Below are 72,089 nucleotides of genomic sequence, written 5' to 3'. Positions count from 1 at the left end.
TAACACAGAATACAAAATGTCGGCTTATATATGAGAAATGGAGATGGTTATGTGAGCTGAAGGGGCGGGGGGGGGTTGCTAAAGGGCCTCCCTGACTTCCCTTGGGACTATGTGCATTGTGAGAGGACTGTGGGGAATCCACCTTCATCCATACCCAGGGGTTGCATTGCCTAGCACATAGCTTTCCCTGGCCACCAGAGTCTTATGGACCTCCCTATCAGGTGTGTACAACTTTACTCTGTCACATCCAGCTCATCACAAATCTGCCAAGTACTTACTTTGTTTGCATCAACTCCAAGACAGGGGCTTCTCTGGCCCTGGGACACTTCCCCTCTGCCTTCAAGTACGGCCAAATGATACCCTATCTAATAAAGGCCTAACATGACAGTTCCAACCTTAACAACCTCAGTCCCTTTACACCCCTTTCTTACATGTTTGTTTTTAATATTGGAGGCCGCCATTGCTGCTCAGCTCAATGCTCCTCTGAGTTTTAACAACATTCTCAGAAGCTACACATCCGGCTTTTGATCCAAGTGAAGCAAAGAGACAGCCAAGATGCATGTTGTGGAGGATGACTTGATCATTCTCGAAGAGAAGCATGCTTGCCTTCTGGTCTTATTGGATCCGTCTGCAACATTTTATTGAGTCAATGTGGGCACCCCTTTGTCAGCCCTGCCCTTGAGTATGGTGTGGGTGGTAAAGTTCTTGACTGGCTCAAGTCATTCCTGACGGCAAGATCTCAGTTTGTGAACATCAAGTTAACCTCCCCATCCCTACGCATTGCGGGGAGACTCAAGGCTTTGATTCTGTCACTCACTATTTTCTATATCTATATGAAGGAATTGGAGATGTATCTCAGCGGGACGCATCTGCACACATCAGTATGATGTTGAAAGTTTTGTTGAATACCTGCCGGTTGTCTCAGAAACTTTGCAGACATAGATTGATCCATTCTTAGGGTAAATCCAACCAACCCTGAGTTGATGCTATTTGCTATTTCAGCCTCCACTCCCATAGTTCATGGATGGCTAACATTCCTGCTCTTAATGATGTTACTTCCTGGCTTCAACTCCCTATGCGTTATCACAAAAAGCTTGACACTCAATGGTGGTCACAGCATTTATGCTGCCTCATATCGATGGAGGCAATATTTAATTGATAGGGCTCATGGCTAAAAGAAAAAGTAAATTTTCACGTTGCTCCCGTACTGCATTCGTCGCTGCAATAGGTCTGCTCTATGGCCTATGTTGGTACAAGGACCACAAGTGTGTTGGCATATGCAGGGTCTCCTGGGTATTCAGTTTGGGTGATCTGTTGGCAGGCTCATGAGTGGACTGATAGGCTGATGCGCTTGCGGCTGGGATTACTGCTGCTGTGGTTGTCAGGAATGTTATGTTGCCCACTAGGAAGGGAGTTGAGCTGGCAGCTGTGCTGTCTGTTGCATATCTGACATGGCAGCTGGAATAAGTAAAGATATGGGTGAAATGGAGTGGCTGCATTTTCCTCCATGCAATGGATGCAGTTGTTCTTATTGATTTTACAGTGTAACCTTCTGATATTTTGCAGATTTCATGTTGGCCAATTTCTTGAGGTGTTTTCACTTGTTGTCATTGCTGTTGTACTGCTATAATGCACCCTCCCCCGTCTTGATTTGTAACAGCTGTTAGGTGAGGGCAATCTCAGGTGATGTCATCAGTTGCTCCATTCCCACTGGCATAAGTGGCAGATTTTACATGGGGACACATTCAGCAGTTGCCCTGCCTTCATGCTTCCTGCCATGGATTAATAGCCGGAGTTGGATGGGGTGAATTTCAGTAGGGTACTTCCATTCCAACTAGCCTGCTTTCATACTCATTACCCCAGATGTGCATATGGTGTCAGGTGAGGCTGGTTCAGGAGGTGATTTCTGTTTTTGTTGTCCTGTTAGCATGCCCCCAACATCTGATTTGCACCTGGTTTGATGATGTATTAAATTAAGGTGGACTTACTTTTTCGTCAGTTTGGTGCTTTTGGCCAACCACATGGTGCCAACGTGACTGTTTTGTTTGAGTAAAATGCAATCACTCATCGTTGGGGCCAACGATTAACCGTGTGATTTTTCCAGCTGCAATTATGCATGGAATATGTGCCTGCACATTTTGTTCATAATGCGTAGGTTTGTGCAAGAATGAACAGGGGCCTGTAAAACATAAGACATAGGAGGGCTCTGCGTGTTTAAACACTCTCAGACTGAGGGTGATAACCGGGAGGGAGATAAGGATAGATACTAGGGGCTTTGGTGATCTACTAATGGACTCAACTATTGCAGTGCTTTTTAAGGTGAATGAAGTCGTTATTAAAGGGGTCGATTGAAGCTGACTATGGAGAGGAGTATTGCATTGGCACTTCAACGATCCTGTCTTTATGATAGTCAAAGACACCTGGGAATGATGTCTTGGGGTGTGTACGATCCAGTAATGTGGTATATGCTTCGATTTGCCTCAACGTGACAATCGTTTTGGTGTTTACACTTGTTCTTTGCGTATTGAAACGTAACTCATTATTACTAAAAAGAAGAGAAAATGGAGAAATAGATTAATTCCCCAGTACCAAAATCATGACATAGCCTACAAAATGGCCTGTGCAAGGGACGGCAAGCAACAGGGTTATAATGGATGAGCAATTCTTTGCAGATCCATTTAATGTATACATCATACCCTTGAATGAGTAAAGGTAATTGCTTCATATCTGATCAAAGTAAGTTGAGCCTGCTCTTTACATGCAATAAATCATGGTGAAATGCCAACACGTGTTCACTCTGCTGAACTCATTATTATCCCCTAAAAAGAATGGTAACTGACTGTAAACATGTCATAACATCTCAAAATCATGCAACTTTTCCCCAATTCCTGACGGATGCTAAACTTGCCCAAAATGTAAAGAATACATATAAATACTGTACTTGGGAATGCCGTTTGTATGTATATATATATTTTATAGGCCCAAATGGCCATCACACTAACACAATGTGCCACTATTCTTTCCCCAATGCATCCCTAATACATACTGGACACAGATTTCTGAGACCCCCTCCATCATTTTGCTGCTGATTGCATTCGGGTGTTGAAGCGTCGGCACCTGCACGCCCATGCCATAAACTGACACAGGCACGCTGTGTGCAGGATGTGTGACATGGACGTCCTTTCAAGCACATGTACTTGTACGGCACCCGTTGCTCCGAACAGAGGCTGAGTTCTTGGCTGGTGTAACCTCAATCAATTGGCCAACAGATGATCTGCTTCGCCAATAGTACAGTAGTTTTATTTATTTATAGCCGATATGATACGATAGGTTATTCATAACGCGCTTAATAGCCAGAGGTTTCTAAGCGCGGACCCGGGATCGAACCTGCGTTGTTCCCAAGGCCAGAATGTTGCCCCTGAGCTATCCTCCGAGACACCATGTGCCAGGGCTTCATTCTTATGAATGTATATGACCCAACTAGTCATTTCTAACACCTGAACCGCTGAAGCAATTGAAGCAGTTTTTTTTAATTTATTTTTTACTAAAGCATTCAGAACGTTTTTTTTTCAATTCCATTTGTTGCCAGGTCTCGTTCTTGAAGAGCCAACCAATCACAGCTAACACCTTCTCATGTAAGATTCCCCCTAATCGTCTGTATTCTGGTATGCAGTCACTGAAGTCATGTCTTGGGCACAGCTGGTTATAGGGAAAGCATCTCCCATTCTCATATAGATCTCTGATATATCGCACTCCACGTCAGTACCAATTGGGCCGGATGTGCTCTTTCCTCAGACTTTATTCTCGGATGTTGCCATTTCGATGCATCAAGGAAGATATATGGGTCAACATTGCATGCACATGAAATAGAGGACCAGCTTTCCCTGGAAATGGGTATCAGAGAGAATCAAGTTGGTACTGGAGGGTGATGTGCCAATGGAAGCCTCCTTATTTATTCCAGCTGACCATGAACTGATTTGTGATTGATGAAAAGGCAAGAATGCATGGCTCTTAGCAAAGAAAACTGTTCTGCGTGCCTGGAAATCTAGCACAGCTCTGAACATTGACCAGGGGGGTTTCACACGCATGCCATGCAATCTGGGACGTATGGGGTGTATGGGTAAACCATACTCGGATTACTCTTGCAATGCTCACACTGCTTGACTGCCCTGTTGAAACTCATTTCATTAAGGTGTTAACAGTATATAATTAGCATATTCTATTGCCTCTCATAATCACCCGTTGTTATTATATAAATAGACTGGCACATTTTGGGGCTCTCCCCTTTTTTTTGTTTTCTTCTTCTGTCTTCTATTTTGCGAAAGCTAGGACGTTATGAGTTTTGTATTGATATGATGTTTCATTAAATGTTTATTCTATATTGTATGATATAAAAATAAAAACTTGAAATCTAGAGAATGCTTTTTCTGTCAGATATAAACACGGTGTAACGCTACTGTAAATGTGTATTACACAACGAACTGCTGACCTGGGCAGGGCATTGACAGTCAAGGTGAACTGATGGATGCCTACTGTACGTTAGAGTGTACTGCACACAGTTACTTTATAAGGGTTGGGTGGGATGATGGGAGATGAAGTGAACTGGCTGGGGGCTCCGCCACATACTGAGTAAGCATGGTTTTTCACTCAAGTGAAAGCCTTCCGTGTACAATATACTGTATAGTGCATTTAACACACAACCAGTCCTGCATAAAGTCATGAAAAAGTATTCTAACTTCCAAATGCAAAGAAATGCGTGTAAGCTTGTGTGAATGTTGGCCCCAGTACGCCATTTTAGACTGGGACTCTTGCCACTTAGAACTTGGAAATCCATCCCCTACGCAGAAGGAATGTGGCCTTGTTGGTGCACCTGCCCTGCCACACCGGCCAGGCCACTGCTCAACTGATCCTGTTCTCGTGCTTCCCTCATTTATTCACACCACACTCATCTACCAGGGCTAAGGGTTTCAGCCAATCGACGCAGGGCAATGCCTCATTGGCTACACCAGTTACCTCCTCCCAGAACATGGCAGAGCTTCAGACAGAAAAATGATAGGAATGTGCATGATATAACATCTGCGGATGGGACAACAGACCTTTCAGACTCCCAAAACAAGGAAGAGCTTACCAAGACTGCCCTTACTGATGGTTCAAGTCTGAGCACAGTGTTTTCCAAGACCCAGCCCGATAAAATGGCACCATTCCCTAAATGGATACCAACAGGTTTTATTTTTTAACAATAAATGGTCCATGCCATGCAAAAACATCTGCTACATCGATAGATCAGTGAAGAGTCAAGAGGTGCCTGGCATGAAAATGAGGGTACTGCAGAAGGGGTAACCGGGTGTGACCCTAAAAGGACAAGAGCATCTGTCTGTCTCCAAAGAAGAACTGTTCCATATGCACGGTAGGTTGCTACCCTCCACTGCAAAGTACGGTGTGTCTGCTTCCACTCCCAACCCTATTGTAAACTATTCCGGATTCCACTTCTGTACACACAGCGGAAAGTGTGAACCTGTATGGGAGGATTGTACTGTCGATTTTGTTCTTCTAATTACAGCCAATCCCAATATGTGTATTTAATTCATTTTCTATTGGCATTGATAGGTTTGATATTGTATGGGGATTCAGTAACTTGTGTGGTGTTTTTCCCACTAGAGCCCATCACATCCCTAGCCACTATGAGAGCGCTCTTTCTTATCTATTGACAGTGGAAGGGTTCCATACTATAGGGGGCAGTACTCTATGTGATCTTCCCAGTTTGCGAGGGCCCATAGTATTAACATGCTGTATGTTTCTTCTCTTTAGGGTCAACTCAGAAACGAACCCTCACACCTCGCCCTTCGCAGGCCATCAAAACAAGACTATTTACTTAAACCTCTCCATTAAAGCCTGCACCGTCACCATGCTACGCCACGAGGTGCAATCATGTCAAACTAGCTACATGTAATGATGCAGTGTTCACAAGATGCATTAGACTATGTGACCTCTATGCAGCCATATTGTTATCCATGCAACACATTATGTATCAAGTATCTAAACCCACCTGTAACGAAGAAGATTTAATGTAGCGGCTCCACGGTTTGTGCGCTCTATAAATGCACACAAAACAAATAATAATAATAATAGGATGCTGGATTCCGGAATGCAGGCAGCAGAGGCAGCAGCATAATCCTGTAGCTCCTGGCCCCCTCCTGCTATTGATAATATTGGATTATGAACACTAAGAAAAAGATTGAGGTTGCCGAAAACCCTATACCGAAGAAATCAAAGCCGACATCAGAGATGAGTGAAGTACCTAGCACTCAGGATATTTACTCTCTGCTGCTCAAAATGGCTCAGGGCTTGAGTAAAGTGGCCCAAGATGTGGGGGATGTTAAGACTTCATTGGATGATTTGTCTAAAAAGGTCTCTCAACTGGATAGTAGGATTACTGTCCTGGAAAATGGATCTACATCTATGTCCTCAGAAATCACAGGAAGCTTCAGAGCTTACAACACTTGGGGCCTCTTTACGACCCTGGCGGAAGACCATGGTGCTATTAGCACCATGGTCCATGCCAGTAAGTTACCGACTCTGCCATGGAGAAAGGGGGAATTACCACCCCATTACAAGGTTGGCGGGGCGGTAATTCCCCCTTCCTCCATGGCCCTTCCCCAGTCCCATTTTTGCCCCATAGGGCTCAATGGGAATGGGGAAGGCGCTAAGTACGGTGCCGCAAATTGCGGCACCGTAATTAGCACCAAGGTCCCTTTACGGGTCCCTACTTTAACGGCTGGTCTACACCAGCCGTTAAGGTCGGGTCCCGCAAAGGGACCTCATAATTAGGCGCTAATAGGTTAACGGCGACGCAGCCTTTTACGGCGCTGTTAACCCATTAGCGCCTGGGTCGTAATGAGGCCCATTGAGAGAGGAAGTTCAAAAAGGTAAAGAAAAGGGATTAGAATTGGACTTAAGGATCAGAAAAAAAAATCTGAGGCTTGATGGAGTGGAGGAAAATCCTAATGAAGATATATTACAGCTGGTGTTGGATATACTGAAGTTTTGCTATGGTTGTGACCAAATTATCCCAGGAGATGTGGACAATATATACAGAGTGGGGAGAAGCGCTGGTCCAAAGACAAGCCAGATTTTGATTACTCTGATGAACACCAGGACAAAAGAAGCTATTCTAAGAGCAGCAAGGAAGAAAGGAAATACATTTTTCAAGGGTCATCAAATATTCGTGTATCCTGACTACCCAAAAGAGACCCTATTGATCAGGAAATCCTTTAAAGAGGCCAAAGAATTGGCGAGACTGGTGGGTGTTAAGGCTGTCCTTAATAGGGCTAATTTGCTGACCTTGGCTTTGCCTGATGGTGAAAAGTCCACTTCGGACCATAATGAGGCTTTGAAATGGCTGGAGCCATTGAAGAGAAAATGCACTTAATATTTCCGACTACGTGAGTTATATGTTTTCAAATGCTACCTACTAAACCTTGACTTTGATTTTTGATTTTGATTTTCTTCATTGACTTTACATGTGTTAAAATGGTGCTGCTGCCTCATTACAGTTGAAGATTTGGAACTTCATACATTTTTTAAAAGAACACTCACTTCTGAGATCATCACATCTCTGCTCCGTAGAATGGCTTGAACGCTTTGAGGAAAGCACCTAGTAACATGCCTCTTGCGTGCCTTGCGAGATCCAGGAAACATGAGTTGATTACCGCTGCAGTGCTTAGACTTGACTTGGCAATATTTTAGGGGGTCTGTATGGAAATGTATGTTGGACAATGTATGTTAATGGAGGTGTGATCAGTGATATGAGTTGAGCGCTTATTTGGTGTGGGAAAAGATAATTTAAACGATATGGAGAATGTAAAGTTTTATCTGATTTACACAATTATCGAGTTGAACGTCAAGGTTGAATTTAATACACATGTGGTGGCATTTGGCTCATGTGATACATTTTCGGTGGGATTTTTTTCATTGGTAGTGTTCATAGGCTTATAGGAGGGGTGTCCAGGACACTGGACTATTTAGAATGTTATATCTTGTGTATAGTATTTATCTGTTGTTACTGACTTGTTTCTATTTCAGATTGGGGGGGCTCTTTTAGTTGCCTGTTAGGATTTTCTGGTTTGGGAGGGGATCATACATTTGGAAAATGTAGCATTGATAGTGGGTCAGAGAAAATGGCTAACGACTTGCATGTGCTTACATGGAATGTTAACGGACTAAATAATACAAAGAAAAGGCTAAAGATCATGAATCATTTAAAAGAGCTGAAATGCGACATCTGCTTTAATCAGGAGACACATCTGCTTAAGGATGAAGTTGGTACACTTACAAAGGGTTGGGTTGGAAGGGCCTATGGCTCTTGCTTTTCCACACAATCAAGGGCAGTGGCAATTTTGATTAGGAGGAATACTCCGTTGAAGATTTGATGCGTATTAACTTGGGAGTTCCTGTTAAAAGACAATATACTTGGAGAATGAACAATTCTTTATTACAAATGGAAGAGGAGGTGGAGAAGTTGAGGGAAGAAATTGATTTTTTTGTTTCAGTAAATCACACGGGCAAATTAAGTCCGGAGGTTGTATGTGAAGTTTTAAAATGCACTATGAGGGGTTATTTGATTAATTTGACGTGTGGTTTGAAAAAGAAACATGCTAATAGACAAAAGGAATTTGAGATGAGGATTGGTGATTTATCTAAGATGGTTATGGCTGACCCGTCTGACAGAGATGGCTATACTGAACTGAAAAATCTAAAAAGGGAGCTTAATGATATAATTGAGGAAAGGACGGACAAGAAATACTATAACCTGAAATGTGAATATTTTGAGAAAGGTGAGAAGTGTGATAGATGTTTGGCATATAGGTTGAAGGTGAGGGAATCTGAAAGGTCAATTGCATCTATTCAAGATAAAGATGGAAGGATCACCTTTATACCCAATGAGATTAACGATGTATTTCGGGATTATTATGTGCATTTGTATTAGAGTGAGCTTGATGAGCCAATCGGGAATGTTGACTTTCTTGAGATAGCAAACCTTGCTAAAGTCGCAAATTATGACTCGCAGATGCTGGAGGTGGATTTGACATTGGATGAGATTAAGAAGGCTATCAACAAACTGAATGTTGGGAAATCGCCTGGACCTGACGGCTTCCCGGTAGAATTCTACAAGCTATTGCCGGATTCAGCCCTGACTCTACTTAATGATATGTATATGTCCTCTTAACTAATGGCCTACTACCGACTTCGACTAGACACGCCATGATGTTTGTCTTCCCTAAGAAGGGAAAAGATGGAACACTCCTTGGGAACTATAAACCGATTAGTCTCATTAACACGGACAACAACATTTTGGCAAAGGTCTTGGCTATTAGAATGGAGAGTCTTCTGCCGAAGTTGATAAATGAAAATCAGTCGGGTTTTGTGAAAGGGAGAAAAACATCCTGTAACATCAGGCGCTTATTCCATACAATTGATAAGGCGACGGATGATTCCGAAGATGCAGCCGTTTTTTCGTTAGATGCAGAGAAAGCTTTTGATTGGGTGGAATGGGACTTCCTGTTCTTAGTCCTGGAAAAATTGGGATTTGGAGTGAATTTTAGATCGTGGATTAGACTCTTATATTCAGAACCTACAGCAGATGTTAACACCAATGGGATTCGCTCTGTTCCTTTTCGACTGGAAAAAGGGGACGAGACAAGGATGTCCTCTATCGCCTTTGTTGTTTGTTCTGGCGATTGAACCTCTAGCGGCTGTCATTAGAAATGATCTACATATAGATGGTGTCTCCTGTTGGGGTTTACAGCAGAAATTATGGTTGTTTGCAGATGACATACTTTTGATTTTGCAGGACTTGCATCAATCTTTGCCAACGCTAATGGAAGTTTTAACTTCATTCCAAAGTATTTCTGGTTATAGAGTTAATTGGAATAAATCAGAAGTATTGCTGCTAGTTCCTGGATGTAGTAAAAAATGTGTCACTGACCTAGGATTTGGTTGGTATCCGGATAAGATGTTGTATTTGGGGATTTGGATCACTCCGAAGATTTGTGACTTGGTAAGAGTGAACATGAGTGTGATACTGCGGCCTTTAAAAATGATTTGGAACGATGGGGATTACTAAATCTTTCGCTTTGGGGGAAGGTTAATGCTTTAAAGATGGTGTCCGTTCCTAAAATCAACTACATCTTGGGTATGATCCCTTTGAATATTGAGGCTTCTCATTGGAAAGAATTGGACAAGCTTGTACAAGGATTCTTATGGGACAATAAACCGCCAAGATTGAGTTTATGGAAACTGCAGTTACCATTGGAGAAGGGCGGGCTAGGAGTACCACATTTCAGAGCCTATCATCTAGCCTTTAATTGTGGTTTCATAATCAATTTCATGGAGATAAATCCTAGTGTGTTGGCTACGGCCGAGGCGAGTGCTAATGGTCCTTTGTCGCCTAGGGCATTGTTAACCACAAACTCGAGAGGTGTGAAGGATACATTGACTACTTTATTGAGAAATTCTTGGAAGAATTTGAATGTCTTGCTGGGAGTGGATGTATGCAGAGATCCGAATGCGTCAATATGGACAAATCCCTCTGTTAAACTGGATGGCAAAGTGTTATTCTGGCCTGAATGGTTTTTAGGTGGTGTCAGCTGGATTGGTGACCTCTTCATTGAGGGTGAATGGAAAAGCGCTAAAGACTTACAAAGAGAATATCGTATTGAGGGTTTCAAGTATTCAGACTACAGGAAAATGAAGTTAGCTGTTGGTATGATTGATTTTGAAAATAGTCTGAATCAAGACTTTCTTAGGAGGAAATCTATGGTGAATGAAGGTTGCTTAGCGAGCCGGGTATATAGGCAGATTCTACATGAGTATAATAGCAATGATTTGCTAAGAATCGAATGGAGTCGGAGAAATGGCACAGACATCACTGTGGAAATTTGGACGAGGATGTGTGAGAGCGTCAAACTGTGTTCCTTGGGTTTGACTGAACGGACAAGACAAATTAAGATCTTGAACAGGGTCTATTGGACCCCGGAAAAATTATCGAGGAGAGGTTTAAAGGATGGTCCGGATTGTTGGGCATGTGTTCACGAGAGTGGTACGTTGGAACATATGATGTGGGACGGTGTGAAGGTTCGAGGATTTTGGAGCGATATTGGTGTGATTTGTGGGGAAATCCTGGATGTAACAATTGGTTTTGATTTTGAGACAATGATTTTAGGGAATGATTCCATCTTGGATGATCTCACTCTATGCCAAAAAAAGTGGTTATTCAGGGGGGCTGCAATGGGTAAGAAGATTATCCTTACGAATTTGAAATCTACTACTACATTAGAGAAAGACATGTGGCTGAGTGAAATGCGAGATTTGGCTGCTATGGAAGAACGTCTATATAGGAAACAGAGCAAGAATGGATTGTTTGCAAACATATGGGGGACATTTTTGGAATTGTATTGAATTCGATTTTTGTAGGTAACGAGATGTGTACTGCGGGCTGGGTTGGGTTTTGGTTATGAACTACTGTTATTTTTTTTATGATGTTGCTGTCAGATACCAGAGTTGCCCTCGTAGTGTAGCCGATGAGTTCTTCTTTCCAATGTGCCCCTCTGGTTTTGATTTAGAAAGAACCAGAGCGATCTATTGGAGAAAAGAAAGGATGCCGATGGAAGTCCCGGAGTATCAATGGAACAACTCAGGTCGAGACGCGGGATGTCAAAGGAGGACTGGAGATGAATAATACAACAGCAATTCGAAGCCGGACCTGCAAAGGTGAGATATAACAACACACCACAGCAGCAAGATTTGAGTTTGCGTTATACCAAAGATTTACCATGCAAGGCGAAAAGGGAGTTAAGTAAATGTACCCCACCAGTAATAGTAAGAAAAGATACACAAACCACCCCCCTTCTTCCCTCGCAGGCTTATCAGAAAAGATTAACCGCTTACCGGTGGTTTCGTACCAGGAGAGGAAATTCACACGTAGGCAAGATCCAAGCAATCCACAAAGTAGCAGTCCAACCTAGCCCGATGGCACGAGGACGCCTAATAACACCCTAACCCGACGGCACGAGGACGATAGTACACACAGGGAGTCTCTAGTCCGTGTACCAATTCTAAACTCCAAAATTCCAGGTAAGCGGGAGAAAAACCAGAAGTTCCAAGAACAAAAGTCCGAAGGTGGAAAAGCGTATGCAGACGAGGTCTGGCCTGAAGTAACGTGGCATCCAAGGAGCAGGCAAGAGAAGTCCAGTAGCGGTCAGTGATCCGGATACCAGACGAGGCAATTCAAGGCAAGGCGATAAGAAGAGCAATCCAATAAACAATCCGCGTCGAGGAACCAAGGTAATCATAGACTGTGGGGAAAAAACAGGGAAACAAGGACAGGAACAGAGAGAACAATATAACTTTAGACAGATTTCGAAACACCACTAATACGTGATCAGAAGCACCGACCTAGAGGGAGGAGGGACTAATAAGGAGGCAAGTCACGTGACAACACAGCGCGCTACTCGGCGTGATCCCTGGGAGGAGTAGAGCGGACGCCAGCATTGCCATGCCAATTTCCAGGCACCAGGTTTCGCGTTTCTTAAAGGGGCACAAGCCCGTAGTTTAGAACGGAACGAGTGCCCATACATAACAGTATCCTCCCGCAAAGGGGCCCTCACCCCCCGAGCGGACCAAAAACGGGCCATAAGGACAGGGGCGTGAATGTTTTCAGTTGGTTCCCATGTGCGGTCCTCCGGACCATAGCCCTTCCAATCGACCAAGTACAAACGCCGTCCCCTGCATACCTTGGTATCCAGGATAGCAGCCACCTCGTATTCGTCGGAACCATGCACCCTAACAGGAGACGGGTGTAAAGGTAGTCTGGTCAATGGGTGACAAGGTTTCACCAAGGACACATGAAACACCGGATGTATCCTTGAAGTAGAAGGTAGGGCTAGACAAACCACTGCCAGATTTATGACTTGCAGAACTTTATAGGGACCCACAAAACGTGGTAATAAGGCCCGTCGACCTGGCAATCGTAGGTTTTTTGTAGACAACCAGACCTTCATGCCCGGAGCATACATAGGAGCCGGGGAGCGGTGGGCATCCGCATATTTTTTTGAACGGCTCTGGGCCAGAACCAGTTGGCTCTTCACTAGGGCATGAGTGTCTGAGAGACTCTTAAAACAACTCAAAGCAGCGGGATTGTGGAATGGTGGTTCGGCACCAAGAGGCAAGGAACGTGGATGTCGACCATTCATCGCGTAAAACGGGGACATGGGGGTCGCGGAGTGGAGGGAATTATTGTAGGCAAATTCCGCCAATGGCAATACGGAGACCCAGGTACCTTGACGTTGGAAGGTGAGGCAACGGAGGTACTGTTCCATGGTTGCATTAAGCCTCTCCGTTTGACCATCTGTTTGAGGATGATAGGCGCTGGAGTATCTGCCATCGATGCCTAGGGTTGTGGTCAAAGACCTCCAAAAGCGAGAAGTAAACTGCGGTCCCCGATCCGTGACGATCATAGTAGGTAGGCCGAACCTTCTAAACACGTTCTTCAAGAATAGATCCGCCAACACCGGAGCAGTAGGGACACCCTGGCATGGTACAAACATAGCCATCTTGGTAAAGTAATCAACTACTACCCAGATAGTGTTGTAACCGTCCACCAAAGGTAGTTCCACAACAAAATCCATAGAAAGCATCTTCCATGGGGCATCAGGTATAGGCATGGGTTGCAGCAGGCCCACAGGTTTCCCATGATGATGTTTGCACTGGGCACAAACGGCACAAATAGCTATGTATTCCCTTACATCTTGGTTCATAGAAGGCCACCAGCACCATCTTCTCAAGAGGTCCAAGGTCTTTCCAACCCCTGGATGGGCTGCTGTAGCGGCATCATGACACCACTGCATGGCGGTACGCCGGGTATCAACATCTGGCAAAAATATCTTACCCTGTTTATAGGGTAATGAGTGAACGAGCTCCAAACCAAGGCTGGCAACTTCGGAAGGATGGTTACTCGCCCAATCCTTGATGGCTACGTTTAATGAGGGACGTAACGTGCAACCACACACCACTTGAGTAGGCAGTAACAGGGAGCCGTGAAGGTTGGAAGGAGTCGGAGGTCCATGAAGTCGAGAAAGGGCATCTGCTTTTGAGTTCAAGGAACCGGGACGGTAGGTGATGATGAAATTGAACATCGAGAAGAATTCATGCCACCTAGCATGGCGAGCCGTGGTGCATTTTACCGACTGCAGTGCTAAGAGATTCCTGTGATCAGTAAAGACCTGTACCGGCTCGGGAGAGCCCAACAGATGATGCCTCCAAACCAAGAATGCGTCTCTGACAGCCAATAGCTCGCGCTCCGTGATAGTGTAATTTCTTTCATAGGGCGTATGTTTTCTGGAGTGGTAAGCCACTGGATGGAGGCTTTTGGTGTCTGGACAATGCTGGGACAAAACAGCGCCCGAGGCTACATCAGAGGCATCGGCTTCAATAACAAATGGTGTATTCGTATCCGGATGCTGGAGAACAGGAGCAGAAGTAAAGGCGGACTTCAGGGCTTCAAAGGCAATTTGTGCCTGCGCATTCCATTTGAACGGATATTTAGTGCTGGTGAGGGCCGTCAGTGGAGAAGCTAGGGCAGAGTAATCTTGGATAAACCGCCGGTAGAAATTGGCAAAACCAAGAAACGATTGCAAGGCTTTCAATGTGTTGGGACGCGGCCAGTCCAAAATAGCAGAGACCTTGGAACGGCTCATCTGCACGCCCTGGTTGGTAATGTTATAGCCCAGAAATTCCACCTCAGTAACATGAAACATGCACTTCTCCAGTTTGGCGTACAGACGATTATCCCTTAGTCGTTGCAATACGTTAGAAACATGAGTGACATGAGAGGCAATCGAAGGGGAATAGATCAAGATGTCATCCAAGTATACGACAACATATTGGTCCAACATGTCATGGAATACCTCATTGATGAAATACTGAAAGGTAGCTGGAGCGTTGCACAGCCCAAAAGGCATAACGCAGTACTCAAAGAGGCCATACTTGGTTTTGAAAGCGGTTTTCCATTCGTCGCCTTCGCGTATCCGTACGAGATTGTATGCGCCCCTTAAGTCCAGTTTAGTAAACACCTTGGCCGAACCCAATTGATCCAGTAAAACCGAAATCAGAGGGATCGGATATTGGTTTTTGATTGTGGCTGCGTTCAATGCCCGATAATCGATGCAAGGACGAAGGTCTCCCTCCTTCTTTGGGACGAAGAACAAGGGGGAGGCAGCAGGTGAACGAGAAGGGCGTATAAACCCAGAGTCCAAGGACCGCTTAATATAGTCCTTCAAAATCAGGTCTTCCCTTGGGGTCAAGGAGTATATGCGTCCTGAAGGTACCTTGGCCCCTGGGACCAATTCAATAGGACAGTCGTAGGGTCTGTGAGGTGGAAGCACCTCCGCCCCCTGAGCATCAAAGACATCCTTGTATTTTTGGTATGCCACAGGAAGCGTAGTATTGATAGCTGCCCCTACGGTACCAGCTAGCTCAGAGAGAACGCGACCTGGATTGACCATCGCAGGGGTTGTCAGACAATGACTCTCGCAGAAATCAGAGAGAAAGCACACGTCCCATGAACACCAGTCCACGGAAGGATTATGCAGCCTGAACCAAGGCAGACCTAATATAAACCTGAACTGTGGTGCGGCAATAAGATCAAAGGATATACTTTCCTGATGACCACAATCCGTGGTCATGACCAGATCGATAGTGCGTTCTGTCACTAGCCCCGAGACCAGGGAAGAACCGTCAACAGCATTCACCATTTCAGGACAAGATTTAAGGACAATCGGAAGATCCAATTCCCTTGCATAGCAGGCATCCACGTAATTCCCTGTGGCTTTGGAGTCCAATACCATGCTAACCTCCTTTCTCTCAAGACCGGAGGCCGTGAGTGACACAGCCAGACAATAAGGGTTACCCAAAGGGGGATCTGTAGATGAAACACCCGGCGCCTGGATCCCTTCAGTCACCGGGTTTTGGCGTTTCCCTGTTTCTTGGTAGGTCTTTTGGGGCATTCCTTGAGCAAGTGTTCAGATGCTCCACAGTAAAAACATAGGCCATTCTTTTTACGGTGTTCCCTGATTTCTGCCGATAGAGGGTTTCTCAGAACACTTATTTGCATAGGTTCAGAGGATCCCGAAGCAGGAACGGGAACAGAAAGAGAAACCGGAGGAGCTGTTCTTTTCTCTCCTTTCCTTGCTGCCTGTCGAGAATTGATCTGAAGAACCAAATCCAATAGATCGGGGAATGTCTTGGGTATCAGTGGAACCGTAGCTAGGGTGTCCTTCAAGGAATCAGACAAACCCTTATAGAAGAGCGAGGCCTTCTTATCTTCGGGCCAACCGGTCTCTGCCACCAGTTGGTTAAACTTGGCCACGTAGGCTAGTAGAGAGAGACCGCCTTGTTGCAAAGTGAGCAGTTCTAAGTCAGTAGCCTGTGTAGCATAACATGTGTCAAAGACACGACTCATGGCGTCTATTAATGCGTCACAATTATATAGAAGGTGGCTCCCTTCTTCCAGCAGTGGATTTGCCCAGGCGGCCGCAGTGCCCCCTAAATGGGACAACAAAAATGCTGCCTTGGTAGTTGCATCAGGAAAAGAGGCAGGACGACAAAGAAAGTGCAACCTACACTGATTCAGGAAGGTCCTGAATGTTTTGGGGTCTCCATGGAACCGTTCGGGAGGAGCCAAGGGAAACTGGGCCGTCATATAAACAGGTCCCGTGCCCTGTTGAGAAGGGAGAGGAGCTGCATCAGGGATACCCGCCAAAGGAGCTGCCTCGGCCCCCCGAGGCGACAAACCTGCTTGCAAATCATCTATGCGCCGCTGCGTAGCAGTATGGGCAGCGGTCATATCATTGCGGAGTTCGGCCACCAATTGCAAAATGGTGGCCAAAGTCTCATTGGCATCCATTAAGGCTTCTGATTCTGTCAGATACCAGAGTTGACCTCGTAGTGTAGCCGATGAGTTCTTCTTTCCAATGTGCCCCTCTGGTTTTGGTTTAGAAAGAACCAGAGCGATCTATTGGAGAAAAGAAAGGATGCCGATGGAAGTCCCGGAGTATCAATGGAACAACTCAGGTCGAGACGCGGGATGTCAAAGGAGGACTGGAGATGAATAATACAACAGCAATTCGAAGCCGGACCTGCAAAGGTGAGATATAACAACACACCACAGCAGCAAGATTTGAGTTTGCGTTATACCAAAGATTTACCATGCAAGGCGAAAAGGGAGTTAAGTAAATGTACCCCACCAGTAATAGTAAGAAAAGATACACAAACCACCCCCCTTCTTCCCTCGCAGGCTTATCAGAAAAGATTAACTGCTTACCGGTGGTTTCGTACCAGGAGAGGAAATTCACACGTAGGCAAGATCCAAGCAATCCACAAAGTAGCAGTCCAACCTAGCCCGACGGCACGAGGACGCCTAATAACACCCTAACCCGACGGCACGAGGACGATAGTACACACAGGGAGTCTCTAGTCCGTGTACCAATTCTAAACTCCAAAATTCCAGGTAAGCGGGAGAAAAACCAGAAGTTCCAAGAACAAAAGTCCGAAGGTGGAAAAGCGTATGCAGACGAGGTCTGGCCTGAAGTAACGTGGCATCCAAGGAGCAGGCAAGAGAAGTCCAGTAGCGGTCCGTGATCCGGATACCAGACGAGGCAATTCAAGGCAAGGCGATAAGAAGAGAAATCCAATAAACAATCCGCGTCGAGGAACCAAGGTAATCATAGACTGTGGGGAAAAAACAGGGAAACAAGGACAGGAACAGAGAGAACAATATAACTTTAGACAGATTTCGAAACACCACTAATCCGTGATCAGAAGCACCGACCTAGAGGGAGGAGGGACTAATAAGAAGGCAAGTCACGTGACAACACAGCGCGCTACTCGGCATGATCCCTGGGAGGAGTAGAGCGGACGCCAGCGTTGCCATGCTAATTTCCAGGCACCAGGTTTCTTAAAGGGGCATGAGCCCGTAGTTTAGAACGGAACGAGTGCCCATACATAACAGTTGCTATGACTTTTGTATATAACTTTTGTAAATATGTTGTTATTTGTTACATTGATGTTCTTTCTACGTTGAAAATATAAGCTGAGTGCAGACTTCTTTTGGGGATGCTGCTCATCATTTCACCACGTGGCTGTTCATTGTCTTTCCATAGTGGTTAATTACCCTGCACCTATCTTCATTTGCTGGCACCGGAAACAAATGTTGGCGAGGTCAATAAACTGACCTTGTCATGTGGGGATAGGCATCCTCCCCAGCCAGGGGAGGAGGCTGTCAAAGTAGCTAAAATCCAGTGCTATTTCTACCCTCGATGGGGATGGTGGCAGTTGAGAGGGCTCCGTTTCTTGTCTCTTCCAAAATTGACAATCTATATATTGGTATTGCCCATTTGCATCACCCCATGCCTCTAACTAGCAATGCTTGCTAGGTTTTCACTCTTTGTTTACACCCAAATCCACCATAAAAGCCAGAGGAAGATACTAGCAGAAGCAACCCAGCCCATAACTGGCTCACGCCACATAGGCTAATGCACCTGACAAAGCGGGAGAGAACCAGCAGAGGGAACAACAAAGAGCTTATGTGTCTGCTCCCCACCGCCTGTGAGAGCAGCAGCAAAAACTCTGTGGACACCACAGACCAACATGGACTTCAGCAAGAATCCCAACCAACAAACAGGACTGTACTTTCCTTGAGCGAAGCCACGCCAGGGTTTCCAAACACGAGGTTCGATACTGTGTAACAAGGGCCACCATTAGTATCTCATGATGGCCCAAGCATAGAAACAAGGGGCAAGACTTAACCCACTATTTCAAAGTTTCTCTCTAGGTGACATGCCCCTGGAAGAGAAGACAGGGCCAGATTATCCAGTGCAAGACAACAAACCGGAGGGCGAGGAGGGAGATACAATACACACCTGGAAACTCAAAGTTTTAGGTTGTTCAGTGAGATCAGACAAGTAGGATGTGGCAGACCAAGAGAACAGCAGGAGTAATGATGATGGACATAAATTGTGCAGCAGGTGAGATATTGGGTGGTGAGTACAAGTGGTACTGTATGTTAATGTTAATGTTAAAGGACATTTGTACCACGCACTATCACCACCGAAGTGGTCCCCTGGCGCTCTGGCGGCTCTGAAAAAGGGGAGGAGAAGGGTGGGTTAGTGGGGATAAGCTGGACAAGTGCAAGAGATCAGTGATGTGCTGTTGGCAGCCTCAGCCTGGTGGGTCACTTGGCTGGGCTTGGGGTGTTTTACGGTCCGTAGTCATCGCGTGCTGTTGTGCAAGTCTATGTGTGGTTAGTTTTGTTGTTGCATTGTTATGAGGTTTGTGCGGATTGCTGCTTTTTAGGCTTGTGGTTGTGTTTGGTTAGAGTTTGAGAGGTGTATGCAGAGGGATGGAATTGTTAGTTGGTTGGTTAGTTTGGCATTGTTGTCCTTGCAATTAGGGATTCCATCTAGGTGCGGTGCATGCTGATATTCACATTTCTATCTAGATGCGCTGCAAGCTAAAGTTAAGAATTCCATAGGAGTGTGGCACATGCTAACATTCATGTTTCTATCTAGATGTGACACAAGCTAGGGTTCAGAATTCTAAGTGTGGTGCATGTTAGGAATAACGTTTCTATCTAGATGTGACGCAAGCTAAAGTTCAGAATTTCATACTAGTGTGGCACATACTAACATTCACACTTCTATCCAGGTGCAACGCAGGCTAAAGTTAAGAGTCCTGAGTGAGGCACATGCTAGCAGTTACATTCTAAAGTTCAGAATTCTATGCGAGCGTGGCACATGCTAAGATTCACATTTCTATCTAGAAGCGACGCAAGCTAGGGTTCAGAATTCCAAGTGTGGTGCATGTTAGGAGTAACATTTCTATCTAGATGTGACGCAAGTTAAAGTTCAGAATTCCATACTAGTGTGGCACATGCTGTGAGTGTGTGTGTTAGACTAGTGAGCCTGATTATTAATGGGAGTGCAGGGTAGGAAGTTCAAGTAACATGGATATGAGAGTGAAAGGAGGGTGACTGAGAACAGGATCTAATGGAGTGATGACGTGGGAGTAGTAATGTTATGTTATGTTACTTTGCATTATATAGCGCCTTATGTACCATTGGCATGATCTCAAGGTGCGGGTAGGTTGAACCCCCTCGGGAACCGTTGTTCAAGACAGTAGAGAGAGAGAGAGAGTCATATGGTGAGTGTGAGCAATGGATATGTGTGCAGCAGGTGTGGCACTCGTATGATAGCTGTTTCCTAGCGGTAGGTGTGGTGGTTGGAAGATCAGGAGTATGTGTTTGTTCTGCAAGGTTGATACCAGACTGATTCTGGCTGCGTTAGGCCTGAGGAGAACACCTAGGCTAGCGGGTGTGCAGCCAGCTGTGATTAGTTAAGATGATGGGGAGTATGTGGCATGTGTTGGTATGAGAACAGCTATACCGAATGTGTCATAGTATCGCTGTGTTCTAGTTGAGTGATGGTGTATAGAGGAGAGTAAGCTTGGTGATGTTATATGGTGGTTTTCAGTAGGTGCTTGAGATTGAGTGCACGTCTGAACCATTTATTCTATCTGTTTTATTCCCTCAGTCGGCTTCATCTGTTTAACTCCATTCGTTGAGTCCATGCCGTCCGTAGTGACTAATCCAACCGTTCCATGCACTCCAACGTTTACACGCTCTTCATCCACTCCACAGTCTTCATCCGCTCCACACTCTTCGTCCGCTCCACACTCTTCGTCCGCTCCACACTCTTCATCCGCTCCACACTCTTCATCCGCTCCACGCTCTTCATCTGCTCCACGCTCTTCATCTGCTCCTCGCTCTTCATCCACTCCACTCACTTCATCCGCTCCACCCACTTCATCCGCTCCACTCACTTCTTCTATTCAACTCATTTCATCCTTTCCACCCACTTCATCCGTTCCACCCACTTCATCCGTCCCACGCACTCCATCCGACCCACGCACTCCATCCATCCCACACAATCCATCTGTCCCATGCACTCCATCCATCCCATGCACTCCATCCGTCCCATGCACTCCATCCGTCCCATGCACTCCATCCATGTCATGCACTTGATTCATCTATTCCATTTGTTTGGTTAATTCCATGCACTCTGTCATTCCATGCCATCTATCCATTCCATGCACTCTATCTATTCTGTGCACGCCATCCGTATCATGTACTCATCCTTTCCATCCTCTAGTACACTTTATTCCTCTAATCCACTTCGTTCCTCTCGTCAATTTCATTTATTTCATCCATTTTCGTAAATTCATCCACTTCACTGCTTTCGTCCAGTTTATTCCTTTCATCCACTTCACTACTTTCATCCACTTCACTCGTTCTATTCAGTTTGTTTGTTTTAATTTACATTAGCGGTTATTAGTTTTCAATTTCTCGGTTGGATCATGATGCTGGATTGTTATTTATGATATAGCAGCTTTGGGTTAAGGTCATTGATTGCTGTTATCTAGTTTAAGTTAAGAGTCGATTTTTAGGGGAAGAGCCATGTTTTCAGTAATTTGTGGAAAAACATGAGGTCCTTGGTCAGTCGAATGTGGGGTGGAAGTACGTTCCACAGAGTCGGGGCCAGGGCTGAGAATGATGATCCACCTAACCTGACTGAGTTGGTTTTTGGTATGACTAAGAGGCCGGCAGAGCTTGATCCCAGAGTGCGTGGAGGATGGTAGGGTTTTAGTTTGTCTTGAAGATATTGAGGTCCGGTTTTATGCATTGCTCGGTGAGAGATGCATAAGGTTTTGAAGGTCACCCTTCGGGCAACCGGAAGCCAGTGCAGAATTTTGAGGGCTGGGGAGATGTGATCTCTTGGGCCAAGTGCTAGTAGCAGTTTGGCTGCAGCGTTTTGTGCTCTTTGTAGTTGGTCACTTGGTACGCTTGGACTCGGAGGTAGAGGGGATTAGCATAGTCCAGTCTTGACATAACAATTGATTGGACGGCGGAAAGTCTGGTGGGAAAGGAGAGGTATGGAAAAATGCGCCTAAGAGTTTTAAGGTGGTAGTGGCAGGACTTGGAGATGTTGTTGACTTGGAGCGAGAGGGTTAGGTCTGAGTCTAGGGTGTATCCAAGGTTTTTTACTGAATTTGAGGGTATCGGGGTGTTTCCCATGGCAGATGGCCAGGGTAGCGGGTGCGGAAGAAGATCGGTGTTGCCACATACCATGATTTCAGTTTTGGAGGGGTTTAGCAAGAGGTGGTTTGTGGTCATCCAGTGATCTATGTCGAGGAGGCAGGAAGCGAGGTCGGGTTGGCAGTTGGGTTTTGAATTCAGAGTTTTAGGATTAGTTGTGTGTCATCGGCGTAGTTGTAGCACAGGACATTGTGCGAGTGGATTACTCGTGGGAGGGTGGACATATAGAGGTTAAACAGGAGGGCTCACAGGCATGCTCCTTGTGGAACTCCAGTGTTGACTGGTCGGACGTGGGAAGCATAGGTGGAGAGTAGGGTTATTTGGTTCCTATTGTCGAGGAAGGGTGCTATCCATTTGAGAATGTTTCCACGGATTCCCAGGGAGTGGGGGCGGTCAAGGAGGATAAAGTGGTTGATTGTGTCGAAGGCGGAGGATAGGTCAAGAAGGATTAGTGCGGCACATCCCGCAGAATCAGCAGTGTTTTTAAGGTCATCCCAGATTGAGGTTAGGGTGGTTTCAGTTCCGTGTCGTGCTCTGAAACCTGATTGAGCGGGGTCTAGGAGATTGTTGGCTATGACAAAGGCATTTAGTTGAGAGTAGGTGGTTTGGTCAATGAGTTTGGCAAGGAACCTGGTGTTTGAGATGGGGCGCTCATTTTTGGGCTCGAGAGGGTCGAGGGAAGCTTTTTTTAGAAGAGGCTTGACATGAACAGTTTTGAACGCGTCGGGAATAATTCCCGAGGAGAGGGAGTCGTTTATGATAGCTCTTGCATGTTCTCCTGCACAGGAAGATGCGAAAATTTCTTTGAGGGTTGTGGCTGGGCAGGGGTCCAGCAGGGAGCCAGGTGGTTTGCGGGCAGAGAGAAGTTTGAGAAATTCTTCAGTTGATATTGGAATGAAGGAGTCAAAAGTCGGTTGGGAAGCGGTCGCAGGCGATTTGATGGCAGGTAGGGTGGGTGGATTGCGTGGTGGGTATAAGAGAGCTAGTTTGTTGGTTAGAGAGTTTGTTCTTTCGAGAGCTGTGGTGTAAAAGTATAGAGAGAGTGAGTCACACAGTGATTTTGAGGGGGTGGGAAGGGTGGTGGTACATGATGGTTTGGGGAATTCGGCAATGATTTTGTGAAGTTCTTTGCTGTGGTTTTTACAGTTTAGGATTCAGGAGTTGTAATGGGCTTTTTTAGCTTTCCGAATTTCGGCCTTGTAGTGGTGATGGTGCCGGGCCAAGGTGGATCTGCTCAGGACTGTTTTGTCTTTCCGCCATTTGCGTTCTGCGGATTTATATAGTTGTTTAGTGGTCTTCAGTTCTGCTGTGAACCATCTAGGAAAAAGGCCATGGCTAGTTGATGGTTTGCAAGAGGGGGTGAGCGGGATTAGTGAGGTGTTGAGCCATGAGTCAAAGGCGTCAGAGGTTAGGTGTTTGTTGGGTAGGTGGGTAGGGGGAGGAGACTGAAGGAGTGCATCGGCTAGGTCGGGAAGGATTTTTAGTTTCTTCCAGCATTTGCGTAGATTCGGGGGTTCTGGTTCGGGTAAGGGGAGCGGGTTGGGTGAGCGAATGGCGAAAGAAATAATGAAGTGATCGGACCAGATGAAAGGGGTGGAGGGGGTTAGATGTATCAGGTTGTGGGAGCTGAAGATGGCATCAAGTGTGTGTCCTTTATAGTGAGTCGGCCCGTTTATGTGGGTATGGAGGTTAATCGCGTCTAGGCCGTCAACCAGAGAGTGGGTCATAGGATTGGTGGAGATGTCAAGCCATATGTTGAATTCTCCTAGAAGGGTGAGGGTGGGATGGTTTAGTTGGAGGGTGGCAATAGAGTTTCAGAGGTGTTTGAGAATTGTCTATCGTAGCCAGGGGGTCTGTAGATGATTAGGAAGCTTGGGAGAATGAAGGGGGGAGAGATAGTTTTACGAGGAGTGATTCGCAGGAAGGACTGGATGGCTGGTTGTCGATGATTGAGGCGTGGAAGTGAGACTTGAAGGCGATTGCTATTCCTCCTCCTCTAGAGGGACGGTTCAGTGGGATGAGGGAGTAGTCTGGGTGGAAGGCTTCATTGGCGATAGGGGCAAAGTCGTCAGAGAACCAGGTTTCCGTGATAAAGACCAGGCCGGTTTGTCAAAGGCGAGGAGGTCAAAGATGCTGTGTCTGTTTTTTGTTACAGATCAGGCATTAAAGAGGATGGAATTTACTTTGGTACAGGAGGATGATGAGGGAGTTGCAGAGGTGGGGGGTGGGAGGGGAAGAGGGTGGAAAATGGGGAGTGAGAGTGGGGTGGTTGGTGGTCGATGGGAAGAGTAGGCGGGCAGTTGAGTTGGTGGGTTTGGGGGGAGGGGTTGGACTGGTGTGACGGGTTGACAGGATTTGGTTCAGAGGATTTGAAGGTGGGTTGTGAGGGGTTAGGAGTTTCAGTTGTGGTCGGTGAGAATTCGAGGGAGAGGGGTTTCAGGTAGGGTGAGGCAGGGGGGGAGGGTGGTGATGATCGAGATTGGGAGGATGAGGAGGTGAGTCGAGACAGGAGTGGCGATGAGTGCTGAGAGATTGAGGGAGACCAGATACGTTTTCTCTTCAGTGTTTTTGTTGCGGTTGGTGTGTGAGAGAGGGTAGGGGGCGTCGGAGGGGGAAAGGGATGTGGCTACTTTTCTTGCCAGGGCAAGGCGTGCAATTTTTAGGGAGGGGAAGGAGTGGAGTCGGAGGGGGATGATGGTGGGAGTTGATGAGGGGAGTGCGGGGTGGATGGTAGTGGGGCTGGGTGTGCTTGGGAGGCTAGACGGGCCGTTATTCGGGGGAGCGGGTATGATGATAGTAGGCCGGTGGGTGGAGGGGATGGTAGGAGCAGTGGTCTTAGGATGGTTGGCTCGCCATCGTGCCCCTCTAGCTTGGTATTTGGATAGGGGATGGCGAGGGGATGTTGTGGATGGCAGGATGGTTTGGGGAAGGGGGGATGGGAGTTAGGGCAGGCGGGAAGGGAGGCGGGTGTGAGGGGGCTGTTTAGGGCAGTCCTTTGGGGGGTTGGGTGGACTCATGGTTTGGATTAGTTTGTTATAGTTGTCGTTGGATGATTTCGTTCACACCTTCCCACTTCAACTATACCACTGGATGTTAATTGTACACCCTCTCTATGATTAACTGTACTACGGCTGTACCACAGCGATTATTCACACTTTCTAAGTTCAACTATACCACCGGGTGAGATTATTCACTGTCTCTAAATTCGACTATACCTCTAGGTGAGATTATTCACATTTTCTAAGTTTAACTAAACCACTGGGTGATATTATTCACATATCCTAAATTCAACTATACCACAGGGTGATATTATTCACACTTTCTAAGTTAAACTATACCACAGTGTGAGATTAATCACAGTTTTAAAATTCAACTATACCATAGGGTGATATTATTCACACTTTCTAAATTCAACTGTACCATAGGGTGAGATTATTCACAGTTTCTAAATTCAACTATACCATAGGTTTGTATTATTCACAGTTTCTAAATGCAACTATACTATAGGGTGATATTATTCACACTTTCTAAGTTCAACTATACCATAGGGTGAGATTAATCACAGTTTTAATATTCATCTATATCATAGGGTGAGATTATTCACAGTTTCTAGATTCAACTATACCACAGGGTTGGTTTATTCACAGTTTCTAAATTCAACTATACAACAGGGTGAGATTATTCACAGTTTCTAAATTCAACTATATCACAGGGTTATATTATTCACAGTTTCAAAGTACAACTGTACCCAGTGTGAGATAATTCACCGTTTCCATGTTCACTATACCACAGGGTGATATTATTCACAGTTCCTAAATTCAACTATATCGCAGTTTCTATTTAGACATTCAGAATGCAACTAGACAGCAGATATGCTAGTAAGCCGACTTTCTAAATGGAACTAAACCATGGACATGCTATTGGGCAGACTTTCTAAATGCAACTAGACCACAGATATGCTATTAGGCAGACTTTCTAAATGCAGTTAAACCACTGATAAGCTATTAGGCAGACTTTCTAAATGCAACAAGACCACAGAGATGCTATTAGGCAGACTTTCTAAATCCAACTAAACCACTGATATGCTACTGGGTGGACTTTCTGAATTCTACTAGGCGACAGTTATGTATTAGGCAGACTTTCAAGTTGCAACTACATCACAGATATGCTATTAGGCAGACTTTCTAAATGCAACTAACCCGATGATATGCTATTGAGTGGACTTTCTGAATTCTACTAGGCGACAGTTATGTATTAGGTAGACTTTCAAAATGAAACCACAGATATGCTATTAGGCACACTTTCTAAATGCTATTACACCACATATATGCTATTCGGTACACTTTCTAAATGCAATTACACTACAGATATGCTATTCGGTAATTACACCACAGATATGCTATTAGGTGAACTTTCTAAATGCAACTACACCACAGATATGCTATTAGGTTGACTTTCTAAATGCAACTACACCACAGATATGCTATTAGGCGGACTTTCTGCATGCATTTATACCACAGATATGCTATTAGGCGCAGGCAGACTTTCTAAATGCAATTATACCACAGATATGTTATTAGGCAGATTTTCTAAATGCAATTATGCCACAGATATGCTATTAGGCAGACTTTCTAAATGCAATTAAACCACAGATAAGTTATTAGGCAGATTTTCTGCATGCAATTATACCACAGATAAGCTAATAGACAGATTTTCTAAATGCAATTATACCACAGATATGCTATTAGGTGGACTTTCTAAATGCAACTACACCACAGATATGCTATTAGGTGGATTTTCTAAATTTGTATTTGTATTTGTATTTATTTAGTTTATATAGCGCTTTACACCAAAGCGCTGAACATTTTGACAACAGGATACATATGACAATTAACTTTATAACAATAACAGTAGAAGCAATTTACAATTGAGAATCAGACCAACAAAACAGTAAGTAGAGCAATTAAACTGAAGGGGAGAAGGAGAGTAGTGCAGTAGAACTGAGATGGAGAGGGAGGGGAGGGGAAGAGGAGGAGGAGGGAAACGGATGGGGTGAAGGGTGAGAATGGGTGGTGGAGGGGAAGGGAGGGAGACGATCAAGGAGATAAGGCAAGGGGGAAAGGGCAGGAAGGGGGGGTTTCATGGCGGGGAATGGAGAAGGAGAGATTTGAGCGAAGTGCGGAATGAGGAAAAGGTAGTGCAACTACAGCACAGATATGCTATTAGGCAGACTTTCTGCATGCAATTATACCACAGATATGCTATTAGGTGGACTTTCTAAATGCAACTACACCACAGATATGCTATTAGGCAGACATTCTAAATGCAATTATACCACAGATATGCTATTAGGTGGACTTTCTAAATGCAACTACACCATAGATATGCTATTAGGTTGACTTTCTAAATGCAACTACACCACAGATATGCTATTAGGCAGACTTTCTGTGTACAATTATACCACAGATATGCTATTAGGTGGACTTTCTAAATGCAATTATACCACAGATATGCTATTAGGTGGACTTTCTGCATGCAATTATACAACAGATATGCTATTAGGCAGACTTTCTAAATGCAACTACACCACAGATATGCTATTAGGCGGACTTTCTAAATGCAACTACACCACAGAAATGCTATTAGGCGGACTTTCAAAATGCAATTATACCACAGATATGTTATTAGGCGGATTTTATAAATGCAATTATACCACAGATTATATGCTAATAGACAGATTTTCTAAATGCAATTGTACCACAGATATGCTATTAGGTGTATTTTCTAAATGCAACTACACCACAGATATGCTGTTAGGCAGACTTTCTGCATGCAATTATACCACAGATGTGCTATTAGGTGGATTTTCTAAATGCAACTACACCACAGATATGCTATTAGGCAGACTTTCAAAATGCAATTATACCACAGATATGTTATGAGGCGGATTTTCTAAATGCAATTATACCACAGATGATATGCTAATAGACAGATTTTCTAAATGCAATTATACCACAGATATGTTAATAGGCGGACTTTCTAAATGCAATTATACCACAGATATGCTATTAGGCAGACTTTCTAAATGCAACTATACCACAGATATGCTATTAGGCGGACTTTCTAAATGCAACTACACCACAGATATGCGATTAGGCGGACTTTTTAAATGCAATTATATCACTGATATGGTATTAGGCGGACTTTCGAAATGTAACTATACCACAGATATGCTATTAGGTGGACTTTCTAAATGCAACTATACCACAGATATGCTATTAGGCAGACTTCCTAAATGCAATTATACCATAGATATGCTATTAGGCTGACTTTTTAAATGCAAACTACACTGCAGAATGAAGAGTTTACAACAGTTTAACTTCCAGGGTTGAGTGGTAGGGTAGTATGGAGAGAAGTAATTGCTTCTGTCTCCGCCCTTGCCACATTTACTAATTGTTGGCTTCTTGCTTCTCCTGCGGATACCTGCAGATACAACCTGGAGCCGTCTCTGTAGGAGCCGTTCTTTGCCTCGGGTTCTTAGCCGCAGGGGCTGCAGGGGCAGAGGGCTGCCCTGGGAAAGGCAGTAATGGCCAGGGTAACACGGCCGGATCACCAATCAGGGCACGGTGGGCGGGTCGGGAGGTGGGAGCGGGAAGGCAACCAGGAAGAGGGATCAGGGAGGAATGGGCGCACAACGGGCTGGGGCCCGAGTTTTACTGGTAAAATTTAGACAATGGCAAGGCCATAAGGGTCTTATGGAACAATGCACTCACCTCACAAGCAGCAGTGAAAGGAAGCAAACAGGAGGCAGTGCAGGTCAGTAGGCCTTGAACCACATGGACAAATTCACCAATCAGGGCACGGTGGCGGGTCGGGAGGCGGGAGTGGGGAAGGCAACCAAGAAGAGGGATGGGGAGGAATGGGCGCACAACGGGGCTGGGGGCCCGAGTTTTACTATTAAAATTTAGACAATGGCAAGGCCAGAAGGGTCTAATGGAACAATGCACTCACCTCACCAGCAGCAGTGAAAGGAAGCGAACAGGAGGCAGTGCGGGCCAGTAGGCCTTGAAGCACACAGACAAATTCACCAATCAGGGCATGGTGGGCGGGTCTGGACTGATAGGGCAGGGCTAACTTAGAAAGTCTCTGAACGAGTCTAGTTATATATGGCAAATGTCTTTAGGACCACCTCAAACAGCTAGCATAGGGTTCAGATATATGGGGCTAGGGACATCTGGATTAAGGTGGAAAACGCTGATTCTAGATGAGAGACAAATGAACAGCTCTAGTACTTTGTTGAATTCATCAAAGAAACCCCACTAACTATATCCCAGTTTATGTGGATTAATAATGCCTTCTTTGACAAAATGCACTGCAAAGAGGGGGAGAGTGTGACAGGGTCATACTTTCTAGCACATAGGCTTTCATGTCATTGTGGTTCTATGCAACATTGGTGGCTGCCTGGATTAACAAGAACCCAGTGACCTCTTGCTAGAGTGGGACCAGGGTTTGAGCCTATTGTGAAATTCCATAACTGGGTTATCCCTATATCAACTGAGTCCCATCTTTCAATTCACTCCAGAAATGTTAATGTGTATGTTTTCAGACAACCATATATTTAACACTTGAATTATTTTTGTATTGCTTTAATTTGTTTCATTTTTACTGTATGTGGTTTTAAGCATTCCAATTTTTTAGGGGATCAGGAGGGATAAGCACAGATTTCTGGTGGATATGTTGGTTAGTTATTATCACTTAGTTATGGATTTTAATTATTCTGTTTTGTTTTATAGTATATATTGTGAATATATGTAATGTTTGTAATATTTCTTGTTTATGACATACAGTATAGTAATGTGCTATTGATGGGACTACACAGAAGGAAATACAATATTCTAAACTCCCCAGGGTCTGCTCACCGAGATACTGGATTGTGTATCACGACAAAGGTTTCATCTGTCTGTTACTTCAAAGAGATAGTGATATGTGTGCTATCTCAATTTCTTTATGGGCATGCCCGGATTGAATATATCATCATTTTCTTCTGTCTCTATTGCTTTCCCTTTCAGTGGACTGCATTACATTGTAATGTAGTTTATTAGATCGGCTGGAGGCAGTAGTTGTTGTATGCACACAATAGAGTACAGGCTACCCCCATTGGACTCTTAAGCATGTGCATAACGTAGGACTGAAAGGTACTGGGCCTCATTAGGACCCAGGCAGTAAGGGGTTTACGCCAGCGTAAACATCGCCGACCCCTACCGCCTGACTACGAGGTCCCTTAGCGCCATGGTGATTTTTACGCCTGCTTTTTGCAGGCGGTAAAATCCATGGCGCTAAGGGACCTTGATGTTAATTACGCCACCGTAATTTACGGTGGCGTAATTAACGCCTTCCCCACTCCCATTATACCCTATGGGGCATGAATGGGAATAGGGAAGGGCAAAATGGGGATTGGGGACTTACCGCCCCGCCAAGGTCGGAATGGGGCGGGAAGTCCGCCAACCACAATGGCGGAATTGCACCCTTAGCGCCATGGACCATGGTGCTAATAGCACCATGGTCCTCCGCCAAGGTCGTAATGAGGGCCACTGTCTTGAAAGAATTGAAGTCAAGGTCTTTTTAGACTAATGTGACTTCACAAACTGGCTGGTACGGACACAGGATTGCTCAGTGAGCACGAATGATGATACATCAGCCTGCATTCAAGGAGGACCCTTCATAAGACATGGCAACTGGAAGTTGAAATAAAAAAAGGACTATATGTGAATGAGGTTTTTTTTGCTCTCGACCCAGTGTCCAATTTATTAAAGATGAATTCCTATGTTGATTTGATTAATGTATTTATCTTTTGCATTTATTTATCCCATGCAGAGTCACCACATGATGTTGTTTATGCCCCCCTTTTCTACACAACTTATAGTGACTGCACTTCTCATTATAAGACTAATTGCCTGCACTTCTCATTATAAGACTAAATTTGTCATGAAGGTTGACCCATGCCTGCACTTCTCATTATAAGACGAATTTGCCATGAAGGTTAACCAATGCCTGCACTTCTCATTATAAGAGTATTTTCAGTCGCCATGAAGGTTGACCAATGCCTGCACTTCTTGTTATACAGCGTATAAGGACAACCTATTTATTTTGAGTGGTATACTGGTGAGCATTCAAACTGTGTGATCTGCAGCTCACCAAATGTCCCAAGCTTCCTATAGTCTCAAGACATTTCTGCTTGTTGAATTGCATGATGCTGCTGACTCCAAAATAACCTGCTCTACCTACTCAATCACACCTCAACTCATTGGAAAGCACCTATAACCTCGGCTTGACACTGCTAACCAACTGAAAGAAGATATTATGGTATCACACTGTACCATTGATCTTGTTTTATTGGCTATAGTGACATTTAAGCTCCCAATACAATGATGATTTGCCTGCATACCCATTTCTTTCACTACCCAAAAGGCCCTTTTCAACAAAGGTCTGCATTGCCTCAGTATTTCCTTTTAGGAATGTATTGATAGTATCTGTAATGGTCTGTCCTTTAGTGCAATTAAAGTCTTCTTTTTTAGAGAACCTTGATTAGACTTGTCATTTATGTTGGTTCCACATTTCTATTGCTGTTTTGGATATTTTCTTGCTGACGCACACTCTCTTGAAGAGAATAGCCTACCCTCGGTCCATGCAACATTAAGGAGGAGAACATGATATGATATAGCATTCATGCTGTCCCTGTTTCACCTTTATGACTGTGGTTTAGTAGTAGCATGTGGCTGAGTAGAAGTTTAGAAAGCGCTACTCATCCCTGTATTCTTGTAGAGCAGTAGTCATTAAGAAGATAGAGACCATGGTAGGTGTGAGAAAGAGAAAGTAATCTATCACAGGCTCCTTTCAATCCAAAATGCTGTACCATATGACAGTGCTTGGCTGGACTTTGTTGGGTATTTAAATTCAATCACATAGGAGGAATCTTTCTTGATATTAAGATTTGTATATTATTGTGTGTTGCTGACCTCACTTCATTATATCATTCTGTTTATTGATGCATTTTACATGTATTTGAATACATAATTATTGTATTGACAGTGTTATATTGTATTGTATGCTGTTAGATTACATTATTTCAAAACAAGCAAATTGAGTGATTGACATCATACATAATATTTGTTAATAAACTAGTGCATGCTTCAAGGGTACATGCTTCATTTATTACAAGATGAATCAGTAAACAGTACAACTGGGAGGTTTTGTATAATGTCTATAAGTACTAAATCTTAAAGACGTCTAGATTTAGTGGAAATCCATCGGTAAATCAGACAAAATTAGTTATTTTGCTAAGAAATGGCTAATGCCACTAGTCAATCTAGATTTTTAATATATATTGGTTGAAAACCCAGAATCTTGATGACCCGAGCCACAGAACTCTCCTTCTTTACTGTCTGGGTGACCTCATATTAAATCTACACAAAAGAGAAAAAGAACATATACAAGTAGTAGTCAATCTAGACCACTTTGGTATGTGATGTAACATTGCTCCAATCCTATTTCCTGCCACAATGCTACCCATTGTATAGAACATTGTTTCAATGTGAATTCTTTCTTCATTGGAAAAATCTCCAGGTTCAACTAGACACAAAATTACTGCCAGATAGTTTACTCCTTCCTAATTATTGCACATTATCTAACAGACATAAACAAGATTATATTACATTGTGTGGTGTGATCATAGTGATTGAAAAACTAGTGGTGTCTTCTTTTTATATTTTGTTGTTAGTGATGACCAATGGGGAAACACACAGTAACATTGACTGTAACACCAGGTGTAGTGTTATTTGACTACCCAATTGTGCTTTTCTTTATGGCTTAATGCCTTTTTTTCTTTATTTTCAGATATCATCCTGGTATAATTCGTTTGAGTTCATCCTGATATTTTGTGCCTTGACATTTTTTTCAGACGGGGGAGAAACATGTCTGTTGGCATGAATCCACATGCTTAACTCAATTTACACACTAAGACTATTTATTGCACATGTTCTACCAAAAAGATACTATCATATTGTTGATCATAATGCATATAAACATAATTAACCTTATGTATACTTGTACAATGTTATTTATTCAAAACTGTATTGTTAATTTGCAATTGTAATTCTTTGAAATGCAAAATGATTTGTCTCACAGGCTAGAGCTGATTCTCCATGTACTGCGCTACCAACATGGCTAAGGGATAACACTATAAACTCGGTTTAGCAAAGATCCACAGTACACAAATCTGAAATCCAACCCACCGTATGTGCCATGTGATGAATTTTGTTATTGTCTGCTTCTTCTCCTGCTAAAAGCAGACTGTATGATTCTGTATGGAAGATGTTCCCTATCTTCTCTCTAAAATTGGAAACATTTGAGGATAATTTTGGTTTGAAACAAAATAACCTGGTTGGTTTTAAATCCCTTCGATGAACACCTACTTTGTGTGTCTGCATGTTTTGGCCCATTTAGTATCCTTAAACACACCCTCAATATCCTTGCCTGTTTCTTCCTACTGACAGTATTAGCGTGGAGAGCCGGATAGTCCATGACAACCTAGATATCATTGTAATTACTCTAAAGAATACCCTATATTTTAGAGTGCCATACATAATGCTGTATGTGGGGGCGTTTCAGGTCAATCACCATATCCTCATTCCATTAGTCCAATGCAGTTCTCTATCAAGCTGCTGTGTGTGGTTTAGCAACCATAGTATTACTTCTCCAGTTTGCAGGCCCCAGTATACCTACATGATCATGTTTCTTTGAAGTTGTCACACCAATGCATGATATTATTCATCTCATATGAGCTTGATCGCACTTGTATCAAATTCCTTGAGCAACCTTCTCTGTGTCAACATTTGTAAGACATGGAATATGTAGAGTTGCTGATGGGCAGTGTATGCAAGTTTTGAACCTACATTCTAACCATCCACTGTACTCCATCATCCAGATTGTGTTATAGTTTGTCCTAATGCCTCTAGTAGAGTGAGATCCCAAGATACTTAATATATGATGTTTGCTGATCCTGCTGGTCTTTCTACCATTGGTACCATTTCCTGAGCTGTGCCTCATTACACTGCTACTACCTTGGATCTTCCTACGAAGCGGGCCGTGAAGTGAGTTGTTAAGTGGCCAGTCTGCACTGCTTGCAGTGTTTGCTGGTCCTGCTGGTCTTTCTACCAATGCTACCATTTCCTGAGCTCCACCTCACTACACTGCTACTACCTTGGATCATCCCGCAAAGCGGGCCATAAAGTGGGTTGTTAAGTGGCCAGTCTGCAGTCAACGGACCAAGGCACCTAGGAGACTGGTGACAGCAATTACTGCGGCTACTGCGGTTGCTACTGCTGTTTGCCATTGAGCTGCCGGTGAGTGCAACAAATAGCTGCAAACAATAACTAACTGATTAGGGGCCCTCTTTCTTTTTTTTGCCTTTTTGTCTTGGTGGCCTAGAGACCGCAGGGCCCCTTGTGGTCTCTCACACTGTGCACCGCTACAGACTTTGGACTCTGGATCCCAGACCTTATCTCAATCTTATCTCAACTCTATTTCAACCCTCTCCCTGGTACCATGATACCAGGATTTAGAGGTCAATTGCCCAGGATGACCACCTGGAGCTAACAGTCCCCCAATACAATGGTTGTAGAAATAACCATGTGCATTTGGAGACCTCCCTGCCGGCCAAACTTACTCCTGCACTTAATTCTCAAGAGGAGTTGTTAGTGGCCACCCTAATTCTCAATCTAGGTGGAAAACTTCCCTCCCCGTGGACAAGTCTCTTTCAGGGAAAATAGTCCAGAGAAGAAATCTCAAAGAGTGTTAAAAGCTCTGGGATTCCACTCACCCTGAAGAAATCCTGTTTGGACCTTAAGGCTCCAAGACAAAACACTACTTTTTCACCAATTCCTGGACACAGAATTACTGACTACTATTTTGACGATCTATAGGTACCAGCACTAAAATCATATCAATAGCCCCAGTCAAAGGAATTGCAATGCTGGATCATTCTGTTAGGAGAGAACAAAGTGCTACGGCAGGGATAAAAGATTTCACTGATCTCAGTATAATCAAATTTGCTGACCTAGCCTTGGAGAACAACCTGCACTCAGGCTCAGCTTCAGACTGTATGGTGGGGAGTGTAATCCAACAAAGTTGCAATACCCCCTTTCCGGGATCTCCTAATGAATTAACAAACATTATCGATAATTACTCAATCACAAATGAACCGGATAACCAGGCACAAATAGGGACTGATTCATCAACTGATGGTGCAGGCCATTCTGCAGACGCAGCTATGAATCACAACCTATGAGAGGTTGATGAGCGAGTTCGACTAACTCACCCGACCATCTCTGCACTTAATATGGTGCTGCGTTCCTTTGTGGCCCTATAGGACAACATATGGAACAAGCTGAATGCCAATATTCTAATACTATCAGAGGTGAATGATAAACTTGACACTTTAGGACTTGTTGCCACCTACAATCGATTTTGGATCACCTGACCAACAGCAGAGGGGGACGTCCACCCATCCACGAAACCTGCCCTGACCCTCTAGATCCCACAGAGGTGGACGGCCACTCTGTGGAAATGGTCTCAGTTTACACTCCGGCAGCTATTGCCGGTCAGCCTTATAAACTTAATGAAGTTTCATTTACACCTCACCTCATGAATAAAGAAAGAGCCATAATTGACTTTATTAATGAATCAACTCTTCCCTTGAAATTGTTTGACCAGAGTGAGGTTGTCGAGGTGACAACCTCTCCTTGTGTTACTAGTACTACTAACAATCTGACTAAAGCAAAAATGGCTAAAATCACGAGGAAAAGATCTTTGAACTCCCAGAAAAATATTCAAAGTACTCTGAGACTCAATCCCAAAGGTGAAGCTCATAAAGTCTTCCAACCATCTGTCATCTCTCTGCTGCCTGAAGAAAACAAAAAGCCTGCAACAACAACTCTTAAGCCACCTACGGTGGATTTCTCCACTCAGACTGCTCCTGATCTTTCGCAAAGTGATTCTAACCACTCTTTATCCACACTTCCTTTAAGACAAAACATTGGACCTATCTGTGATATAGCGTCGGCTATTCCTTCTACTCAGGCTGTCCATTTTAACTTGCCACCAATTAATGGAGCTGAGACCTCAAAAAACTTTCTAGATCAGGTCTCAATAGCAAATTAAGTGAAGCAGGATATTATAATGTGTAGGATCGCTAACACCTCTGGGCACTTGAATCAATTACCACCTATTGTTAATCATGCTACTGTAGGAGCCACTTCCCATCCATCTCAGTTGGATATCAATATTAGAACCCCACTCCTGTCTAACAATCAGGAGACCTTGCCGAATAAATTCTTTTGCCCAGAGATCTATGTATTACACCAGACACCGAACTCCAGTGCCTGGGGAATTGTACATTTGAATTAATCCACTGATCGAGGTGAAAGTCCTATGGGGCATTTACAGCCTAATCTGTACACAACGGTGGCCTCTGAGTTGGGGCAACTGCTGGGGAGATTACATATGTCCAAATTACAACAGGGGCCAAAGGTGAGTCTGGACAGATTGGAACAGGTAAAATCCAAAACGTATAATATACTCTGACAGGCAAGGAAGTTTGATGACCAGAGGGGCTCAATCGGCAGAAACCAGGTGGGAACTAGGAAAGAAATGCGACTAACCAAGAGTCAGTTTAAACTAAAAGTAACTAGTTTACTGGGTCATGATGTCCTGGTGTGTTTAAACAGGAGCAATATCTTACTAATATTTGCTTAAATACCAGCCCTGGGATTATTAATGTCCTCTGATATAGAGCGTGTCACATTTCCCGATAGATGCCACCGAGAAAGTTTGGTTTAGGTCAATTGTACCGAAATAAAATGGTCGCAATGACCAAAAGTTCTAAAAATGCTACCACCAGAGGTTCGAACACCAAAAGTTCGAACCTTTGGTGGAAGCATTGTAAAAAAAAAAACGGGGGATGCAGGGGTGTCCTCAGCATCGCCCCGCTCACTATACTTTATGGTATAGTGAGCAGGGGCTGCGGGGGAAACCCCTGCAGCCTTCCGTTAAAAAAAAAAAGAAAAGAAATGGACCCTGCAGCGCCGCTTCCCGATCACGGAAGTGAAAGGGAACTGGCGCTGCAGGAACCCAGCATGAAGATGAAGGTAAGTGGGGTTTGTTTATGTTGGAGGTGTGGGTGGGGGTGTGCTGAGGGTGTGGGTGGGGGGGTGTTATGGGTGTGTTGTGTGTGTGGGTATGAGAATGTATGTGTGTTCGCATGAGAAAGGTGCAAACTTTTGGTAGTTCGCACCTTTCTCATGCGAACGATTTGCCCATGGTAGTTTCAGCCACGGGCAAATCACTTGGATTCAAAAGTTCAATTATATACTTCAAATCCAATCTGGTGAAGGAGCTGGTTTATTCTGTTAGGTCAAGCTTGCATGACCTTGGTTTTGATGTGAGCTATGTAAACTTGCAGGAGGGAGTGGGCACAGGGCATGGTGGCGGTCTCCGGATATTGGGGTATCCAACTCGCCATGATATGATATGATATGATATGGTATTTGTAACGCGCCTATACACAAGTGTTTCAAGGCGCAACAAGGCAGGGGGGGAACAAAGGGAGACAGACAACGATCCTACTAGGCCAGGTGACATTCAGATCACGCAAGTGCAAGGGTAGAGGGGAAGGGAAAAGGGCAAGGGGGAAAGGGAGAGGGGAAAGTGCAGTACAGGGTTAGTAGATTACAAGATACATAATAAGGGCCAGCTGGTGGCAAGTGCAAGTTAAGTGCAGATAAGTGCTGGGAAGGGGGGCTGTAGGGACAGTCCTGCAGAGCAGGGGTTGCCAGGGAGGCAGTGCAGGGGAGAGTGGCTGGGCCAAGGACCGAGATCGGTGAGTGGCCCAGTTGCAGATTCAGTGTAGTTTCAGTAATTTTAGCAGGGGAGAGGGGGAGAGAAAGCAGAGGCAAAGAGGAAGGTTTTGAGGTGCTTCCGGAACCGGAGATGGTTCTCCTCAGGTTTCAGTGAGGCAGGAAGGCTGTCGCAGAGGGAGGCCCTTGCTGCGGAGAGAGATCTATCCCCAACTCGCTGCTTGGAGAAGCGGCTGACCCTGAGGGAGTTGGAGGCGGATGAGCGAAGAGCTCGAGAAGGAAGATATTTAGGAAGAGAGAGTTGAAGATATTTTGGCCCAAGGCCCCAGAAGGCCTTGTGGACAATGCAGAGGGTTTTGAACTTAATCCTCGCAGCCACTGGGAGCCAGTGTAGTGATTTCAGTCCTGGAGAGATACGGTCCCTGGGCTTGAGGCCAAGGACAAGTCTCGCAGTCCTGTTCTGGATGAGTTGCAAAGGGCGGAGGGTAGAGGCAGGCAGATTTAGATAGAGGCTGTTACAGTAGTCCATCTTTGAGAGAACCAGGGCTCTAGAGACAGTGAGCTTCTGGGGGAAGGAGAGGAAAGTAAGGATACCTCTGAGGAGGTGTAGCTGGTAGTGTGACTTCTTAGAGACGTCAGATATGTGAGGAAAGAAAGAGAGTGTGGAGTTGAAGATGACCCCGAGGTTTTTTGACTTGCAGGTAGGAGAAGGAAGATGGGCGAGAGAAGCCGGCCTGAGAGCTGCAGGGAAGGAGGGAGTGGGTGTGCCGATGAGTAGAATCTCAGTCTTACTGGCATTAAGGCAGAGGTCGTTGGTGGCACTCCATTCGTGGATAGCAGAAAGACAGAGATGAGGGAAGGAGAAGAGGAGGCCGAGGGTAGCCTGAAAATGAGCTGGGTATCATCCGCATAGCACTGAAAGTTGGGGCAGAGAGCAGGGATGCGGTGGGCAAGAAGTGCCACATACTGGTTGAACAGCCAGGGAGAGAGGTTAGATCCCTGGGGGACACCACAGGTACAGAAAAAGATGTCAGAGAGGAAGGACCCCAGTTGGACCTGGGAGGGTCGATTGGAGAGGAAAGAGGTCAGCTACGCCAGAGCCTGACCAGTGATACCCAGGTTATGACGGAGACGGTTGAGCAGGATGGCATGGTTGACAGTATCAAAGGCAGAAGAAAGATCAAGCAAAATGAGAACACATGGAGTGTTAGAGTCAAGGTTCGAGAGCAGGTCCTCACAGATGTTCAGGAGAGCAGTTTCCATGCTTCTGGCAGCTCTGAAGCCAGACTGATGGTCATGAAGACTGCCAACAGATTCAGCATGGTGATTAAGCTGGGAGATGGCCAGTTTCTCCAGGAGCTTGCCCAGGAAGGGAGTGATAGAGATTGGGCAATAGTTAGCCGGGCAGGAGGGTTGGAAGAGGGTTTCTTAAGAAGGGGGTGCACAAGGGAGTGCTTGAGGGGGGATGGGAAGACTCCAGAGGTGAAGGAGTGATTGCAGAAGTCAGCCAGGGCAGGAGCCAAGGAGTCGATGTGGTCCTTGATAGTTTTGGAGGAACAGGGGTGGACCTGTTTTGACGAGACTTTCATAGATCGGACTTGTCTCGAAACCTCGTCAGCAGAAAAAAGGGGAAAGGCAGAGAAGGAGGGAGGAGGGGTGGCTGCAGAAGGGCGAGAGGAAGAGCAGGGAATAGAGGGGGGGAGGTGATAGGAGGAGAGTGAGGACAGAATGTCCTGAGTTTTTGAAATGAAGTGAGAGGCCAGTGCCGTGCAGAGGGCCTGGGAGGGGACAGGAGAGGTGGAGACTGCAGCAGGGTTGGCCAGCTCATTGCAGATTTTAAAGAGTTCGGCCGAATTGTTAGATGCCGCAGAGATGCGGGCTTGGATAAGGACTCTCTTCTTGGTGAGAACGGAGAGCCGGTATTGCCTCTGGAGCAGGCGGCAGGCCAGTTTGTTAGAGGATGAACATGAAGCACGTCATTTCCTCTCTGCCACCCTGCACTTGTGTTTAAGGGTGACGAATTCCGAGTCATACCAGGAGTTACATTTGGCTTTGGGCTTCAGGCAGATTCTCATGACAGGGGCAAGGATATCAAGAGTATCAGATATAGCAGAGTGCAGAGTGGAGAGGGCTCTGTCAAGGTGGGAGTCAGCCGAAGAGGGCGGTGGGGCGAGAAGGCGGCAGCGAAAGCCTAAACTGACATGCAGGAGAGAGGAGTGGAGAGAGGGACAGAGAGGGGAAGGTCAGAAGAGATCAGAGCATCAAGAAAGTGCCCTGCAGAATGAGTCGGCCCAGACGGGAGAATAGAGAGTGAGAGAGAGTCGCAGAGGTCGCGAAAGAGTCCAGAGGGGGGACAGGAGGCATCCAGGTGGATTTTGAAGTCTCCAAGAAAGAGTAGTTGAGTGGTTGAGGAAAGAGTGAGGAGGAGAGGTCCGCCCACTCGGAGAGGAAGGAGGAAATTTGACCAGGTGGCCGATAGATAGTATCCACGGTAAGGGAATGGCTAGGAGAGAGAGAGAGTCGGCAGACAAGGCATTCAAAAGAGGAGTAGGTCTGCGTAGGAGTGACAGTGGCAGGCGTAAGATCAGTGGTAAATTGTAAAGACTGTGTGGATGTCAATAACGTAGATTGGCCCTCACTCACATCAACTCTGTGGAGGACAGCTGACCCATAGCTGTCTTACAGGTTACTCCCTTGACAAGAAAGATCTGGGTCTGAGTATTAAATCATGTAATACTAGAGGGAGCCACCATCTGTTCAACAATCCTGAAGCTATGTGTGTGCTAAAAGAAACAAATTGCATTTTGCTAGGAGAGACTTTGTTGATTGAGTCCCCTGTACTGGATGGTTTTCAGGTGTTTAATCAAGCGGCCAAACTTTGAAGGGGGGTAGACCATAGGGGGTGCTCCTAATTGCGGTTGATTCTTCTTTGGCAATGACAGTGATACCCTTTCCCAACCTCCCCTTTGGGGTGATGCAATATCGGTAACCTCAGAGGATTCACAGTTTAAACACCCATTGCTCAATGTGTATTGGTACATGGGGGTGGCTGATCATAAACTCTTTTTAATTGTTATTGTTGAGCTTATCCAATCTTGGTCAACTAATAACCCCAATACAGGGTCATTGTAGTAGGGGATCTTAATGCAAATAGTTCTCTACAGGTTTTTGGAGACAACATTTTTGAAATGTCTTCAGAAATGTTCCCTCTTAACCTTATATCCCAAGCGGGTAGGTGCTGGTGAATGGCCTTAGAGGCCCAGGGGCTCTACCCACAAAATGGGATAGATTTTGGTCAAGAATCACACATGCATACATGGTTCAGAGGGGACAGTTAATCAATTTTAGATTACATTTTTGTTTGTTGCCTGTTTGTTGAATTGCTGTTCTTCTTTTACTGTTCTTAAGAATTCTTGGAATGACCATAGTATTTTAAAAGCTGAATTTAATATTTTTATTACTACCAGGAAACAAGTTAGAATGTTACTTTTTTTTAAATTTTTTTATTTTTATTGATTTAGTTGCATTTTTTTGTTACAACTTTTCAATAAACATGACATATCAACACAATCTGAACATGGTAGATTAAAATTATATAAAAACAATTTAAGATCGTTTCTCAAAAGATCATTCAATTTGGACAAACAGTAAATACAAAATAGATATTAAACAATCCAATATTCACAATTTGACCAGAGTATCTTCAAAGAAAAGGACACGGTATCTTAAATTTCATCATACTCAGTTCAAATAAAAGTATTCGATCGCGAATTCAATGAATTTTCCGTTGATCTAAATTTAAGGAAAGAAGAAAATTTACAGTGGCTATCTGAATTTTCAAGTCTGTCGAGCCAAAAATGCGATCCCAACAAGCATCAGATTCATACATAGCAAATCCAGGGCAATATTTATGAAAATGCAATTGCCTCAGACTAGTAAGATTAGGACATGTAGTGATTAAATGGGCTAAGATTTCTGGGATTTTGGTTGTTTGACAAAACCGACAAAAATTTTGAAGAGGTCCTATAAGGTGACGCGTATAAAGGAGATCTCTCGTTTCCCATATATGTAGCCGGAAACTGAGGATTAGATTTCTATATTTCGGTGAATGTTACATTTAAGAACCACTGCCCCATGCAATGCTATTCTGTGGTCTGACACAAATATTTTGATTCTAAACCAGGATTTACGTTCTATTGTGCGATCAACATCGCTTGAATGGAAATTGGAGGTCTTTAACGTGAACCACTTTGATGACTTTGGAGGTCATTATGAGATGGGCGTTAGCCATGGTGCTATTAGCACCATGGCTGCCTCCCATACCGTGACCGAGTCCGGTGTTGTTCAATGGAGACTTACTGGTGTAGTCTGACCCTGGCGGGACCGGTAACTCCCCATTGAACAAACCATTCCCCATTCCCATTTGAGCCCCCATAGAGCTCAATGGGAATGGGGAGGGCACTAATAACGGGCTTGCGACTTGCAAGCCTGTTATTAGCGCCCTGGTCCCTTAGCGGGACCCATAAAGGACGTGTGGTCAGACCACACGTTACTTGCGGTCCCCGCCAAGGGACCTTGGAATAGGGCGGTAAGGGATTACCGGCACCAGTCTCCTTACCGGTGCCTGGTATCCCTTACCGCCCAGGTCGTAATGACCCCCTTTATGTCTGACATGATGAATCAGGTAAGATTAGGAAAATTAGGGCCTCAATAGTGGACTTGATAATAAAAAAGGGATTGCATTAGGAAAATAAAACAAAAATATAAATGTTTTTGCAAGTCTAGAAGAGCATATATGATGCAGTGCGACACTGAAAGCCTGCTCCAAATTCTGGTTAACTCCAATGTGGGAGGGTTCTGGTCTTTGATTAATGACAAGGATGCTGCTCACTTCACTTCTCAATTACATGCTGTCCCGGGAACACCTATGGATCAGGTTTTTAGTGGGCTTATTTAGAACTGCTCCTAAGACTAAAGACTTGTCCCTTACGACTGTCCAATATGATAACTCTTGGGTCCCTGCTCTTGAAATTGAAGTTGTGCAAAACATATTGAAAAAATGCAAGAAGTCTCCAACACCGGGCCTGCATGGCCTTAGTAATAATACCTTTAAGGCAGACCCTTTTAATTTGACAAATGTGTTATTCCTTCAATTTGGAAGCATCCTTCACATTGTAGCTGTGCCAGAATCATGGAGCACTGCTCACATCATACCAATTTTCAAGAGATGCAGCAGGTTAGAGTAAAAAAATGATTAACCTATTGCTCTAATAGACGAGGACTGTAAGATCTATGCATAGGTGAAATGCATTTAAGACTGGGTTCCGTAAAGGTCACTCTACGAATATCAATGGCCTGACTCTGAAATTTCTCTAAGAATTGGCCTGGTCTGACTCTGCAGGGTGTATTTACTTGGCATCAATTGACCTGTCCGTGGCTTTTGACCGAGTTGCTCACCATAGACTGTGGGAAAAGCTAGCTGGCCGGGGATTGCAGAATGGTCTTCTCTGCCTTGTGATGGCACTATAGGAAAATTCTGGTTTCCAGATTCGATTGAACAAAGAAGGAGACCTATCTAGTAGGCTATGTACCTATGCGGGTCTACGATAGGGTTGTGTCTTGGCCCCTTGACTTTTTCACCAATATGTGCCTGATGTGGCTGAATGCCATGCAGAAGCCGGTCTAATTTCACCTACAGTAGGTACATGCAAAGTTTCATGGTTGGCTTATGCTGATGACTTTCTGCTACTGGATAACTCTAAGGTTGGTCTGCAAAGACTCCTTAATAGCTTTTCTAAATATGCTATAAAGATAATGGGTTTCTTATTAATCCTACAAAAACTCGGATCTTGGCTATTTCAAAGGGTTAAAAATTGTCAAAACTGGAATTTGGAAAATACGTCGATCAAGACAAGTCCTAGTGTTACTTATTTGCACTTTAATTTTAGTGCACAACCAGGCCTGAAGAATATTCATGAGATCTTACTACAGAAAGCATCCATGCTTCAGAAAAAAATGGATGATTCTCCTTCATCCTGGCACTTATATTTTATGAGGGCAAAATAGTTCCAAAACTCAAATATGGCCTTGAATTTTATGACAAGACTATATTTAAACTATTGCATTTGATTGAGGCCAAGTTGTAGCATAAAGCACTGAAAGTCCTGAATGGTATCCCTTTAGCAGCCATCAGATTTAACTTGGGAACTAGCTCACTAAGAGCATGTATGCAGTAACGTATGCTACTCTTATTTTCTAAACTGATGTCTCCCATCACTGATTCTTTATACAAGGCTATGGGATTGGCGCTCAAGGGCGCAGTGAGATTTCCAAAGAACCAATTTTTCCTAGTGTGATTTGGTCAGAAATGCGAAACTCTAATGTCAGAAATCTCAAGGAACAAAAATATATTAATGTAAAACCCCAAAAAAGTAAATAGGGCCTTATTTGGTCAAGACTGGGTTATCACGACCAAATCATTTTATTGCTATCAATCCATGAGTCATATGTCTCATGAATTTAAAAGACGGGTAGTTTGTCCTTCTTGTTGACACAGTTTCCAAATCGTTTAAATCGAACAATTCTGTTAAGGTTTTGTTGGAATTTTCTCTTACCTAAGGAAATCTTACTCAGAAGAAATGCTGTAACTGAAAGTCATAGTGGATGAAGATTTTGTAATGTATCTACAGAAACAACTAAGCATTTGATTCTCTACTGTGACATCCTGATTGAATGTAAGCAAAAGTTTCTGGATAATTATCAATTGAATTGAACTGTTTTGGAAGATTAATTCTTCTGGAGGAGATGTTTACATTTCCAGAATGTTTGGGAAGGCCTGGCAGTGGCTGCTTTTATTAAGAGTATGAATTTGATGTAATTTCATTGTTGCTGATCTAACTCATTTACTTGTATTTTATGTTAGTTAATCGGATTTGCTATGGAAAATTGTTCCTGCTCTACTCCTTTTGTTCTGAACAGTACTGTTATTTGTATTTTTGATGTTGAGGTACTGATTACATCTTTCTGCTGCTTTTTTTGACTTTTCCTTTCTTTGATGAAATGGATTGATCTGAATTGATGTATTGGTTTGATTTAACTTGATTTGCTGTGTTCTGTTTTTCTTTTGTAAACTATTTTGTAAACTATTATTTCAAACCAAATACAAAAGAAAAAAGAATATGGTATTAATGGTATTTATTAATCTCCATAATTGATATACAAGCCCTGTACAAATCCAAATTGCTCATTCACCCCAGCCTATTCTGAAGGTATTCACTAGGTCTCAAATATATAACAGTAGATCAGCTGTGTTGTGAAATTCCTTTTGCCCAACTTTTGATTGACAAGATGGAAACCTTAATATTCCACATATTGTAATTGCCTCTGTATCTATCACAAGTGCAAGTGTGAAGACAAGTAGTGAGGTAGGGTAGCCCTGTATTATGGACAATGGTGTTAAACCTTTCTCTTTTTCTCAAATCTCTCTGGTGTACATCTGTACTGTTGTATACCTCTATAAAGTGCTCTGTTGTGTATCTGCATAGTTGTATACCTCTGTAAAGCACTTGATTGCTTCTCGAAGCTCTGTCAGTGCTCAATTAATCATAATAATAATAATAATAATAACCTATTGTAGAGGAAAAATTAAGATTTCAAATGCTTAATTGTCGTAGTTGTTTGCAGCAGCAAAACTATCTCACACAGACTCACATTTGACCTTGAAAGACTGCGATGACCTGGTAGCTCCTCCCTTCCATTAATGCTATCTTCACATCAGCCAATTAGCTCTGCCGATGGAGTTTCATGGTACACAGCATGGCTCTAATCACACAGGTAGGTGCTATATTCCTGTCAATGAGTAGTTAGTAAGACTATCAATTTGGACAGGTATGTATTTTCTCTTTTCCTGTCTTTGCCAATCATGAATCAGCTTTTACCTATTCACCTTCGACCTAGTCATATTTGGGGCTAAGGTCACTGCATCAGATGTTTTGTATGTCTATGTGTGTGCTCCAGATGGACCAAACTCGAATCTTTGCTCAAGTGGATATCAGTCATACCACAGAGGGACGATAGGTCAGATCTCCTGTGCAGGATCATAACCTGCACCTAGTACAACTCCGGGGTGTTCGACCTTCCCAGGTGTATGACAGCTATTGGAAGACAGGAACAGCCCCCAGACTCCAATAAAACTGCGGGAGCCTGGCTCCTGTGCAGATTTCTGTGGTACACATTGTCACATCAATTGTGGTGATGCTGTCAGATCAAACTTCATGTGGTGACACTTCCTGTGATATCATCTGTTTTGTTAGAAGTCATATTCGCTACTCCTGGCCTTTTAACAAATCAGAGCCTTGGCTCAGTGAAGATGCCCAGCTTTTCTGTTTTGAGTGCATATTTTTTTTCAATTGCATTGGTGCTTTCATTCCTTCTTGGCATCACAAATATTGGTTGGTATATTTCCACATTTCAGCTAGGGTTGTGTGAATGTTTTTTCAACTTGTGTAATTGTACGTAGTTTCCAACTTTCACAGAATTATTTTGTCTTCAACATCTATTTAGAAGAAGAAACGTTCTGTCCATTGTCTTTGGAGTTCCTGGAGATCCAGTATTTTGTTGCCTTTGAGATGTCCTTTAGGAGCTATTGGTTTAGTGATGACCACAATACTGGAGCAAGGTGTGAGGGCATATCTTCTCCAAATTGGGAAGAACATGTTGGAGAAAGTGGTCACAAAAATGGAGAGGAGAAATGTTGTCCAATGTACTTGTGTGCTCCAAAAGTTCTACTGCTGGCCAGGCTCGCAAGCTGGAAGACTGCCTACTAAAGCTCTTGGGACAGTGGAGTGAACAGAGTGGTCAGTGTTTGAGTTTGAAGCACACACTCTTTCTTTGATGCCAGCGGTGCATACAGAAGTCTTTCTATCATTTCCACAGTTGGAAGCCTGCATACTAAAGTTCTTGGGACAGCGGAGCGAAGAGGAGTGAACAGAGTTTTCAGTGTTTGAGTTGGAAGCACACACTCTTTTTCTGTTGCCAGCTGTGCATATAGAAGTCTTTCTATCATTTCCACATTTGGAAGCCCACCTACTAACGCTCATGGGACAGCGGAGGGAAGCGGAGTGTACAGAGTGTTTAGTGTTTGAGTTTGAAGTACACACTCTTTCTTTGGTGCCGGCGGTGCATACAGAAGTCTTTCCATCATTTCCACAGTTTGAAGCTGGCCTAATAAAGCTCTTGGGACAGCGGAGCGAAGTGAACAGAGTGTTCGGTGTTCGGCTGTTGGATGCTGAGTGCTGCCACCCACTTATCCCTGTTATTGCATCATAATTGAAGGTAATTTACTATGGTAATGATCAATCATGAGGCTAAGACCTCTAACAGCTAATTGTCTGACCGCTGGAGTGACTGCAGGCAGGAGCTGCCTTTGAACTCCCGCGGGACTCTGGGACTATCACTCTGCTATGACTCCGATAATCGTATTTACTGGAAAATGTAATAGTGGCTCCCTTTTTTTTTTTTTTTTTGCTTGTGAATGTGCAACTGTAATGTGAATAGAATTCAAAATCTCTGCAAAAACCCAATCTGTGACCCTATTCGCTGGGAGTTCCTATAATCAGCTACGAGTACTCGCAAGTGATCAACAGTGACTAGTTCTTCGCAGAGGAGATTGTGGGAGGTTTAGTTTATTCCTCACAGTATATACATCTACAGATAAGCATATCATCCACCTCACTATTAATATGCCGGGCAAGGTTGTGAATAAATTAAAGGCTCAAAGGATAGGCAATCGGCCTAAAAATTATGCGGCAAAAACTGTGGGAAAAACAAAAGACCCTTCGAGGACTGCTGCTGTAGTGCCCTCAACCCTCCTCTTGGCCCCTCGCACCCTCCTCCTTCTCGAGTTATTACATGTGCAGTAACTGCAAATACTAAAAACAACAACCAACAGGCACCTTGTGTCAGAAGTGCAAAAATGACGGCCTACTTTCAGCCAAATGACAAGGATGATACCAATGGTTTAGCAGGTAATGCTCCAACTGACTTATTAGCGGGGGGGCAGCTAATTCAAAAGAGGCCTATCAGTCACTATGGGGATATTGACAATAACTCGTTGTTGGTGAAAATGTTACTCTTTTCAAGGAGCAGCTGCTGCTTGTGTATCACTTCCTTTTGTAAATATATCGATCCCACTAATATCATGGAGCCAAATGTCCCTCAGAAAGACAGAATGTATTCACCGGTGAGTCGAGTGTCCACACGCATAAGGGGGTTTGATTAATTGTCCGAGGTCCCTGAAGTCTCAACAGCCGATACATTCTTTTGTTTGCAAGAAACCGAAACCACTGTGTAACCACTATCACTATATTTCCTTCCGATTTGCCGGGCACTCAGGGGTTGTTGGGTGTGCAGCAGCCCATCTCTCAACAGGAGCCTACTCCTGACTCAAGCTCCTTCTTCGCAACCCCAGTCCCCGCTGATGGAGTGATACATTTTGCGGTAACATTTTTACTCAAATTCTACAGAGTTATTTTGGAAGAAGTAAATAAACAAAGGGTGGTCATAGGCACTATGGATAAAAGATTGCAGGTTTCTGGAGTCGGTATAACACCAACGACGCATAATATGGTACCCACGGCTACTTTCACTACTCCACGGGGAAGAGGTTTCCTGGTGGTGGACATAGCGGATGTGTTAGAGGTGTAAGAGTAAGTGGATGACATCACAGTGTGGTCACCGTACAAAACTAGAGAACAAAGGGGACTGGATAAGTGGGCTAGACTATGCAGGAGGGCCTCTAGTAACAACCTGCCAATCATTGGTGAAATACCTGATCCCATGAACTCTACTTGCATTACACTGGGTACTGAACAGGTAGAGGTTGTCAACGGACCAATTAATATGGGGCAAAACAGGAGAAAGAGGGGGGCGGGAACCCTGACTAGCTGGTTAATTGATGATGTGCATAGTATCGCACCCCAAGCAAATTCTGCTAACCGTGTACACAATGATATTATTGTTGGCCCGGTGAGTACTGTACAGCATGAAGTAGTTGCTCTTACCAACCTTCAGCCTATGGTCGCCTCAGTTATTACTCCCAGTCTACCCTCACCTTTGACTCACCCTCTGAGCCCTTCTGTCACCCCACCTCTCTTCCTAATGTTTTACCCCTGCCCCCACTTTCTGATATTGAAAATGACCCTAAGTCATTTATTTTTGGACACTGCCTTATTACTTTTTCTGACAAATGGACTAATAGATCAGATATTCTAAATCTATTTAAAAACATTCCTGCACTTTGTGTCTTGACAACTGCTGATTTCAGTTTTGTTGAGCCTGTGGACCTCGCGGGTGGTAATTTTGTAAGGGTCAACTGCTGCACTACTGATGTGCCATAATTAAGACAATGTCATCGTGGGTCCATTGAAAAGGTTGCATTTATAGTTGATGATACTACCCATGTTGCTAGCAAGGAGGTAGTGCAGGTTGAGAATATCTCAATGCCCATTATTAAAGTCTGCATGCCAACAAGTGACCTGTTCACAGAGGATGCTAAGGGCTTGGATTGGTTCAGTAAATGTATGACCAGGCAAATGACCGAGACCAGATGACCCCTGCGGGTGCTTAGTTGGAACACCAGAGGGTTTGCACATTTACTAGACCCCATGGGCTCGCTTAGGTGTATATCAGAATTTGATGTCCTTTTCTTACAGGAAACCTGGCTTACATCAGTAATACATCAACATTTGGCAACCAAGGGTGCAAAGGATCGACCATCTGGGGGACTGGCAGCGGATATTAAACAGTCAGTCCTCCTGACAAGTATAAAGATCATCCTGAGCGCCCCTTATGTGCTAGCAGAGGAAGGCAGTGATAAAACACCTGCTGTGATACATTGAAATGCTTGCTAATTAATATATATGTCACTCCTGATTTGGTACAGCTGGCGGAGCTCATACGACATGTTGTCTGAATGGGTGCTGGGAAATAAGCTTGAATTTATTCTTTTAGGGTGTGGCTTTAATGTTGGTTGTATAGATCAAGAATTGTGTGCACAATACACATTTATCAAACCTGAGTGTGTTATGACCAAATCGAGAGGGAATAAGAAGGGAAAGCAATGGTTGGATTTCCTCATGAATGGGCTTTACTGAAATATAACGGCCGTATGGTCAGTGACTGCCCTGGCCATATTACTTGGAGTATGGGCACTAAGGTTTCCAACCTAGATTACTTGTTTGGGAGCAATATGTGCTCCAAACGAGTTATATCTTTAGAATCCCGGCAGACCAATTACAGTGATCAACATATGCTGATCCTAACAATTGACCAACGAAATCCCTTAGGAAGAGATCACAGAGGCGAGGGCCTGGTGGTGAACAACGGGGAGAACAGGATTTGTTGGACTCCACGCAACATTAATAACAGCTCCAAGGCAGTTAACCAACTGGTAAAACATAAACTGGATAGGAATGCCCAGCTTGGGGCTGACGAGATGGGACAACATCTTAAGAACGTAGCCTGACAAACGGGAGCTGGCGTGGTGCACTGTGTGGCCATCCATGGAGCCGAGAAAATCAAACCGTTTGATTTCAAAATTAGACATGCCAAGCAATATATGAGACGGCAGCTTAGATATGCCAAGGCGGGGATAGAAGAGAGTGGGATTTGTGAGGCAAAAGTTAGGCATGTTAAAAGGGATTATAAGAAATGGCTCTGGAGAAGGAAGCACTCCGAGATAAATGCAAAATGACATCAAATGTTTGCTGCTCTTTGCACAGGGCAAATCAGACCTATCTGGCAAATACTGTCCCAGGCTAGAGGTAATACCAGGTATGCTGTTGTTAACCCCATAGCAGAGCCTGAATGGGTCTCTTTTATATGGTACAACTATGTCTCTGTAGGTCAGTCAGACACAGGAGAGATAGTATCTGCACCATGGCCCCTTCACCCTAGTTGGCTGGATATACGGGAGGCAATAGTGGGTCTAAAGGGATCCCGGGCACCAGGACCTAGTGGTGTGTCAAATGTAGCGTTAAAAGCAGATCCTGATGTTTGGGCTACAGTGCTTAAACTGTTGTTTGACAGAGTGTGTGTGGAGAAGAGAGTCTCTGCCTTATGACAGCAGGCGATCTTGATACCTGTATACAAAAAGGGTGATAAATCGTGCTCAGATAATTATAGGCTCCTTTCTCTCCTTGATGTCCCCAGGAAACTATTCTGTAGCTTCGTATTAAAGGCATTGCAGCACTGGGTAGATGACCATCATATATTACATTGTACCCAGAAAGGCTTGCGCCCAGGTTAGGAAACAGTACATAACATCAGAGGCATGGATGTGCTGATTAGAGAAGCCTCTACTAAAGGTAATCCGGGCTTGTACATTATGTACGTGTACTTCAGTGACGCATTCAACACTGTAAGCTGCCCGCGATTATGGCAGACACTTTGTAAATATGGATGTCCGGAATGGCTGATCGCAATCTTAAGACTTCATCATAAGAGCAGCTTTGTGCGAATAAGGTTGATAAGCGGGGGGTTTATTGTCAGTGGCTGTAGCAATTAACAGGGGCGTCAGTCAAGGTTGTGTCTTGGCCCGCCTATTCTTTAATTTATATTTGGGAGACCTCCCGGCATGTTTGCTTGTCATACCAGGCTGTCCCGTAAAATGGGTGACACTCCCATTATTAGTTTACTTTATGCTGACAACCTCATCTTGTTGGATCGTACTATACGTGGAGTAAAAAAATAAGCTCACAGCCCTTTTAGTATATGCTAAAGAAAACAGTCTGGTTATTAATACCACAAAAACAAAAATGATGGTCGATAACAGCAGGACAGTTGGTAAAGTTAGCATCACCACTGGCATCCAACCCATCCAATACGTTCCAACTTACTAATACCTAGGCATGCCCTTGCAGGCAGATGGTGATTACAGACCTCTTATCTCTGGTAAACAGAGCAAAGCTAGGCAGCTCACACTCACTATTAATACATTTGCACATCATACTGCAGGTTACTCTATGGAAGGCATCATGAGGCTTTATAAAAAAAGTTTTGCCCGAGTGATACTATAAGGGCTGGAAGCCCTCACACTACCCAATTTAGCCTGACTTGACATTATTGAGGGTCTCTTCTGGAGGACACTCCTGAGGCTACCCCTGTGAACATCAATGGCCTATCTCCGTTTGGAGTTGGCTCTGGTTTCTTTGTCTAGTCAGGTACTGATCAGAAGAGGACTACTCTTTATCAAGATGAGAACCGACCCTAAGTGCCCGATTCAGAAAATCTTGGGCAATAGACCCGGGGCGAACCGAGCATGTATTAGTAAAGGGGATGATTTTAACAAACTTGACGAGGAATGCTTTACCACGATCAACAGGTACCCTAACTTTGCACGGGCACAAGGTTTGAAATACTGAAAGTCTTGTTTAAAAATAAGCTACAGCAATGGGGTTGGATGAACCAACATACCCACTTATCATCATTGCACAACTTTAAGCACCTTGAGAGCATTACACATCGATACCTCACGACCCAGTATTACTTATTAAGATGTCCCAGCCCTGCCTTACAAAGTTTCAGATTACGTCTATGGACTTAACAGCTCTCCGTGTTGGCACTGAAGGGGGGTCATCTGAAACTCACAGCAGATAACAGAATGTGTCGGATGTACATGCAGGAATCTAACGTTGAAATCCATAGGCATGTTCTGACAGCGTTCCCTAGGTGGGTGTCCCTTTACATGACTAAACTCAGGCCGTTTGTAGGGCATTACGATGCGATTAAGGCTGATGAATTCTGGGCTTACTGTCTGAACACAGACACAGCTTAATATGGCACTATTTAAAATCTGGAATGCACTGTGGGATAAACTGAGGATTTTATTTGACCGCAGTTAAGCATATTTTGCACCCCTTTTAAATGTTTTAAATGTCTTAAATTTGTTTTTAAATGTTTCTAAACGTGTTACATGTTAAATGTTCTTAAATTTAATGTTTGAGTATAAAGTGTATGAACTTCTCTTATGGTAAATGATGAATGTATACTTGATAAACTTTTGTATAGGTTCTTAAGTGAATCAATACAAATAAATAAATAAATAGGTGCATCATAGCTCGGATGATGTGTTACACTGTGAGGCAGATGTCAAGGAGACTGTGAAAATGTCTCCTCAAAAGATACCCGAAACAGAAGTCCAAGGTGGAAGTAAGTGAGAGCAATGTTAAGTAGGCATATGAGCTGTTGGTTTCTCAGTCTATGCCTATGGTCAAAAGAAAATAATCAAGTCATTGTTGATGGTTTATGTCATGCTTTATTGTGTTAATTGGACACTTTTTCAGTGAGTAGAAGGATAAAAAAAAACGTCTGTGAACTAGATATATTATCCTACTATTTATCAGGTATAGGTGGAGCAAACACATGTTTTGCCATTATAAGCTTTCCTTAGGTCTCTCAGATAGATTGGCTGGTGGGACTATAGTCACATACATGTGCAAGAGATGTTTATGGTCAGTACTAGTTTCTGAAATAGAGAACTGAGAACTATTCTGGTATTCTAAACCAGCCACATATATTTATGTATGTAGCATATTTTTTTTAAACCTTTTTTCTTTTTCAAACAGGTTCATCTGGGGTTCTTTTAATGGAATGGGAACGCGAGAGTGAGTCCCAATTTTTGATTCCATTGTTGATTTAATGGAGGCTGTAGTGGTGCCTAGTTTTCTGTCTCTGCTTTCTAGTTACTGATATTCAGCCAATAGCCAAAAAAGTATCCTATAACCTATACTGTACACTATACTATAATAAATACTGTATTATAGTACATTCATACTGAGGGGCACATTTTCGTTGAGCTGCAACATAAATACAATGGCCCTCATTACGACCCTGGTGGAAATCGACCGACCGGACCGCCATAGCGTAAATAGCGTTTCCGCCATTGCACGACGGAGCGGCTCATTCCGACCCATCGGGCACGAGCAGTACGCCTTGGCGGAAGTGCAAAGTCCGCGATGGCGGAAATGGCCCCAAAACGCCCCTCACCGCCGTCGTACGGCGACCTAGGTGCAATACCGCCACCGGACATAGCGGTCACCGTAAAGAGCGGCAATCGGAAAATACGGTGACCGTAAATATACGGAAACGGAAGCAAAAACATGGTCCCGGAACGGGAAACAGCACGCCGTACACCTATAAAATCAGAACATTCACACAACCATTAAAAATACTACCCTGAGAGACATCCCAACCCGACATCCACCCTAGTGAAACCAAAACAATGGGAAAAGTAGCGAAAAAAGCGTGCGACCGCAATCGGCAGGTCCACTTCTCACGTGAGGAACTCACGGTGCTCACAGAGACCCTCCAGGAGAATGCTGCCGTCGTCTTCTCGACGCAAATGACCAGGACGGCACTTGCGAACAAGAAGGCCATATGGGCCCTGGTGGCACAGCGGGTAAGTGCGGTGGGGACCGCACCCCGCAACCCACAGCAATGCAGAAAGCGATGGGACGACCTGCGGATCCGCGTCCGTAGCATACTTTCTGCCAACCGAAACATTGCCACAGCTACCGGGGGAGGATCGGAATCACCCATCAAGCTGACCCCCTGGGAAGAAATCTGTGCATCCACCATTGGAATGGAGACCATAGAGGGAGTCGGAGGGATGGAGAAAGGAGTGCAGACATCCGAAGAATCAGGTAGGTGGCCCAAATAAAACTATGCTAAAACCACAATGTCCAATCATGTGAAGTACCATGTGTCCACATAGTGCAACAGAAACACATGTCCAGGAGAATGTCCACTTACATTGGCCTGATAGCGGACATTAAAAGTCAAATTAAATAAATAAATAATTAAAATTCCTAAAAACACCCTCTACACGTGCAGCAGGCACCCCCTAACTGCAGGCTGCAATACAACTGCACCCTCAATCCACACAAAAATGAAACTACCTCCAAGGCCCTGACCCAAATCACCCTCAGGTACCACCCCAATGCATGTGATACATTGCCATTCCAATTTCCACAGACCCATTAATAACGCTCGCCCTCCTTTACTCCACCACAGGGTCCGATTCAAACGACGAGCTCCAGGACACTCCTACCAGCACACCTGCAAAGAGGGCCAAGACCAACGGCCAAAGACCCTCCACCTCAGCTGCACGCATCAAGACACGGCTGCAGCACAAACCAAGTGGCAGCACACAGGAGGGGACTTCAACAGGCACCCCAGCAGCCAGCATGGCCACAACACCACCACCACCAAAGGCCCCCCCAATGGATGCCACAGAAGGCACTGCTTCTGGTGGCAGCAGCACCATAGGTGACACTGCATTAATGGCAGCATGCTCCGACACAGAAAACGGTGATGTCGAAGTTAGATCCATCCATGACCTGTCTCAATCCCCCTGTCTGTTCCATCCCGTACACCATGAGGATACCACGCAGGGGCACTCACAAGACGATGACTGGCCATCCCCCACAAGCCCTGTGGCAAGGCAACATCAGGTGATCAGCCCCTCTGTGACACCACCGCAAATGGCCATGGCCCAGCAGAGGCAACAGTCCCTCGACCAGGTGATCGAGCAACAGCAGCAACTGGCCACGCTCCTCAAGGAGCATGCTGATGAATGTGGGGGTACCAAGGCAGCCATAGAAACATGTACAGAGACACTAAGGGCAGAAATGGAGAGAAGCACCGAGAGCCTGAGATTACAAATGGAGAGAAGCACCGAGAGCCTGAGATTACAAATGGAGAGAAGCACCGAGAGCCTGAGAGTACAAATGGAGAGAAGCACCGAGAGCCTGAGGGGGGAACTGCATGCGACGTCCAAAGACGTATGTGCTGAACTTGCCGCTGTGCGCCGTGTGCTCACTGAGCTCTCACAAACCCTTAGGGACATGCATGGACGTGAGCAGGCAGAGACATCATCCGTTGCAAGTTCCGTCCAGGGCAGCCCCCAACGTAGATCTGGGAGGAACCTGCGCTCCACAGGCAGGGGTGCCCCTGATACCCGGAGAGGGGGCATGCAATAGCGTCTGCCCACTGACAATGAGCATCCTTGGACACTGGTGTTCGGGGGGAAGGTAGGAGGGTGGAGGGGGTGTGTTGGGCTTACTTGGGTGGCGGGTCGATGGGGTGTGTAACACAATTTTACATATGCTATAAACATTTCACAATCATCCAATGAGATGTGTGGACATTGATCTTTGTGTACGAGGCCATCATAGGCGTACAGTCCATATTGTGCATGTTCCAGACACACACAGTGCCACAACTCCCGTGTCCATGTATCAACCACCAGGCGTGAGTGCTAGAAGCATGAATCTATGATAATCTGACGATTTTCACGGCCCTCCTGTGCCTCGCGGACTCCTTGAGGTTCTGCCACATCCCCACCCACATCATGACCATATTCTGGTGCTTGCAGTTCTGCGTCAGGGGGCATGGGCACATTTCTACGTATGCACATGTTGTGTAGCATAACACATGCCATGACCATCTTAGCAACCTTCTCATGGCGGTACAGGAGTGCCCCGCCAGACCTGCTGAGGCAGCGGAAACGACCCTTCAGTAGGCCGAATGCCTGTTCTATGACTACACGGGTACGTGAGTGGGCATGGTTGTAGTCCTCCTCATGCTGGTCCTGTGGGTTCTGGAGTGGTGTAAGGAGCCATCTCTTCAGTGGATACCCGGCATCACCTGTATGTGGACAATAAAGGATGTGTGAGGAATGACATTGCTACGTAAGCACCCCCCCCCCCTTCCTGGCAGGTCATTGCCGCATCACATACCCCACATTATCATGCATGAAATGAGACTCACCGAGTAGCCAGGATCTGTTCCCTGCATGTCGCTCCATGTAGCGTGGTATTGTAGAGTTCCGTAAGACCATGGAATCATGGGTTGATCCAGGAAATCGGGCACAACAATGTGTAATGATCCTGTTTGAGTCACACACCATTTGTACATTAAGAGAATGATATTGTTTTCGGTTGCGGTACTGGGCCTCCATGGCATGTGGGACAACCAATTCCACATGGGTGCAGTCGATGGCACCAATGCAACCCGGTATGCCGGCAAGTGCATGGAATCCCACTTTTGTGTTCGTAATTTCCTGCTCCGAGCGTGGTAGATAGATGTAGTCGTCTGCGTGCTTCAGGAGGGCATCGAGCACTTGCAATGGTGTCCGTGACAACAGTGGCTGTGAAATGCCATGCAACTGTCCGACTGTGTGCTGGTAGGTGCCTGTGGCCAGGAAGTGGAGTACAGACACCACCTTCAGTAGGGGTGGGATGGCGGTTGGGCTATCTATCATGCTGACAAGGTCAGCGTGTGTCATGTCCACAATGGCGGTTATGGTGTCCCGGTCCAAACGGTAGAGGGTGTGGATCTGCTCATCAGTGAGGTTGAACGGATGTGCTCGGAGGCGTGGGATTGCGGGCTGCCTGCGTGGTGGTAGTGGCTGTGCTGGTGGGCCTTGCTGGCCCTGCCTTGCCCTCCTCCTCCTCCTGCGTCTCCTCTGTGCGGCCGGTAGTTGTAGTAGTTGGTGTTCGTCTTCTTCTTGTAGTTGGAGTACTTGCAGTGCTATCAGGTCCCCCAGGGCCAACATCGCAAGTCCTGCCGGCAGCATTTTGGAGTGGGTGTGGTTGTGGGAGTGGGTTGGGTGTGCAATTTATGTGTTTCCAAGCTGTATAGCCTCCACCTGTGGTGATTCATTCCACCTGTGCAAGCTGCAATCCCCTTTGGGCGAGCACGTCCCGCACACAACGCTGCAAATCGACGCATGGCATCTTGCTATTACAATCATGTATTTCATCCCGATGGCAGTGAGATATCGCTTCATATGTTAATTCTGCTATGCTCCCATTGTTTCACATACCATATTTGCAGTCGGGTACAAACTTGTGAAGGGTCAGTGGAATGTAGTACTCGATTAACGGTGGACCCTCATGCAGCTCTGTACCGCGGTTCACCGACGGGCGGGGCGTCCCATTTGTGAGTGTAGCCAGTTGCCATTTCCACACACTTCCACACTAAATGGATGGATTTGTGATTTCAAGCGGTCACAGATGCCTTTTCGACGTGATGTTGCAAATGAGGAATTCGAAGGACAGCGCTTTCGGTTTCCAGCTAGCGGCGAGGAGACGCCCACAGGTCTGACTGCAGATAGAAAGTTCTATTGTTTAATGTCCTTGGGACAGGGGCCATGCCGAGAATGCAATGATTGATATGAATAGTATGGGATGCGCAATAGCGTAGTGGAGGATGAGGCAGGACGTTCCCAAATACATGTTACTTCACAACACTTGAATTCCGGCCTGGAGCACAGTGGATTTTGCAAACTGCATTTAGCACAGATTCAATGGAAATTTCTAATGTTATGTGAGTAAATAATCAGGCGTTTTTATACCGGGTTGAGGGAATGATGTATGGATGCATGGACAGATGATTTCATAGAGAGTCTGCCATGTACATGGCTTTTTGGAATCTATCAACTTCCTCTGCGCTATGTGATGCAGGGCTGCCATAGTGGGACCATCGTCTATCTGCCCTTGTTGAACCCTCCCTGTCTCGACGCGCCTTCAAACACTTGTGTCTATGCACGTTACTAATCCCATCTAATGGATTCTGTTTTAACAGACGCATGCACACAAACACTCGTTTGTAATAGTGTTTTCACCTCGATTTATATAGTTATGATTCGCAAGTGATTATTGGGTGCGAATAATCCTTTTGCGTGGGCTAGCATGCATATGGCTGTGGATTTAGTGTGATCTTTGAAGTGAGTAATTCAAATGGAGTTCAGATGCCCATACTATTCTTTTTCGTTTCATTTGGGTGACAGGTATCTCCTTCCCTTTTGCCGCTGCCATCTGTATGCCACTCCTGCAGATGGCTTTTACTCCCGACACCTGCTGCTTCGTGTTAATCAGTGGAGCACCATTACGATCTTATGGGACAATCGCCAATGGCCCACATGCCCTTACGCAGTACTAGTGGCTAGGAGCAACATTTCGAGCTTTCAGCTGGACTAGTGCCTACCTAATGGGACGGCCCTGCGGTTCTAGGCGCTTCCATGTTGCCTTTTTGAACGTGGATGTAGCCCCTGTGTACCATGGAGGAACAGGGCGTCACACAAGAAGAAGCTGGTCATTTATTGCGGATGCAGCCCACAATTATGAGATATGATTTGGAGTTCATGACCTAATAGCTGTATGGCCCGGGTGATTTTGTTGTGCATTAAATTTTGATTATGATATTGACCTTGTAGCGTTATTCTTTGCAAGTGATGTAGCATATTCCTATTTGTGGAGCGATGTATTGTGAGGAGATCTGCTTTGGGTTCGGCCTTCTGAGCATAGTTGCGTGGTACTGTACTGGGCGCGTTTGCCTACGAAGGCCAGTAAGGTCAGGGATAGGGGCTGCCATTATGACTGTTTTAATGATGTCATGCTCATGGGAGGGGGATTGGCTTTTGTGTAACAGATGCCGGTCGGCCAGGTGGATTGGTGGAATGATGTGATTTTCAGGATATGGCTGGTCACAGGTGCCTGTGTTTGCGTGCGTTTCTTGGAGGGTGACTGAGGTCATGTCCATTTGGAATGGCTTCTGTATTCGTGCCATCTGTGCCCTGCTGCTCCCATTGGCCCCTCTTGAGATGTGCCTGGCTGCTCAGTCACTCTGCCAAATTGTGTGGTACATGCTTATGCTGCTGGTTGGTTTGTTTACTGGCAGGAGTACAGGGCTGGTGCAGTCTCACTCAGGATACTGCTTTGTATGTTGCCTTGCACTGGTGTCAAGCGATGGGGGGCCTGTTTTTGTTTGTCTCAGTTTTCAGTTCATGTTGCTGTACTTGGAGCTTCACATGCCTGTGCTGCATCAGTACGGCAATGGTGCCATGGCTAATATGGATGGCCACTCACAAGGCACTTGGAGCCCCTACATTCATTTGTTCGTTGGCATGCATGGGTGACTTGTACATTTGACTGGTTGCATTGTTTGACTTCATTGCACCTACGAGGAGTTGTGCAATGTGGCCAGGGAGTGGTGTACAGGCACTCAGTAGGGCCTTTTACGGTTGGTTTGCGATGCCGTACTTATCACCATGGCGGAATGGTAATTTCCGCCATGCATGATGGCGTTAGGTACATGTCCGCTAGGGTCAGAATTCCCGTACCGTTGCGCCATGGTGGTGATTACGGTTTCGCAGTGCGCGCGTGCGCGTACTTGGTGCAGTTAGCGTTGGCGTTCACTACGGTGTCGCTAATGGCATCGTACTTTACGGTGACGGGTCATAATCGCAACGGGCGGTATTCGATGGCGGTATTGCATTTCCGCCATCGTTTTTCGATTTCCGCCAGGGTCGTAATGAGGGCCAATGTGTAATAAAAGCTCTGCGTAACGCTTCTATGTTCGTAAGTTAGGATTCTGCCTCTCCCTTCCTCTCTGCTGTGCAAATAGTTCAGCCTTTGCACCAGCATGCATGTTCATGCTGGCACAAGTTCTGTGGATTCCTATGGAATCTGCCTGCTATTTACACCAGCAAAAAGCAAGAAGACTCCATAGGAATCTATTGTAAGTGGTGCCTGCCATGCATACATGGCAAGCAGCATTTAGTCATTTTGCACAGCATAGTGCAAAATTGTGGTGTACAAGCCTGTACGCCTCCTTTTTGCGCTGCATTTTTGCACTCTGGCATGAACATGTTGAAAATTACGCAGAGAGGACCTAGGTGTGTCAAGGTACAACTGTAACAGGATCCCTTCACATATTTATGGGGATTTCAAAAGGAGCCTTTAAGTAACAGTGATACCTGGTTCCTATTCCCAGATGGAAAGTAGCAGAAGTCACCTCAAGGATTTCCCAACAGAGGAACAGGAAATTATTTGGAGCAGAGGAAGTTTGTAATAGTTCCAGAATTGTACCTGAAGAGACAGCAGCCTATAGTGCCACCCCAAGAATAAGAAATTAAAGTCCACCTGGCAACACCAACATGCCAGGCTTGCCACTGCCCCCCCCCTTGCCATGCAGGCACTGATATGTATTTTTTTGGGAAGTAGGAGGCAGTACCAGCCCAGCTGTTTCATGTGAAGGCCATGATCACCCTGTTTTAAAGAAAGACTTTGTTAAGCCTTCCGCACGGAAAGCATTTATGGTTTCATTATTCCATTTTTTTATGTTTATTTTTTAAGGCTATATTTTTGACCAGGCACTATGTTTGCCTTTTTTTTTACTTTTGCATTGCTCTGAAGTAACAGCACAACTTTCATGTCTTTCTCTTGCAATAAAACATTTTTCATATCTCCTAGAGACATTTATAATGTTATGTCACATTTTTCCTCTCACAGGAGCTGCTGGACCAGTGCCCCACTATCTACATGAGTGGATGCCATGTTGAATGGAGCCTAGGCAACATGGGCTGTGGTGATGTGTGTACTGTTCCCTTCTTTTATAGGTGTACAACTCTTTACTCCTGATATTCTATTTATTTGGTGCAGCATGAAAGGCTAGAAACATAACAAAACATAACATATAACAACAACTCTGAGAACATTGGATTGAACGAAATAATTAAATTTTCCAGGTATGGCGAAGGTGCAGTGGGCATTCAATCATTCACTAATTATAGAAAATCATAGTGAGGCAAATATGCAGCATGCACCTGTTCTAAGAAAACTACTTGAAAGTTGTGAAAAAGATTCTGATGATGGAAGAAAATAATCTTCTTCTTTTTTCTATGCTATGATGTGTGTAATCATTCTTAGGTGTGTTTTAGACACCAGTTTTGTGGGGAAAGAATTATGAATACATTTTCATTTTCATTCAGGTTTAATAGGTTGAATAAATGTGTAATAAACCACAGTCTGTCCCCTTAGTAGCAGTAGTGGATAACGGTGCTCTCTGCTGAATTTTCACCATCTGACTCATCATTAGTAGCAGAAGGAACATAGTCAAATTCTTCCCAATGCTCCAAGTCAACATCATCATATGGAACAATATGTGCATGGGCGGGAAAGAACTGATTCCTCTGCAGTCTGGATAGAATTGCTATATCTCTGGCTGACAGACTTATCCTTTCCTTCGGTCTATGATGATCACATCCTGTGCAATAAAATCACATTAAGAATTGACACTGGTGGCAGGACACAGGAGATATTTGATGGACAGCCTGCTTAGTGTTGACCGCTGCTCCATTTTGCTGTGCCAATAAAGCTAAGCCTTGTCATCCATATTCAGCCATGCATTAGTTTTGGGATTCTGCTCAACCATTTCCCAGTTGTCCTTCTTAATCTGGCAATACGTTCAGTTTTCCAAAGTGTTGGGAGGCAGATTAATAAGTCATCCATAGCTTCTGCCTCTCTCGCACACCAATATCACAAAGGTGAGATATGGTACTCATTGAGACAGCCATTATGCGCTTATCCCCCAGAGTAACAGCACGGTTTCAGGAAAATATGAGCTGAAGATGTCAAAAGCATTCAAATGAATGTTCTAACAGAAACAGAGCATGCACTAGACATGAAGCAAACCTGCATTCCACATGAAGAACAGGTACAATAGGTACAATAGGTAATGTATGCATTTAGACATGAAGAAAATTAACATAGCATGCACAGACATGAAGAACACGAACATAGCCAATGTATAAGGTGAATGCAACATGAATGATGTGCGAATATAGCTCACTAACATAGAAACAAGAGTGTAAGTTAGTAAAGCAGCCATCTTCTTAAAAATGGAAGCCACATCATATTTCTGAATGTACACAGGCCTCAAAGACTAAGAGAAACTCACAAGGCTGAATCCACATATATATCCGTGCAGAGCTCAGACAGTAGCTGGCAATTAATGCCAAGGTTAAAGTGAAATAAAGGAGGATTGGAATGGCAAAATAAAGGCACGACATAGCAGTTCCCAAGATGCAAGTAGAATACTCCCAGATTAATTAAAGCTTTAGAAGAGCAGACACAACATTTAATGGTCAGGTGCAGTGCAACAATAAGCCAAATGACTGCATGAAAAATAACTCAAGAGTGTTCCCAGTGGCATCAGAAAATGCAACACACACATTAATATTAACTGAAAACTCAATAAATAGGAGGTGAATCTATTCAAACACTGTCCATTGAATGTGAGCCATTATTGGACAACACTGGTCATTTATTATAAGCAAATACAGATAGGATACCTGCCATACTCCCTAATCATGCACATAGACACATGACACCACACAAGGCCAGGTGCAAAGGGATTGTCGGGCCACATGGCCTAAGAATGGGGGATGGTAACTTTTAATTGAAGGAAGAATGTTCCATGGCCCTCTCTCCCCCTCATATTGTGATCACCTTTGTATGGGAGGAAAGGCCTTTAGGGCCCCCTCCCCTCCATTTCTCACCAACATGCAGTCTATGACTTGCCCGGCAGCCATCTATGCACCTTGGCCCCGGGATGCAGGATGGCTGCGGGTGGACACATGGGGCTGCACGGCTCATCCTGTAGTATGATACAGACTCCATTTTGTGACACACATAGACTCAATTTCGAAAATAACAAAGTTAGGCCTCACTGGTACAAGCAGTCTGCAGGGCTGCAGCTCTCCCCTCCTGACCGCGCACAGCGAGCCCAGCGCTTCCCTCACCCTCCTCCCCTTGGCAGCTCTGCTGCAGGCCTGTTCTCACGGTAGTCTAGGCACGAACAAGTTACATTACTAACACTGTATCTTTCACCTTCCACAGTCCATCATTGACCTGCAGATGACTGGGTTGAAGCTGGGGTCTGAGAGAAACAAGCTGCTTCCATAAAACGTGTCCTGTCCTCCCACAAACCCCATATTTATGACATATGCTGTAGATGACCCCCAACCCTGTTCCCCGTTTGAAGTGCCAGAGATGTATGCTAAGCCCGTGTGCCACTCTGTTTCACCCATGTAGCTAAGCCATCTGAAGGGACGATAAATTCACCTTGAGTCCATGAGATTGATTGTATGTATTGAAATTAGATGGCCCTCATCCATCCCAGATCGCACACGAAGTTATGAAATGTATGTTCGAGCCGTTCATTACTAATCAAGGATTATTGTTGTGCAATACACAAAGCAATGTATGATATCCATATATACTCTATGATTTCCTAAACATAAACAAGTTTACAAATAGACAATTAAATGTTGCACTATGGTTTTTTAATGTAATGAGTGCTGACTGTATGATAGAGTGTCTTTTGTGAAATTTGTTTACCTTCTGAGCATTGAGTTGGGCAAGTCATGTTATAGGTAGAACGTTGTAAACTCTTCCCTGTACCAATGCACACACTAACCTATTTCTACCTCATCTTCAATGCAAGCTTTCTGTGTGTGTCCCTCACAACGTAGAGAATATAAAGCCCAACATGTTACGGGGCCGTTTCTCCTCTCACCCCCCTCCGGTATCACTGGGCACACAACAGCCCCCACCTATCTTCCCCCTCTGGCTGGCCCCGGATGAGAAACCCTAGCCCTATGAATGATGTGATGCTAACAAAACTGTTGTTGTATTGTTGACAGAAGTTATTTTGTAACATGATATTCATAGTAAACGTAAACGTGTAATATATACAATGTTTATAAGCTCGCATAATGTTTCATGTATGTGCAACTACACTGGCTTAATTCTACCTTGCATATTAAATGATGTGCATGCAACCTTATAACGTAGGCGAGATAGAAGCAACAAGTACCTCTCTCCCATCCCCTGCAGCGCAGCAAACTCAGCCCCCATCGCCCACCCTGCCTCAGGACAGACGGATAACTAAAGGTCCTTATTTCATTGATAATGTGATGCTGTAGCTACAACCTCACACCCCTCCGCTAAGCCTGCACTCAGTATCAGATGTCCCCTAAACTCCCAGACCCACAATAAAACCATAAAACATGTTTCACACCCCAAGGCCTTGGTCATCCCGCTACCTTTTTGATATACCAGCTATGTGCCCTCTGACCAGATAGTCTCCAAACTCACCCAATCCTGACTGACCATGGTGGCAGTATATCTACTCTTGTACTAACATACTATAAATATGCCCCCCCTTAGATTTAACAAAGCAGAATGATGGATGTATCCCAGACATGTGCCCCCTGATAGAGTACCTGAACTCCTGAAGCAGCCCTTATTGTATAGTGTTTTTATGATGATGAAATATGAGCACCCAGAGTTATGTGCTATTTCTCTTGTGATGTTAGCTTAACAACTGTTTAGGATTTACAGGGCATCATGAATGATAATGGATGTTGAATGAGTATGTGTTGCCATATCTTATTTCATTTCATCAACATTTAAAAAAGAAAACGCTAAATTGATTAAAAGAGCTTCAAGAATAAAAATGTAAGCAAACAAATACTGCAGAGTGAAAAAAGTACAAAAGAAAGAACAGAAAAATAAGAATAGAAGTAGAAAAGAGAGAGAGAAGAAAAAGAGAAAAGCAACAACAAAAAAGAAAAAAGAAAATATCCATGGGGCCAATCCACACCTTGATAGTTACAATGGTCGCTTCTTGGTTAATGCCGTTCTGTTCATTACATCCTATCGAGTAAATAAGGCATAGAAAATGATCAGACCTCAAAACCCCCATAACTCTTTTACTTCCGCCTCCGGTTTATGTCTGCAGTATGTCAATCTCCTGTTGAAACAGCCCAATTTTTGCTAGAGCCTGGACGTCAGCAAGTTACTTTGTCCACAAATTTAGAAAAATGGCTTACACTTATATCCCAAGTCCCTTCAATTCTCAAAGCAAGTGATTTAAGCTTTGTTTAGATGGTTCTGCACGGGTATTGCACAGGGAAAAGGCTTTGTGTTGTAGTCCCTGAATGTTTAAAATGTCTCCTGTGTGGATAAGGTGTAGGCGCGCCCTGAGAAATCTATTTCGTGACTCCCCATTAGGATGTTTTTGCAAATATTTCGGCAGTTGCCCCAACCTTTTCTCTAGTACGAGAAAACTGTTTGTAGGTCTTATGCGTCTCATTTTTATCCCTGTTCTAATCCAATCAAGTGTTTCTGTTTCTTTTTTCCCTTTCAGAGGATTAGCCATCAAGACTTCGACTGGTGTATCCGCTTCGAACACAATTCTAAGAACTTTTGTTTCTAGATGATTAAGTATCTTTGACTTCTTCATTTGCATCTGAAGTTTTATGTCCTCATATAGTGAGTTTTCTTGTGGTTCTTTTTTTATCAGCCGATAAAGTGAAAGCAATTCCCAATCAACTTGTTGCTCCAAGGATTTCAACCCGAGTTCAAACCTTAGGGTCAACACGGGCAGACAGTTTGGCAGGCCTAGTGATCTTTTCGAAATCTGACCTTCTACTTTTTGTCAGTCTATCTCCCAGAGGATTGGATTGGCCTCCAGGCCATAAAGTATCACAAGGGTCATTTTTGCGATGTAAAATAGTCCAAGATGTATCAATCAAATATCTTCTGACCGGAGCTCCACCCTGCTGAGTTCAGCTGACCTGCAAGCAGCACAATGACACCTCAAGAAGCCTCGCCAATCCCAGAGCTTCAACCCTATGGATGTATATGTGCCCCAACCCCACTGCCCAATCTCGTCGATTCATGTATCCCTTAGCTGCTACGTCATAAGTGACGTGGTTTTGTAACAAAATGTGAATGTTTGCTGATGTTTGGCAGAGCGCTCTTGGAGTTTGCAGAGTTCTCTGCTTACCCTATATTGGTTGGATAAACCTTTACCTTTTAACCTCACCTGCACTTGGTCTTGGTCTCATTCCCATCTGGGGTGAGTGCATTATTGACTCTCCTTGTGGAGTTTTAAATGCCTTTTTTGGGGGACACTCACTTTCAAGTGGTGACCCCTTAGACGCGATTTGTCCTTGCGTTCCTTTTGGCACGAGACGTCCCCAGCCACAGTGGATATGCACAGCGTGCCCCCTCAAGAGAGCGGCCCGCCTACGGCAACCGGTACGCTTAGACGTGCGCAAGCAGTAGGGCGAGAGGGTACGGTCCCACGTCACAAAACCCATAGTATCGCTCACCGGAGTCGGGGGCGGCCATTGAGTGTGAGGCAGTGCCGCCTGGACGGACCGGGTCTGGAGGGCCTCGAATCAAGACCGACATGTGAGTATCAGCTGGGAGTGAAATTAAAAGGAGTTGGATGTAGAGCGTAGTATACAAGGTCAGACTGAGTTAAAAAGGGGCTCTTGGGAGTATAATAGACAGTATTTTTATTTTTTTATTTTCCTTTTCTTTTTCTGCATATGGCCATTAGGATGAGTTAAGGAGATTACAAGGTAAAAACGGAAGACAGGAACCTAGCTCTGCAAGGGGGTAGAAGACATAAAGGGAAGACTGGAGTACAACTTAGAAACGCTTTATTCTTTTTCCTTTCCTAAATCTACAGGAAGATATTCAGACAATCTAATGGGTAAGGGGCGTAAATAGGCTGGGGTAAAGGAGATCTCTTGGATGAAGAGTAGTGCAAAGAAAACAGGGAGGTGTATGTTACATGTTGTATGTGAATGGTCTGTCGATCAATGTTATGTATTGAATTGGTTATGTCTTTTGTGATTATAAGGTTTTGGTAAATAGTTAAAAGGACTGTGTAGTTGTTCTATGAATAAGTGGTCATTGTACGTGTGACCTTTCAAAGTCTCAGTATATGTCGTAGGCAGAAGTGGTATATTAGCGGTAAAATATTGGCATCATCAGCATTGTGAGTACATAACGCCTACCCACACACTAACGGGGGGGGGCAGGAAAGTAACATGGGCGCGGAAACACCATTGGCCCATATTTGCCAGAACTTGCCAGGTTATGCAGAACATATAACTAAGTATCATGAACAGTGGGTCACAGAATTAAAAGGGGAGGGGCTACCACAGGTATGGCCCCAGGGAGGATCATTTGACAAAAGCGTGTTGGACATGGTGGCCACATGCTTATTTGTAAAATATAAAGGAAAACAATTACAAAATAGGAGAGAGATATTAGACCTATGGAAGTTATTTGAAGAGGTGCCTCCAATAAAAAGAAAAGTGCAAATAAAGGAACAGATTGCATCTACCCTGGCATCAGAGAATAGCAAAAAAGAGGGCGAAGGAAAGGAAAGGCCAGTTGAGGTTGCACAAATATACCCCCTCTTAAACAAACCGGTGCCCGCCGAGGGATATGGTGACCCAGTGTATGTGTCAAAACCCACCTCCCCAACCACACCACGGCCCACAGCACCCCCACCATATCACTGCCCAAGAGCGAGTGGACAGGTAAGTACCCCGGCAATAGATATCCAAAAAATCACAGAAGATTTAGACTCCAGGTTATCAATGGCCCGAAACAAACTGTCCAGATTAAAAGATATTTGTGAACAAAGTGGATCAAGTACTTCTAGGATCGATCGGACACCGAGGGCACAGACACCTGACAGGTCCATAGAAGAAGGGTGGAAAAAGGGGGAGATACTATTCTGAATACACAATGAGCCGACAAGAATAATAGAACTAGAGCAACACACGCCTGAGGGAGACACAGTGGGAGAAGGCATGACCTCGGGAGGGGCGGAAGAGTTATGGTGTGACATAGAGGAAAATGAGTTGGAAGGAAGAAGAATAGGGTTCGCAGCAGGAGGGGCACCAGTGAGGCTAGATGAAACACCTCTGGGGAGGGCAATGGAAGAAGAATGGAATGGAAGTCTAAGAAGCAGAGTGGGGAGAATGGCTGTAGTGGGAGAACGAGGGACAAGGTAAATACGGGGAAGGGGACAAAAGGAAGATTGCAGCTTCCCCTGATACAGGAGGAGGGAGGCCACATTTTATCCCCTGGGCACAGATGGATAAGGCCAATTTGTTGAAATTACTCCCCCACTGTCAGGAGGTGCGAGTAAATGGATATATGCATTCGAGAAAAACACTCCAGGGGTTACTTTGGCAGTAGGTGATGTTAAAAGTTTGCTGGTGTCTGCAGTGGGTGATCAAGCTGATCGGGTTTGGATGAAAGCAGGCTTCCCAGGAATAACATTAGATTGTGACAGACATGATGGTGCTTCTTTTAACGCAGTAAAAGCAAAGATATGGGACGCATTGAGGGACACATTCCCAGACACACCAGACTTACAGTCAGTGATGCAATGCACAATGAATGATGAGGAAGATGCAATGGCTTTCATTTTACGGGTGCAGGAGATGTGGAGAGCGGAGACGGGCATGGCCTGGGATCAGTCAACCTCCCTATTTTACTTTATAATAAAGAGAGGACTCCCGAAGGAAGTTCAGAAAGTGCTTGATAAAATAGCTTGGATTGAAGCCAAAGGCTGGCCCGAGATACAAAGCATCATAGAACACCATTGCAAAAGGATCAAAGGAAGGGAGAAGGAGGTAGCACAGAGAAGACTGGCAAAATTAATCCAGATGAAACTAGTGAAGGTCACAGCAGCTGTAGCCACGCTCCCCACAGACAGGGACAGAGAGGAGGAGGAAGGGTCAACAGCAATACAAGCTAGAATCAAAGGTAATTGGGCAGGAAACGGACAGGAGCAGTGGAGCGGTGAGGAACAATATGGAGGGCCTTCGTGGCAAGTGTGGAGCGCCCGTGGAGGAAGAGGTAGGTACAGAGGGCAAAGATGGGGTGGTCCAGGGTACGGAAGTCCAGGTCCAAGGGGAGGACAAGGGAATTGTTGGAATTGTTGAAGATGGGGACATTTCTCGAGAGAGAGGGTAGCAGCAGACCCATCAACACTTATCAAAATGCACCACAGTATGGCCACCCCCACCCAGGGAGCCCATATGGGCTGCCAATGGGAGGTGGATGGAGAGAAGAAAAACAAGATCAGAGATACACAGAACACGGCCGCGTAATGTTCAGCAACACCCACAATACCGCGAACACATGGCATATGTACAAGGCAACCCTTTCGCCACAGCGGCAAATGGTGCACCTGCACCCTTTGGTGGAGTGGCTGTGGTATCAGGAAATGTTTTTGACAATGGGGGAACAACAAGGCATCCAGCATAGGACAGCCCACAGAGAGCACTTGCGTGTCCAGTACTATCAACGACCCTCGAGCAGCAGAGGAACCATTGGTGGGGGCGGAGATAGGGAATAAACAATTCATTTTTATGGTAGATTCGGGAGCTGAAAAATCATGCCTACAAGAAGGCAGGTTTCCGCTATCTAATTGTAAATTGGAAACACAGGGGTTCTCTGGGGCGATGGTCGAAGTTCCTTACACAGAAGATTTGGATGTAACAGTAGGGGAGAAGGCAGTACGAGCACCTTTACTGTACTATGAAGAATCCCCGATCAACTTGCTGGGGAGGGACCTCCTCAGCAAGCTCAATATGACTATATTGTTCACTGAAAGGGGGATAGTGTGCTCGACCCCAGGGATCTGTCCATTTCTAGTGATGTTGGTAGTACAAACATGAGCCACAGCACTGGAGGTATGCGGCATACCAGTTGACCCAGACATGTTCATACAGGGGCTAAAAACACTAGCACGAGCGGTCCCTAAGTTGAAGCACCATGAGTGGAGAGTACCCGCAGAATTTGTTTTCCGCCCGTAGCACACCCAGAAATAATGCCAGGAACAGTGATGCCATTAGACTTGCATGCGGTTCAGGTGTCAGCGGAACGAATAGCGGTTATAGGAATGGATATGCATGGGTGTCAGGGGCGAACAGTGTTGTGCGTTAATGCTAACATTGCACTGCGAGACTTGTCCAATGAGGACCTTTTAACAGATTCAGACAGCGATGGGGAAATAATAATGGAGATAGCGATCCCCTGCGATATCATGATACAAACAAGGCAGGTGCCAGTTCAGCTAATGGCAGTGGTAGGGGCGCCACCTTCCTTTTTCAATGACGACATGTAACTGGTGCCACACGAACTGTGGTCCACAGGCCCACACGATGTGGGTCTGCTGTGCAAGGTGATACCAGTAAAAATAAAACTTAAACCAGGGGCGTTGCTGGCCCGGGTAAAGCAATATCCCCCGCCCCGAGAAGCAGAAGAAGGGATAAAAGAAACAATATATGCTCTGTTAGTACAGGGGATAATAGTGCCCTCAAATTCACCATGTTATACTTGTATCTACCCCATCAAGAAAGCAAAGGGCGGGGTGTGGAGGATGATCCAGGACCTACGCCCACTTAATGACATCATCCAAAAAGAATTTCCTCTGGTCCCAAATCCTGCATCAATCTTGTGTAGCATACCAAAAGATGCTTCATATTTTATAGTGGTAGACTTGAAGAATGCATTCTTCTGAGTCCCACTGGACACTGAGTCACAATATTTGACAGCATTTACCCTAGGAGGGAAAAGATATGAGCACTGTAGATTACCTCAGGGATACTGTGAGAGCCCAAGTATACTCAACCGAATTTTACATGAAGATTTAGGCAATATTGTCACAAAGAGCATGATCAATCAATATGTGGATGATCTCCTGATTTGCGGGAAAAATGAAGATGAGTGCAGGAAAGATTCTATTACACTTCTAACATTATTGGCCCACAAAGGTTACAAGGTAGACAAAGAGAAATTACAATACTGCCAAGAAGAAGTACTGTACCTGGGTCAGTTGATATCAAAGGATGGTAAAAGAATCATACCAGACAGGGCGGCTGCAGTACGTGCTGTAAATGAGCCGAAAACAGTGAAGGAAATGCAGCAATTTCTTGGCATGTGCAATTACTGCCGCGCCTGGATATCACAATATGCAGGCTACACAAAGCCATTACTGCAGGGACTCAAAGAAGCACAAAGAGAAAACACAGAAATACAATGGACAGCGGAAATGCACGAGGCCTTTAGCACACTTAAAGAACTGATCTCAACAGCACCAGTACTCGCGAACCCAGACTATGAACGCAAGTCCTACTTATTTTCACATTGCAATGGGACACTCATGACAGCAGTGCTAACACAAAAATCATCTTTGGGTCACAAGCCTCTGGCGTACTACAGTGGTACACTAGATGCAGT

Source organism: Ambystoma mexicanum, chromosome 10 (genome assembly GCF_040938575.1).
Source record: "Ambystoma mexicanum isolate Mex_15411 chromosome 10, UKY_AmexF1_1, whole genome shotgun sequence".
Lineage (NCBI taxonomy): Eukaryota > Metazoa > Chordata > Amphibia > Caudata > Ambystomatidae > Ambystoma > Ambystoma mexicanum.
Note: the sequence above shows the minus strand (reverse complement) of the source record.